The 63,636-nt window shown below is 40.7% G+C and overlaps 1 protein-coding gene across 2 annotated transcripts; it reads right to left on the reverse strand.

Annotated features, from left to right (window-relative positions):
- Window positions 1–13,658: 13,658 nt before the first annotated feature.
- On the reverse strand, window positions 13,659–46,003 carry PAXIP1 (PAX interacting protein 1). Of its 2 annotated transcripts, none has more exons than XM_057371065.1 (21): window positions 45,562–46,003; window positions 40,502–40,636; window positions 38,566–38,609; window positions 35,001–35,064; window positions 34,547–34,660; window positions 32,137–32,781; window positions 28,632–29,229; window positions 27,767–27,861; window positions 26,712–26,807; window positions 26,253–26,390; window positions 24,876–24,997; window positions 24,150–24,334; window positions 23,981–24,024; window positions 21,511–21,578; window positions 20,993–21,095; window positions 18,720–18,888; window positions 17,060–17,160; window positions 15,736–15,870; window positions 15,579–15,654; window positions 14,613–14,677; window positions 13,659–14,141 (listed from the first exon to the last, which is right to left on the reverse strand). In XM_057371065.1, exons 1-21 carry the CDS (start codon window positions 45,649–45,651, stop codon window positions 14,130–14,132), a joined length of 3,099 nt encoding a protein of 1,032 aa, XP_057227048.1. In that variant the 5' UTR covers window positions 45,652–46,003; the 3' UTR covers window positions 13,659–14,129. The 2 variants fall into 2 exon arrangements, with proteins under 2 accessions (XP_057227048.1, XP_057227047.1); XM_057371064.1 differs by having other exon boundaries at window positions 28,632–29,355.
- Window positions 46,004–63,636: the final 17,633 nt, after the last annotated feature.

Below are 63,636 nucleotides of genomic sequence, written 5' to 3' on the forward strand. Positions count from 1 at the left end.
GGACAGGGACAGAGACACGGGCACGGACAAGGACAGGGACAGGGACAGGGACAGGGACAGAGACACGGACAGGGACAGGGACAGGGACAGGGACAGGGACAGGGACAGGGACACGGACAGGAACAGGGACACGGACAGGAACAGGGACATGGACACGGACAGGGACAGAGACACGGACAGGGCCACGGACACGAACACGGACAGGGCCACGGCGGCAATTCCGGGATCCGCCCTGTCCCGCCCGTACCGAGGCGTCCCCGGGACACACGGCGCTCCGACCGCCCCCAGACAGGCCAGGTCCTTGTCACCGCTCGGATTTTCCCTTCTCCCCCCGCAGCCGCTGTTGGGGTGCGCGCCCTGCAGGGACCGGGACTGCAGCGGCGGAGGGCGAGCGCCGGGAGCCGGGAGGGACAGCGGCTGCTGCGGGTTTGAGCTGTGACACGTCCCGGTTCAGAGCTCCCAGCAGCGACAGAAATTGTGCACTTTCACCCCTTCCTTTCCCGTAACACACGGTTACGCGTTACAGGACTGTTTCATGAGTATTCCTGGAGTATTGCACGGCAATTCCAGGAGTGAAGCGCTGGGCTGCTGTGTCCCTCCGTGCCTTTGAAGAGAAGTTGACCTTGTTTCTTCAGGCACCTACAAAGATCCTGCCCTTTCCAGACGTGGGGATGCTGTGGGTCACCCCCTCGAGGAGTCTCGGGGTCTGGTCCAGGGATCAGCTGGAGGCTGTGATTTGCTGCTCTTTGTGCACAGCATTGTCTTTTTGAGACCTGAGATCCAARCTAATTTCCTGTTTCTGTGGCGCTTTCAATGTCATATCATAAAATAGAAAGCAGAAAACCTTTCTCAGTCCAGGGAGGGRGAACAAAAGAAGATACTTTCGCAGATGTCTATGACTGAAACTCCAAAAGCAAGGGGTCATCTCCAATCACATTTTCATGGAGGTGACCACACAACTCATTGTGACGATTGCAATGAAAAACACTTGAATTAATAATTCCTTTTACTGTGACCTTTCTTCACAAGAAGCAGGTCTGGTTACATGTTGGAGTCACTGTTTAACCCAGCTCCATTTGCCCCATTGGTGCTGATTTTGGAGTGGATCCTTTCCTTCCTGTGGGGAATCAGGGAATCACCCCCAGCAGTCTCTGTGCACTTCCTGGCTCATCGGAGTGATCCCACCTGTACAGCGCCGAGTAGTACAACCTATGACTGAGTAATGAACAACTACTTCTATTGATAAAAAACAATTCTGGATGGCTCTGAAAACTGAGGAGTCCTTCCTCTCTACCAACAGAAGAACTTAAAAGGGACAAGATACTTGCAGACATTTTTTTTTAATTCTGTTTTTTTAGGTTGAATGTGTACAATGAGCTTTTTAAATTCATCTTCATAAGGGGAAGTCAGAAGAGCCTGGATTCAGATGGCCAGAAGTTTTGGGGAACCCAAACTGTATCTGAATCCCAAATAAAGTAAATAATTGCAGTGACCCAGATGCTGCTGTCCCTCCGAGGTTCAGGGATCACTTAGAGACTCCAGATGTGAAGGGGTGTTCCACAAAGAAACCCTTCATTCTAGACAGGAAGAATCCACAACTTCCTGAAGTCACGAGTGCCAGCTATTCCCACCAGCCCTGGAATGATTCCTTAATTGTGATGTTCATTCTTGTGAAGTTGTTTTGTTGTTTGAGTAAGCCTAATTCATGGCATTAGCTATAAATTGCAGCTCCCTTTATATTCATTTTCTTCTCTCCCATTTTCATTTCATGGGTATATTTTGTTAGGAGATGCTGCTCTTCTGGCTCTCAGCATCCTCACAGCTACAAAACAGCTTCTTGAAGCAGAGCTGTTTAAAGTTGTCAAAACGCAGTTTCAGGAAACCATGATGTGACCCGCAGCATCTTGATAAAAGACTGAGAGCAATCTGTGAAGCACATCAGCAGTACATTTGTATGGGCAAAATTACATATGAATATGTTTTTAATGTTTTATTCATAGTRGCATCACACTGATAAATTATGGGGTACAAACTGTGTGACAAGACATAATTAGGAGCACTATTTATTTTAATTAAGGTGTATTATTAGATATAGTATTCCAGCTCCCCAGAGGTGCAGCAATAGCTCTCTGAAGGGATGTATGCAAARCATCCTYTCATCATACAAGAAATCTKCTTCATGTGCTGTAATTCCTGTGCAAAGCATGCTCGCAGAGGAAAACAACTCCCCTTGTAAGAGCTGGTGAACATGAGAAACAGAGTTTCAAGGGGAAGGTATTGCTGCAACCAGAGACTGAATAAGCGACAAGAGAGACTTTCAGCTTCTGAAAYAATCCATGTTGATGGTGAAAAAGTTTTGCTGCTAGGTGTCATGGGGACGTCCCTTGCAGGCTGCAGATGTCTGGTGTCTGGGCTGGCATCAGGCATCCCTTGGGGTGCATGTTCCTCTAGATGAACAGGTGAATTTTCCAATATTTGTTTTTTCCCAGGCTTGGAGGACACGGTTGTACCTGCACATCTTCCACTGGTGTCAAACAAAACTTCTTCCCAACACAGGCTGAACTCAGAGCTGTCCCCCGAGGAGGGCAGACACTCTCAATGGTGCTTTTGTTTCCTGCTGTTGAACAGGTAAAGGAAAAAACTTCACACTCCCAAGTCGATCCAGACACATCACACCTGGCTTTCTGCCTGCCCTGGGTGCTGCTCCCTGCATCCTTGTGTGATGGCAGCAGCATCCCTGGGGTTGGCAGCTGCAGCCCTGCCCTCACCCTGGCCCCAGCTGCCTCYCAGTGCCCAGGCTGCTCCTGGGACAAGGAACCACCCAGCACAAGGCATCTCCTCAGGCCACACCACTTCCATTTGCAATGGTACAAGGCCAGCTGAGGAAAAGCATCATTTACAGGGARGGGAAACAGGGAGCAGTGGCACCAAACGCTGAACTGGGACAATGTTTCACCCCTCAAATCATTTTGCTAAATCCTTATCTAGAAATCCTAAAAACACAAAAGGGATGTTAGAAGCAGGGACTGAGAGGAGCCTGGCACTGGGCAAACAGGCTGAATCGGGACCCTGACAGGCAGCACCCTCCTGCTCTTTGCACAGAAGTTCTGCTCACCCTCCTGGTTTCTGCCCATGACTTTCTGCCCATGACTTTCTGCCCATGACTTTGAGATGCCACACTGGGATGATGAGATTTCTCCTGGAGTGCCCAAGGACTCGGGGTTTTTTAACAATATTTCAAACAGCCTGTCATTTTGAGCCACTTTGGGAAAGTTGCAGGAGTTAATCACCATTTCCATGAGTGGAAAAGAGATGACAAGAACTATCTCTAGAGAAAGTTTCCATCCCCAAAGGCCAGAAACACTGATTGCTGTCTCTTTGCAAGAAACATCAGAAGGAAGAAGATCTCTGAATTTTGATGCRTGCTTCTGCATGTGATTAAGCCCCCTATGAGACGGCAGCACTGCTGCTGCTGGTATGGACCACTGAGGATTGGTGTTAGCAGGGGAAAGAGAGGACAGACAAGGGTCACAACATCCAGAATAGCCTTCACCATATCTGCTTTGGTCTCAGCACACACAGAAGCATTTCCATGCAAATCTGGGTACTGAGGGCCAGGCTGACCAGCCTAGAGTGAAGGCTCCCCACACCAGACACATGATCTCATATTATTTTTGCTCTCTCTCCTTTAAAACTGGCCTGATTAATTAGACCCAAAACCCACAGGTATTACCAGGTCAGTGCTGGTAGCTGAGCCGCACTCCAGGGGCACAGCCACAGCCCAGCCTGGGCASTGYCTGACTGTGTGAGAAGCTGCAAAGGGTCAGCAACAAAAGCATCAGGACACAGGCATATGAAAGCAGGGAATCATCCCTTGGACCATCCGAAGGTAGGAATTAAGACTAAAGAAAATTGTTCTGGTAAACAAGAATAATTCTCTGTGTTATGCTGACACCAYGTCTACTCCAGCTTTCAGCTCATTCCACTTCTATTAACACTAAACCCGGGGTAAATATGTGCATGTGGCTTTTGTAAAGTGCCACCAAGAATATTAAGATCAGAGCTGCAAAGTGTGAGTATCTGGCCCTGCTTTTACCCTGAGGGTTTCTCTAGGGCAAGGGGAATCCCACGGATCTGTGAGAGGATCATGGAGCCTTGCCTGGTTCCATCTCCTCCTCCAACAAAGGGACTAAAATCAATCCTATTGGAAAAGAACAGCCAAAGGAAGGCAGTTTGTACTAATGTGCTTGTTAAATGGAGAGGAAAGGCTTTCCACAGCCACCTACGCAGATGCACGCATCTGCAATTATCTTCTTAAATTCTAAATCAAAGCAAATTAGCAGCCTAGCRCTGAGCAATAAACATGATTTGATTAGCTATTCCATACTCAGGGTACAACAGGATTTTTTTTTTTTTTTAAGTACTCAATTAGCATCATGATCCAGCGTTCTGTGTGTTATAAAGAGCTCACTGCCCTGTGTGACAGCTCAGTGCACGGGGTCAGCTTTCAAAGCTCTCATTTTGCCCTGGACCACTGAACAGACACTGAGATCATGAGAGCTGGCAGCTCTGCAGCTCACTGTGCCTTGGGTGGCACTGCCATTGTCAACTGCAGCTCCAGGAGTCACCAACGGCAAGGTCCTGCTCCTGAGCCAGGGAAAACCCCAGAACCAACACAGACTGGGGGGTGAAGGGATTGAGAGCAGCCCTGCTGAGAAGRACCTGGGGCAGGAGRGGATGAAAAATKGGSCATGACCTGGCAATGTGCATTGGCAGCCCAGAAAGTCAGCATGTCCTGGGCTGCATGCAAACAGCCTGGGCAGCAGGTCAAGGGAGGGGACTCTCCCTCTCTGCTCTGTCCTTGGCAGATCCCACCTGCAGTGGTGCATCCTGCACGAGGAAGACCTGGARCTGATAGGGCTGTCCTGTGAAGAGGTAAAGAAACTTTTTATGCTGAGGACAGGGAARCACAGGAACAGGTTGCCCAGAGAAGTTGTGGATGCTCCGTCCTTGGGAGTGTATAAGACCAGGTTGGATGGATGGAATTTGGAGCAACCTTTCGACTCAAATCATTCTATGATTCTAAAATTCTATGATTCACAAAATCCTTAGTTCTCCATTTCTCATATAAAAACATGTTTCTATACCTGTGGCTGATGAGAAAAGCCTGAAAATATGCTTAAAGCTTAAGCCCTCCAAAAGTAGATGGCAAAAATCTGTTTTAAATGTCCTAAATCTCGAATCACTCTGGATCCCAAGCTCTCTGGGGTGGCAATAGCAAGTGCTGGTGCTCCCATCACTCAAGTGATCCATATAATTCCAGAGGCCCTTGCACAGACAGCTCCTCCTCCATGAGGCTGCCTGATCAACAAAGASTCCAGAGGAACTTTTCTGTGACTTYCTCYAYCAYTCATGGGTTTGTGCTCCACAGCTATGGCAGTTAAACTCAAATATGAGAGACAAGGATGTCGGTTTGGGAGACTCAGCACACAAATATCTCAACAGTGAAATATGCAGCATTAGATAAATGTTTAATGCACATCAGTGTTAAATAAATATATTCTTACAGGAGGGACACTTGTGTGGAGCAAACATCACAYAAGTTGTTTTGAGGGTAGATATATAAACGTGAATGTGTTATAAACCTGTCTGGATTGCTTCTCACCAGCTYTCACTTCACTCCAGAAGTGATACAAGAGGTTAACATCAGGAACACAGTGTTCTTCCAGGCTGAAGAGCCCAAGAAAATCAACAAACAAAACAAACCAGCATCAGCAGATTCATTGCAGCCGTTGCAAAGCAATTCCTGACAAAATCCAATCCCTCCAAGCACTTTCTTCCCATGCTGTCCAAAAGAAAAACCCTCTTGTGCTTAGTAATGACTTTAACAGTGTTTGGTCACACTTTTATGTGAGGAGCACCAAGCCAGACACAATGAGCACAGCTGGGAGGAGAGGTGGGTGTAGGTGACAGCTGTGCTGCAATTCCCCTCCTCGCTCCAGAAGGGACCATCCTTGCCCTTGCCAGGACCACAAAGCACAAATGCTCCTGTTTGCCCTTTTAGGAGCCACACAACCCTGAGACTGCAGCCCCTTTAGCTGGAAAGCAGCACTCAGGTGGGCTTGTGACATGTACTCAGTGACACTCCCTTGCCTCTGCTGTTGTCACCTGTTTTTAAAAGGGTCCATCAGTGCCTGTTTGTGCAGAAGATGCAAGTACAGATTATGATGGAAACCTGTGCTACATGTGTGTTAGCTGGTACCTGATCCCTCACAGACGCTGCAGCTGTGGGGTACAGAGGTGTCATTTTCAGACACCTTTTCCTTGGAAAAGCAACAGGTGACAATCACTCATTCAGGACTTTCAGAACAGCACGCAACAACAGGCCACAGTGTTAAGGTTGTATTTCCTTCTTCCTTCCTGCAATATTTCCTTCCATGCAGACACAATAAGTGGCACTGTCACACAGACTCMCTGTCACATTAAAGCAGTTGCATGTTCTGTGCATTTTACAGGAAGAAGGGAGGCAGATGTTACACTTCTCTAAGTAACTAGGATGAGTTTTCATCCTTGCTGAAATTGGGACTCTCTGCAATCTGGCAGAGCATGGAATTGCAAGAGAAACCAGCAATCAAACCAGAAGTATGGGTTTGTGCATTTGCAGCCACAAAATGCACRTTTTGGAAGAAAATTGCCATGATGGATAAAAATTTATCAGGAGTAGCAAGTGAAATGAATGCAGGAGGCTGGGAGCAGGTGGCTCTGGCTCTGTTTGAGGTCAGGCTCATTGTCTGGTGCCTGGGTAACCCCAGCTCCGGTGATTTAGGGCTGGCTGTAAGCTTGGTGATAATACAAGGGGTCAGTAGAGCTGCCCCCACGCTTCACATTAAACACGTGTTTTCATTCCCCGGGAAAATCCATTACCTGGACTCTCTTCACTGGGTTCAGCAGCTAAAGGGCAAAACCCAGAGAGAGAAACTCASTTTTTGGTGATGTATTGAATTTTCTCTATATGGCACAAAGGGGTATTATTGCTTTCCTAAAAATCCAGGGAGCTGTACTCACCAAAGCAAACAAATGAGACCTTCTGCAGAAAAAAAAGTAAAGCAAAGCAGCAGTAGCTTCAACAGCTCCTTCAACCTCCTTTGTCATTTCCAAATTTGAAGAGCAAAGAAGCCCAGGAATCATGTTTTGTCTACTATGAAATACGATCCAGTGCCAGCTGGTGTTTTACTTTGGTCTTTTCTCTAAGGAGAAGAAATGGATTTAAATCTTTATAGGTAGAAAAAAGGGTTGTTTCTGCCTTTATATTTCCCATGCTGAGCTTAAAAATTTCATGGGATGGTGCTATCAAAGCTGTAATTTTCCTGACAGACCTTTGAAGGACATAGCTCCCCTTACATTTCTGCCTCTCTTCTTTCTTATCCCTTAGAGGATGCTTAGGACAGAAACTTCACCTGTGCTCAGTAAGGGCTCTGTGGCTGTTTGCAGCTTGTGTGTGGAGGGAGGGTGATGAATCCCTGCAGGTTAAACAATTAATAACTAACTGATGCTAATCACCGAAACAAATGACAGAGCTACCCTGAAGTGCTGTATGATGTGCTGGTGATGTTGCTAAGAGGTGCTGCAAGGAGGAGGTGGTAAGTTAGCACTCATGCCTAGTGTGGTGCTCAAGGGACAAATAAACTTCAAAAGTTTCTTTTCCTTGTTTGTTCMGAGTTTCTATAAACTGCAAGACTTCTGCAGTGTTTCAGCAGCTGTGAAGTGTTGCTGCTGCAGACCTGGAAATGATAATTCCCATTTCAGTTTTCCCACACTGAGCATGTTTGGTTATACTGGTTTCATTTCTGTTTTGCTTTCTCAATTAGTTTCATATCACTTACTTTATTATTTGATACTTTAATAATTCATTTTGCCTTCCTACTCAAAAAGCCCCRAACTGGTTTCATTAAAATCGAGTTTCTTGCAATATACTTTGATTTAAATGGAATAATTTGCTAATTTGTCAGCTCCCAGAGGGTCCTAGGCTTACAAAATCCCCCCACATCCCATTTTTTGGGCAGGGTACATTTCCTTTCATTGCTCAGAGGCACAAACACAAAGTTTCCGCTCTTGCTTGCTATTATTCTTGCATCTCCTTCAAAGCAAGCAAGACCACACCTCCATGGGATGTTCAGCTGTTCCAGGTGCAGGCTGAGGAAYAGTGGATGAGTTCTTGGAGCCATCTCCACACATCCCATCACTTCTCCTGCATTCCCTTGCCCTTGCTATAGAGATCAACATTTCATTTAGCTCTTACAGTTTTCTTGGTTCTCAGAAAGCCCCAGTGTCTCACATCCATGTGAGAATGGGGTCTATAGTGGCTCTGTGAAGGGTTTGGCATTGAAAATGAGCTGCAGGGAGAGGCAGCAGCTCCAGCCTCTGGGCAGGGTTTGTTCTCTTGCYGTGTTGCTCACGAGTGGCCGGTGCTTCCAGGGCTTCACACAACTCCCAGCTCACCCTGTGCTGAGAGGAATGATGTCACTTAATCAGATGATGYCACCAGATAAAACAGGAATTTCCAATCCCAAAATCTTTCCTCCAGGTGCACAAGTAACTGAGAGCTTGGCTGCTTGATTACCTCTTCTATGAAGATATTCTAGGAATATATTCTCTCTCCTTGCAAACATTGTTTTCTTTCACCTACCAYGATCAAGAGAGATACTTCTTTAATAACTGGACTTTATTACATTATCTGTTCCACGAAAGTAGAAATGCAATTCACAATAAAAAACTTCTTAGGTAAAAGAGGAAATGAAGCTGTATCAGTCACATGGACAGAGTGGAAAAGGCTCTAAAAAGCCAACATGTTGAGATATTCGTTGCAAAGACATTCTGGAGGACCTGCTTGTGAGCAAACTGCTCAATTTCCACTCCAGAGTCGTGCCATGACCCCATGTTCATGCAAGGAACAGACAAATTGAAGAGCACAAATGGAAATGAGAGCTGCTGCTCCTGCTGCAGATAGCAGCCTGGAGGGGTTAGAGATGGTTCAGAGACCAAGGACACAAAATATACCTCTTTTAATGCCCTAAGCAGCACTTTTAATATCCTGGATAGCTTTTATACCATGCTGGGTGCTCTGTCAGAAAGACGGTGGCATTGGGGAGGCCAGGTAAAGCAGTCTACAGCCCAACAGCAGCTAGAGAGTCTGGAAAGTTAAATTCATGGCTACTGCAGCCTTCTCTGGGCACAGGGAAAAGGAGCCAGGGCAAAAGCAGTGTGAGAGAATGTGAAGCAGTGGACAGACCAACACACTCACTGCAGAAGAAGCAAGGTGCTGATTTTGGCAGGGAGGATTGTTGTTAGAAACTGCTGGAAATATGATTTAAATATTCCATGGTCAACAGCTCCTCTGAATTCTGCCCACAGGTGATATGAGCTGCAACTGTCCAGCCCCTCAAGGATGCTGGAAGAGGAAGGACATGCCTGTGTTTTGATTCCTCCCTTTTCCTTCCAGTTCATTTCTGCAGTCTCTCCACAAARTGCACTTGTCTGCAGTGTCTGTAGCTACAGCAGCATCCAGGTCTGAACGCCTGTGAGTCACCACCGAAGGGCTCTGTGGATGCACTTTCCCATGGTGAGCAGCAGAACATCACTGCAGACAGAACGAAGCTGGTTTATGTCACATCTGTCAGGCTTTGGAGCTCCCAGCCCAGAGCTCAGGAACGTTTTAACCCCTCCTGACTCATCTGCAATTCAGATTTCTCTGAGCTGGCCTGGTGGCTCCAGTCTGCCTCTCTCCATGCTGGGCTGGAAGCCACRACTGTCAGGTGAAAAACCATTCTCTTCCCTTCTCCTTTGGAAATACTTTGTTGCTTTAACAGAACATACAGTTCTGAGCTGCTTTGAAGTACAAACATTTTTTCAGAGGGTTCCTCTCGGGAAGGCTGACTGACTTTGCCTGTTCTCATCACTGAGCTCCTCTTCCCTCTGCTCCAGCCTGGCCTCTGGAAGGCTGCTGGGCTCCAGTTCTTGTGGGCCCCAGGGGTTAACACAAATGTAGCTCAAATACATATATTCTTCTGACAAAGGAATTTCTCTATCTTCTCTCACAAAGTCCCATTATGCTGCAGGGACAGTATGACAGTTAATGTCAATAAAAAGCTGTGAGTTCATCAAGTTTAAATACAAAATCCCAAAAGCCGTAAAAATGGTGAAGATCGATATTTACTTATTATTTGCAGAATCTGTAAGGAGAAAATTCCTGCCACCAGAAAGGACTCTTCAAATGCCCACAAAACCCCAAATTAATTGGAATGAAGTGGGGATCAATCCTACAGACACAGAAAGCAGGGACAGAAACTTGTGTTTCATCTCTTTGATGTAGCAGCCTCATTTAAAAGTCCTTTAGTTGACGTATTAATAAAATTTGGCCTCTTCAGYTTAAAATACTTTTTTTTTCCTTYTTTTTGGTGTAGCTTGCTACAAGGAAACTCTAGAGACCCACTCAAAGCTGAGTCTGATCTGGGGTGCTCCCTAGTCCTGATGCTTCCTGCCTGGCAGCCACAGCCTGGTCTCTTACAAAACACCACTGAAGGATCAGAGAAATGGTCCCTCTTGGTAAAGGTGGAGGCATTTTCCAAAGCATCCCTCACTCTTCACACTTGTCTGCATACATACCATGCAGGTTAAAATTCCCTCGGCAGAGCTCATCTCCTGAGRGCTCAGTCCTCCAGGGAAAGCCCCTTATCCCACTGAGGAAGCTTTTCAAGCATGCCTGTCCCTTGGGAGGAGTCTGCTGTGCTTCAAGGGAAGAAGGTAAAAGCCAGACTCTGCTTGGGGGTGTGTGGGGATGAAATGAGCATCATCAGCCACTTGTAGAACAATGGATTTTCTGACTGAAGACAAAGATGATTTGTTTTCTTGAGGGTAGCAAAACAGAGAAACAAAATGGTCACAGAACACTTCACCTCCAGAGGTCTACTCCRGATGTATTTTTGCAAACCTGTTCCACAATTCCACTTGATTTCTCACAGCAAAAAAAAGCTGCACAGTAACAAGCAGAGACCACGTCTCCTTGACTTCCAATATATCCCTAACAGATGGAATGTCTTTGCTGTTGGACATGCTCTGTATTTACCTCTGAATAATGACTTTATCAGGACAAACTTCCGACAAAGAAAACGTTATATTAGGACCTTTTGTTCAAACGACAATCTGAAAAAGTACCTTTTTTTTTTTTTTTCTTTTTTTCTCTCCCAAATACAAAGGACAGGATTGAATGGACACTTAAGTATTATGACCTTCCACTAGGGGAAAAGTATGTTGATAACAGCAATGCTGTATCAGAACACTCCATCAAACCCTTTCTCCATCACTAATCACACACATTGTAACATCTGTGCAAGCCAGTTGGCTCTGGACAGCTCCTGTGGCTCTTGAAAGACTATTTCTTGGCAGGTTGTGTTTTTCACTCTAATTGAAAGGTTAATCAAATCAGTCATACTTGTATGTTGGCTAAGTAAACACACTGTCTTCACTGATGATGAAACAGATGCATTCCCACTCATGTTTCCCATGGGGTTCATTTGTTCCATGATCACATTTGGTTTTCTTCAAGCTTCTCTATGCACTGTGTGACAGCATTTTGGATAGTTTTTGTGAGGAAATTTACCTTGCAGATGCTACTGCATTCACATCTTAACTCATAACAGTTTTTGGCWAATGTATAACATGTCCTCAACACTGCTTCATTGTGGAAAATGTGGAGGAAGCCAATCCTAAAAAAAGGTTGAGAACTCTTAGTGAGTAAATCCATGGTGGAGTGGAGTAGACACTACTGAGGCTGAACCTGCCAACAAATTCAAATGTGGCTTCCCTGTGCCTCTTCCTCAGCGCAGGATCTCACCTTGCACCAACCTGTTGTATCAGGTCTCTTCAGCTTCTAGGACCCAGTTCTGCAAGCACATGTGCCTTGAGTTTGATTTTGTGCACAACTGAGCCGACTCCTGACACCTGAGTGTATCTCTGGAAGAAGCACAGACACTTGGTAGTCAACACATCGTTGGGAAGGCAGGTGGAAAATAGCTGAATGCAGGACAGGTACAAACTACACATTCAAAAGTTGCAACAGGTGATAATTGTTTTAAAAGAGGCACTCAAAAATCTGTCTGCAAATTGATAGCAAGTACAATGAAGAAAATCTCAAGCCATACAAAGATTAACACAGATTTAGATCATTTCAGTATTACGTTTTTAAGTGGGACAAAGGTGCATTTATTTCTCCATTAAAAAACAGTATTCAAGCAATGYATTATGACATTCTTTAGGGTGGGATTAATTTTATTTATTTTCTGTGTTCTAAGATTTAGATAACTAAACTACTTTGCTGAACTGTTCAGAGATGTGTCTCTGACRGGATCTCTAAGTCAGGTTTCAGAGATGTTCTCTCCTTCCACTGACACCGAGACCACTTGCCAGGTTCACATATCTGAACAATTTAAGTCATTTGCACAACAACTCATCAACCAACAAGTAACTCCCATTGTAGTCTCTCCTTTTAAAAACTAGTTTTAAAAGTTAAACCATAAAATCCTGTCATCAATTTCCAGCCTTAGGTCTCCACATTATAGACTCTTCCTTCATCTGTGTTGCAGTAAGAGGGAAACTGCACTCAGAGAGTTGAAGCTCACACTAAGACAAACCAGAATTCTGACATAACAAGTAAACGGCATTGGTCAAAAAGCACCAYTTCCTCTCATCCTGTACCACACCTTTTTCATCTTTGATTCACTTCAAACCATCACAACCAAAGTACATCACTCTCATTCATTCCATTTTGTTACCTTACCAAAAGTCATGTGGGTAGAAATTTTACCATTCCTGTGCTCCTCATGTAGCCCCCTACTGCTCACAAAAAATGAGCCAAACACGGGAGCAGGTCAGGACATGGATCCAGCTGAGGAACCAGAGGCAGCAGTTAACAGGCACAAGGCACACACTGACTTCTGTGGCAGCTCACTCATCTTGACATTTACTACCACTGTGTCCTTACAGCAGGAATTGGTCATTCACTTAAGCACTTTGTTCAACTGAGGCACTTGGAGAAAGGCAACAAAATCAGTAAATCCAAGCACCAGCTGGATTTACACTTTAAACCACAGCACAAGAGAGATTTGAAATGTGCAATTTCCCTGATGGGGAAGTGCAGATATTCACTTGCCTGTACAGCATCAGAGTTGAACGTCTTGCTGATCAGAAGAAAATAAATGCTTTTAGGATCACTTTTTTATCTACTGAAATCTAAACTGATAAAAATGGTCAAATCAGATTATTAGAACCGTGTGTTTTAGGAAATACAACTGAATATAGATTCGGGAGACTTTTTTTAATATTTATTTAGTAAAACTCACTATACAAACAAAAAGTTATCACAACAGTGTAATGCAGGGTTATAGGTTTCTCCTTCCTTCAAGCTTCTTTTCTGCTTCAGTAAAAACACATATATACATTTACAACAATTTCCCTTTAAAGCACTGGGATTCATATATTAAAACATACCTGGTAAAATAAGCTTAAAATAATTTCACATTGCTTGGAAAAAGATTTGAGTAATTTACTCTTACCAGAGTGCTATTGTTGCACAGTATTCAAAAAAATGAACGACCACTAAAATATAGAGTAAAACATTTAAAAGTACATTTATTTCAAATGTGGGCAAAATATCAATATAAAACAAAATAGAGTATAAGAAATAAAAATAAAGTACAAAACATTTTCATCTTCAACATCCATAATTTAATAGATAGCAAGCCCTTTTATTTTTACATCCAAATTACACTTCTGGCTAAAGTACCATAATTTATTTTAAAACGCTTAAAAATGGGCTCATCATGATACCTAAAGTGGGCTCTTTTAAAACGGTAGTATAATACAAAACATAGTAAATTATGTTTCAGCATAATAAAATTACACATCCTAAAAAAGATGCAGTTTATTTTTGCTTTCCTGCTTTAAACTGCTCATCATCCCTAGGAAAACAGCTGGAAAACAGCATCCACAGGAAGTTCTAGTTGCTTTGTACAATGGCTGAACAGCTAGATATAATGCTCCAAGGATTCCGGAGCAGTAAGGCATTTTACTATCCATCAAGTAAATTTATATGTAAGCTTGTTAAGAAAGAACAACTGTAAGAAATGACAGCTTCTATAAAAAACATGCACGAAGACAGAGAGGCCTTACTGGTCCTTCCACTGCATTTACCAAAGAGGGTCTACAATCTTCAGTAAAAAGATTCTTTTCCTCATCTGAAAGTAACTTGTGCCAAACATTTTCCTTAGTAAAAAGTTTTTTTCCTGTTGCCTAATATTCTACTATTTACTAATTTGTTCTACTATTTACTAATATTTACTATTCCTTTGTGACCACCCTACCTCCCAGCCTCCCTGAAGTATTTCCTATCAAGAATTAATCCCATGTTGAATTTAAGCTAGGCTTTTGGGTTTTAAACTACCCCTCCATTAGGTAAACATTACATATCCTACAAAATTAAAGTGAATTAGCTCCTAATTAAGAAAAAAATTAGTAAACCATACTTTCCTAAGCAGCAGAATGTCTTTACACAAAAAAGGATATGATTCATAATCCAGTGTTTGAGTGAGTACTCCAGTCAGGACAAACTCAGCATTGTGGACATCTGGAAATATCAAAAACATTCATACAGTTCACACCCTACACAGAAATTCTGTGCCATTCTGCAGGTGTGTCAGGAGGGGCTGTTCTGGACCTTTCTTGCCTTCCTGCAAAGATGCACAGGGGTCTCACCCCACCACTACCAGGGCCCTATCATCAGCCATCACACCTGACACTGCACAGACCAGATTTGCCCTGTTAATAATTACAACTTCTTGGRGATCTACACTAAAGGAGAAATACCTTAAGCAAAAACCCCCAAATCTTTAAGTTACTTGATGAATACTGAGATAGTGCCCTGGTTTTGACACAGATTATGCTGTGCACCATTTGTATCTCTTGGAGTTCACTCCTCTGTCTTTCATTATTATTATTACAACATTACAATTTTTATTATTAAATATGTTATTGTTATTGTTGTTATTAWTATTAACATATTGTTAAATATGTTGTTATTAGTGTTAGCAGTGTATTATCTTATTTCCCCCATAAACCCATGAGGTTTACTTTTTTTTTCAGTTCTCTTCCCCTCCCATGTTGCAGTGCAGTGAGCCACAGTGTGGTACTGAGTTGCCTTCTGGGCTTAAAACACACAACACAGGAACTTTGCCTAAACATGACTGAAATCCCAAGATCCAGCCTACCCTTCCAGGATTTGTGGTGACTTGCCTTTATAAATTAACTATTAGATATGTCCAGCATACAGCTGGCTCAGATTTCTCCACGGTTTGCAGGATAGTCCATGCATTCCTCTACTACTACCTGAAAGCTTCAAAAGATCTCTATATTTGTATAATAGTAATAATAATAATAATAATAATAATAATAATAATAATAATAATAAAACAGAAAACAAAATCAAAGTAAGTTACACTATTTAATTCACAACAAAAGCTTATACATACCTATGCCTCTTGCAAAATATTCTCGACATAAATGAAGGTCATTTTCACAGGAAATCAAGATTATCTCYGGCAAACTCTAAAGGAAAGAAACTCATGGTAAGCTCAGAAGAACATGGTAAGGTATAACCAGTAAATTATAGAAAGAAACTGAACACACTTTATTCTGCTTATGCTCCATGAGTTTTCGAAAAGAAGGCTGTTTAGATAATACTTTTCCTCCTGCGCATTCCACAATAGCTTTCATGGTGGAAAGACTGGGACAAATTCCAGGTGTAATGTAAAAATATTTTCCCTAAAAAGAAAAAAGGAAGAAAAAGAAAAAASCTTTGGTTAACTGATTTCTGCAACACATGAAATTTTCATGTTATGTCACACTTCTTTTACACAACAGGGCAAACTTTGTAATATGGGGTTGGGTTTATGGACAAAGATTAAAGATTCATCAGTTAATGTCCTGATTAAAGATTCATCAGTTAATGTCCTGAATTACTACTGATATTTCCCCTGGAGGGGCAAACACACCATTTTGATAAATTTGAACAGTTCAGGTGTCCCTATTTCCACACCTGTAAAGTAACAACTGCAGCTTGGTAAAACTCGTAAGAATAATGCTCCTTGCTTCTTTGAGCACAGGGACATCTCAAGTGTTACAAATGAACTTTTACCTTTTAATTAACAGCCAATTTATTATTTTCTGAATAAAATTATTTTACTACTTCACTGAGATAGGTGATCAGATCATAAGGTAGATTATCTCTGTTTATCAGCTAGGAATAAAAGAACAGAAAACACCTTGCTATTTAGTCTGCAAAACTGAGAGCAAAATGTACCATTTAGACCTGATAGAATATATACATCCTTACTCATCACAGGTCGAAAAAAAACACCKCTTTTAAGTGGTTCACCTCAATAAACAGTCTGTAAATCGGTTAGGCTGAAGAATCTTTAGCAACTCAGATCTCCAGATACATCTCTGCACTGTACTGAAATTTTAACCAGAGACATGAAAACATCTTGCACCATCCTAGCAAAGAGACCGGTGGAAAGTGCAGTCTCCAAGGAGAATCACACTGGAACTCCCTGAGGCTGGAGGGCAAATCCACTCRCAGACTCCCATTTTTATGGGTAAGTGCTCTGACTATGAGGCTGGTGTGAAAAAGAACAGAGAAAAAAAGACCCTTCCATAAAGTGGCTTCTTACAGATAACAGAACAATGTTCTAAATTTTGGAAGGGAACAAATATATTGAGTGTGCTTTGGTAAYATCAACAGGATCCAGTCATTCAGAGAGTTTACATCCATCCACCCCAATGATGATTAGGCAGGAAATAGGCATAAAGTCAAAAAGAAAATTTACAACAAATGTTTCATGTTATATGCCAGTCTCCTCTATGGCTTTTAGCTATAAAACCTGTGGTCCCAATGCAGCAAAAACTCGGTTGAAAAACTTCAAGTGTTTAAATGTTATGTTAAACTGCATACCTTGAACAGTGGAGCTACTTGTGCTCTCTTTAGAGACTCCTCCAAACTGAAGCAGAAAAGCACCTCAGCTTCAGCATCTCTGAGCACAAAGTTCTGCTCATCTGAAAAAGAAAGACTGATGACATTGCACACAAAATACAAACATCTACATGGCTCAGGACGGAATCTGAGCAGAACATCTTGGTGGCAGAGTGGTTCTGAATGGCAAACACCGACTATAATTTAACATGATTAMAATACCCCCTCTTATTAGGCTTCTTACAATGATGACCCCCAATTACTTGGAGAATTAAACTATACTTTACACTTACATACCTCACAACAATCCTRTCCTATCAAGGATTGGATTATGATTGGATAACAATCCAATCCTATCCTGTCCTATCAAGTTCCTTTTTCTAACTTATTGGAGACACTCACAAATTTTTATTYTTTGGCTCTCTGCAAATAAAGGAGAAGGATTAAGTCTAAATTCAAATTACTGTGACCACTATGGGAGCCCAGAAACTGTCTTCAAGTGCTCACAGTCTTAACAGAAACAACTTTCCATCTGTTTTACTTGTCCTGTTATTCAGCCCATTTTTCATTAGGGATGGAATTTCCACCTTTATCCTTCCACAAAAGCTATGTCAGAAATTACTTCGAAATCCACTTTAATCCAAAGCCCCTAAGTCTAAAGACCAAAACAAAAAAATTATACAGAGAACAAATTGGTCTAGGGACAATTCTGACAACTTGCAAGAGACAATGTTAATACTCTTCCAAAAGACACTGGAAGAAAGTGACACAATTTTTGTAAATCATTGCAATTTTCCATCATGGTAGTAGGTACAAAACTGGAGCTACAAATCAACCTAATTGCAGTAAATAACTACTTTAAGTATTAGATCACAACAGTCATCCTAAATGGCCTGACTTTCTTCATCTTCAAAGAATTCTCAAATTAATCGATTTCTCAGTTCACTGATGCTGAAGTAAGCAAATTGCCTTCTTGAGACTTATAAAACGTTTGCTGGTTTATTGGCTAATTATGCATAGATTCAAGTCTTTATGGTGGTTAGCCAGTGATGTCCCACATTTTCCTCTTACAAAAAAATCATATGAAAAGCAACAAACAATAATAAACAAAAAAATTACCCTTTTAGAAAGGGTGAATTAATAATGCAGCCACAGGTGAATATCTACAAAATGGCTACACAAGAAAGAACTACATAACTTAAGAACATCCAATAATGTAATCATCCTAAAGAAAACCTTTAAAGTATGTTTTTCCTTCATTTAAGAGAAAGAAACTGTATTAAAGCAAATGAAAACTAAATGAAACAAAATATTCTCCTAAAAGAGAGCTTGATTTTTAAAAACAAACCCCACATAATTCTTGTGACAGCTTTGCTTAACCATTATAGCAAAACCTAACTCAAGTGGAATACAAACTAGCTTTTAATAAAACTATTTAAAAACTTTGCAAATTATACTTCAAGAGGTGTGAACTATGATAATCAGACTTCCTGTGGAATTAAAATTTCTGCTTTCAAAAGCTGAACYCTTTAGGAAACTGATAAGAAACACTGAAGTCAGAAGACAAAACAACAAAGTATATTCACATATTCTTGTCAATGAGCCTTTATTTTATAYAGGAATTGATACTAATTTAACTTACCAACAAATTTCTGGCATTTGAAACACTCTTCTAACCACTCTGGAGTTACTATGTGCTTGACTACAGAAATTGCTGTCAGGAACTTGACAGTTCGGGTCACTTTACTGGCAATTAGATGGGTACATTTCTGGGCAGAGTCTGCTACTTCCCCTCCAAGGATATAGAGYTTCTGAAAGTTGTACAAAACACAAATCAGAATGGAATAGTTGTTAAAAAATGGAGGAAAAACTTAAATTAAATGTAATAGCACCATAAATTAAACTAGAAGCTCCTAATGAAATAGWAAATATAGATTTCTGCGTTACAGTCATTCCTTTAGTCAAGCTGATTAATTCTCACAGAATTTACAGCCACTGAAAATCCAAGTATTTCCAGACATAAAYATCACCTATCAAGACTGAAAACTATTCCCTGCTTCTGAAGTTWTTTGATTTTGGGTTGTTCTTTATTTTTAAGCAAGGATATATCCATAAGATACAATTTTTATTTTTTTTTCAGTGAAACATGATAAAAAATTTAAGTAAGCAGTAAGAATATACAATAATTTTGCCCTTTTCTATGGAAGATGTGGTACAYACTGTAGCTACAGCAAACTTAATTTTGTTAGGCTTTTCTTGAAAGAGAAAAGCATCTTTTGAAAAACACATATTCCACAGGCATTTTTGGTAACACCGAACAACTATTCCTTTTCGTTTGRCGTAAACCACCAAACTCAAACTAGCTCCTCATTGTTGCTATCTTAYCAGTTAAGCCAGTCATTATCTGAAGAAATGAGTAACACAATGAATCAGCTGATGAGGCACATCAGATTACCCTAGGTGTCAGAGTGCGCCCCTCATAAAAATTTTCAAGAATGAAAAAATATTTGGACAGCTTYAGTAACTACGCACCCTGGATTTCTGATTCTTTAAGACAACCATTTTGCACAAATAAATAAAATTCACACCAATATCTGTAAGCATAAATATTTAACAGAGTAGGGTGATCTTATAACATGAATTCTTGGGAGTMCCAAAGCAAGAAAGCCTGAGGGGTGGATTAGAAGCCCTAAGAGGTCTCTGGCAGCCCTGTACACTCTATTGTTCTGATAATGATGTCTGTAGGACAGACAGGGACAGTTGCTTTTAGTCCTTCTTTACCATGCTCTGATGGTTTGCATAAAGATTACACACAAAAGTATTATTCAATGACTCTGAACCTCTCCACTATTTATTTCCTTCCTGGTATGTGTAAACACCCTGTGAACAGTACACTGTACCCCTCCGAAAGGCAAAGGCTGCTGCTGCTATGTTCACCTCAAACACTTCTACCTGTGAGTGCAGACCTTGCAAGATTTCCACTGTGATGTGGAAGGAAGACTTTGGCCATACAGGCAGAAAGATTATGCCTCCATCTCAAGAATATGAGAAGAAATTCAGCCCCTGTTAGGTATCCAAACTCTGCAAAGTTTTGATTGCATTAGTGCTGCCAGATTTACATTTAACTTCACAAACTTCGAGGCTGAAGTAGATTGTTTTAATTTGTGAGCTGTAGCTGTTACCAAAACAATTCTCTACCAAAAAGACAAGTTGACACCGGAACTTTATGAAAAACATTTTATGTTCCAAAATATTTACTATCAAGTTTCAAATGCAAACAGTAAGGGGAAAAGAAGCTCTGAACTTCAACCACTTTTAAAACAAGTCTAGGTRTAATAAAGAAAATGTTATATATTTTTGAGCACACCAAAGTGCGTATTTCTAAGAAATGTAGTGGACTCAACCTACGGCTCATTTGCTTCTCATTATCTGAATGTTATAAATTATTTACAGTTAATTTTGGTACAGCTTTATTAGAGAACAGAACCAAACCTCCATAGGAACTTATCTCACACCTGCCATAAGCTTTGTCATCAGCTTTCTCTGAAGCATTTGGTACTACAGATAGCAACTCCACTAGAAGAATCTTGGGTCTTATCCAGTAAAACCATCATTATTTTTCTCATCTTGAAATTTGCTGATTAAAAAACAAATGTGGAGAGGCCTTTCTTGCTTTTTAAAGCAGTTTTACAGAAAGAAAAAGCAAGTAGCACAGCAGTGTAAAGTATTTAATTAAAGGAGAACAGCTACCAAATAAAATTCATTTCACATAAACCTACTCTAACCTCAGGACCAGTAAGTATGGGTTTTTATCCACTAGATATATGCTAATCAAGTCTTAGCAAAAATTCAATATCAATAAAAAAGTTGTCAGATGCTTCAATGTCATTCACAAGAGATAAACTTCAAAGTCACCTTAATGTACTGTTGCACTTGCATAGGTTCAAACCCTGTGAAGAGCACCATTGGTGTCAGCTCAGGGGTGAGCTTTTTAGTAGGTGGCGGCAAGTCTTCAATCCTACAAAATACAGGAAATACAGCAAAATGTGAAGTTTGGGTCCAAAGCTGTTTGACTGTAATTTTGAAATTAGACATGCACATTCTTACAACTTTTACCAACAGAAYGAATGCAGATGAATCAGAATAAGGCAGGATTTTTCTGAAGAAAAAACCAACATGCAGAGAACATAACATTCTCCTCTTTCTGCACTCTCTTACTACTTTATTCTCTTAGTTACTATTTTATTCCTGCCAGTTGAGTAACTGGCAACGCCCAAAACTCATTGACAGTAACTTCACTGAGCAGGGCAGTTCACTGAGCATTCACTGATGCTTCACTGAGCATTCACTGATGGAGCAGGCTGATGGGCAGCTGATGCTTCTAAGGAACAGTCAATTAAAGACTATGGGAACTGATTGCTCGCTTTTCTTACCTCGGTCTTTTGGAAGCTGGCTGAAGACTGGATTCATTTTGCTTTGGTTTCAAAGGCAACCTTACACCCTGAAATCAGACCAGTTACATGTTTAGATGTGAATTAARCAGGGAAACCAATTTCTATCCTGAATAAAACACAAATGAAAATGACATGCTGCTGAACACACAAGGTACCTACTGCTTACACAATGAACSCAAGAGCAAAGCTGAGCATTAGCCAAAGCTTCTCCACACACTTATGAAACCCTGTAAGTGTGCACCAAATAAAATATTGTGGGACTATTTTTCCTTTATCCACTGATAATTATCACTGGAAAAGTCGAAGAACTGAAAGAGTCTGAAAAGCCTGTCAATTTGTTAAGTATATGTAGACTGCAATATTCTTCCTGGTGCTAAATTTCATGGAATGGCAACATCCCAGAAAATATTGCTTTACACTCAAGTTCCCTAAGTACATAAACAGAAGCTGGATAGGMAGTCCCACCTCCCCAGTACCAGATCAGCCTCTAGAACATGAGCCATGGGGTGGTTAAATGCAGCTTTTAGGCTGTCCTTGAGTAACTTGAAGACACAGCTCTCAGGTGCAGGAGCATGCGACATCTATTCCTTTTTAACCTTCAAAATGACACTTGAAATTCAATGAAGTATGCTAGCAGCACATGACCAGAAAGACAGGCAGCAGTGTCCCAGYCTTGCTATAAGAATGTTCCTTTGGGAGCAACAAGCCATAGGGGCTTGTTTCCTGCTCTCAGGAACAGGCATTTTTATGCTAGAATGCCCATAGTAYGAGCAGCAGGAAAGAAAAGAGCATACATTCACTTTCTGATAGACATTTCAACCATGAAAATGCAAGAGGTAGATGGCATCAACAGCATCTGACAAGACAGCTGTCCCCAGAAGAGGACCCCAAATCCCAAAACAAACAGACACCTACTGTGAAGGCAATGAAGTACCTTGTCTTCCCTAACATTTCCACATGCCCAGCATTTTCTCTTACCAAACCGTATTCCCATGTGTGGACCTACAGGGCAGCTGGACCAGATTCTCTCCAGAAGTCCCTTTCAATCTAAGTTACAAGATTCCCACTTCACATGAGCAAGAASGGTCCCCAAATAAATATGGAAGGGGAGGTAATAAATTAGCCATCTGACCCCTGAAGTCTCCATTTGCCACACAAGACAAAACACGGACCACAACCTGGTRAGACTGACTCACACAGAGAAGGTGTCCAGTTTTAAACTGCAGTGTGGATGCAACGCGTGGTGGTAACGAACCCAAAAGTGAGTTAGTTAAAATCCATTTTAAATACTAACACTGCATGCTGAACCTTCTTGTGGTAGCAGTAGAATGCATCCTTTTTCACAAAAATATGACAACCACAAATTTTTAAATGCATTTGGTTTTCTAAAAATTAATTTCCTATAGGCCCACAAAACAATTMCACAGGGGTTTACAAGAAGAATGTTCCAAACTTGGCAGGAATACAATAGTGGCTATTTCTAAAGCTGAAAGGTATTACAGCAACGGTGTCTTGATTGCCCATTTAAAGCAGTACAAATTAACTTTTGAGAGCAACAAAGCACCTCTTTTCTGAAGAGTTTATAAAGTGACTGAGATRCAACTGAAACAGAACACAAGAAGTGTGGCATAACATTTTTGTGCAATATAAAATGTTATCTGGCAGTCACCTGTTATACACATGAACTGAAAGTTCACTAGTCTAAACTGGTATTTATCTACTTCAAGTCATACTGTGAAAACTTACCAAGTATAAATCTAAAATGGGAAGAAAACTTACAAAACAAAAACATGAGATAGGTTTAAAAGCTGAGATGGAAAATGCAGCTTATTCTGAATATGYATCTCATGTTTTGCATGGTTCACAGAATACCCTACATAACAAAAATGATCTCTCTTGTATGTTTCTCAATGTACAACTCTTCATTGTTCATTTCTCCTACTGTTATTCCAGGGTTATCAACTACACTTTTTAATGCACAGTATATTTTTAAATTATAAAATACATGGTATATATACCCATGCTTTTAGTTCTTGGTGTATATCAGAAACAATATAATGCAATTCCACCCTTAATTTACATTATGTATCCTACTTAAAATTTAGTCAATATTCTAACAAAATTCTTACTGATTTTGGGTGTTCTGTCTTAAAACCTGTTATGTGGTCTAATTAAGAGAATGTTAGGAACTGACTCAAAAAATACTAAGCCCTTTCTAAAGGTGTGATTTAGAAATTGAAGAGTGAAACACCTAGCCCAAGATGTATTGACAGCAACTTCATTCAACTGCATATCCCACTACAATTCCTTAATTCTGAAGATTATTTCTCAGATTACTCAGAATAAAACAGAACATTAGCAGAAAGTACAACCAGGAGCTTCAGCATGGGCAAGGAGTGATCTTATGATCTTAACAAAGTAGCTGYATATATACAATAATTCAACGTACCATTAGAAGTTCTGGTGACACCTTTAATGGGACTCTCCAAGCATCTAGAAAACAGAACAAAAATGACACCATTACCAAGTAATTTGTAACAGAGGAAACACACTTTTGCTGATTAAACAGGCACAAAAAATTGGTGCAGAACAGAGGATTTTGTGAGTGCAACTCTTACCCAGCAGGTTTAGCACTAGATGCTGGCTGGGAGAGAGCGGATCCTGGAGGTTGAACACGGTGTACCGGCTGTGCTGGATCTGCCGCAGYGCCTCGAAGTTGCCCAGCAGGATGTCACAGAGCCACTGCGCGTTCACACACGGTATCCGCCACTCCTTGGCCTTCTCATACTTCAACCCRCTGGCCCTTGTTCAGAGATGAAGAAAAATAAATTGTATTGCAAAGAAATRGGTAAAATAGTAATTTCTAACATCAAACCTAAAATAGCGGTATTTCTTTACTGGTCTCTTATCTGTGTTAACTGTGACAGAGGAGATACTCTGAAAAATGTTTTTGTTCTATGTGTCAGTCAGGGGAGAATTCCTGCTGCAAATGGAATCGTTAGACCTGGATTTAAATTTTCCTTCCTCCAACACTTTAGAACACTTATTAAAAAAAGATATKTAACTTATGGATGGCCTAAGAGTCAGCATCACTGATAAAATATTAGAAGGAGCAAAAATAGAAATTACTTTGCTTTTGCTTGTCTTCAGAAGACCAAATTTATCACTAGCATGTGCTGTAATTTAGTTCAAGAAACAACATCACTGAGTTTATTGCTAGAAAACTGCACAAYTGATTAAAATTAACACTCTTAAAATGAGCCATACATAGCACCTCACATTCAGAGAGTGCTACCTGGCAAGACATTGCTGAGAAAGGAAGGACTATGGAGTCAAGCACTTACTCTTTGCAGATGAGAACTGTATTGCTGCGACACAGGTAGCCCGTGTATTTGGCACCTGCTAGGTAGGCCATGAGCTTGAGGTCATCTCTGTCACTRTCAACAAATCCTGTCACAGAGATTATCTGCAGACAGAAAGACACAGTTGTAAATAATTGAACAGTGATGGTACTTACAAAGCACTCCCTTGGAAAATATTTTTCCATGACTAAGTTTTCTACATTACCATGAAATGCACAATATGGTCTATAAGCACTTAAAGCACGGCTTGTAGGCTACAAATAGTACAATTTAAAATTTCAGGTTTCTAGCAGTTCTGACTCAGGAAGAATCACTTTCATGCTTCTGGTCAGCCTTTTGTCATTTATAGAGACTACAGTTTTATTATAAAAGACCTCAGAGCCCAATTTTCTTCTAACATATCTCACCTCTTCCTTCTGCTACTATTTATAGAGACACACAAAAGACACTTGGTCTACTCTAAAAATCTGAAAACTGTGCTCTACTCTGCCATGAAGCCAAATAAACTGTGCCAGGTGATCAGAGGTGGTGAACTGTAATTACACATCTACCATTACTATCTTTAATTGTGACAGGTATTCATTTTTGCAATTCTCTYCTTTTCTTTAGGAAAAGGTAACAGTAATTTTGTTTAAAACTGTGTTTATTACATTACATATTACCTTTACTACTAACCACTGAGTTCACATGCATATTGTTATATTCTTTTTATGTCTGTCAGAATAGTCTATTAGCAAGGCTGTCATCCCATATGTCTGCATCCAGCACAAAAAAAATCCAGTGCCTAGACATTGSCACTTTGTTTTTATACAACATAAAGACATTCCAAGGTGCCTCTGAATGAACTAAGTGTTTTCAATTCCACAGAATTTCACTTCTACACAACTCCTCATTGCACAGCCAATGGAATTGTGACCTCCTATCCTCTGATTAGCAGTCCAGGCTTCCTTTTTGGTATTTGCTAAGCATTGACTCAGAAAAACCCTCAAAAATCCTTTCAAAATATTGGGTTATGSTAAAGGTAATGCATACTGTTACCCTGCTGCTATAAACTATGCAGCTGGGATTGCTGCTACCATGCAACTTATACAATCTTTGCCCCTCAGTATCTGAGAGCAATTCACAAATGCAGGTGTTACTCCTCAGTACTCTGAACTCAGGAAGACTTGCAAAGCACTGACAAACAGCTAGCAGCAGCACATCAACACAGCACCTTGAGATTATCAGAAGTGTTTCCTCCAAGCCAAAAAAAAAGAGTATTTTGCCCAAGTAAGCATTTTCTAGCTGTTTTAATACTACTCATGTAATGAAGCAAGCAATGAAGTAAGCATTCTTTAGAAGTAAGCTTTTCCTTCTTACATGTTGAGAGCATGGCTTTCCTCCTGGTGGAAATGCCACTGGAAAATGAAGGGCTCGATGAGGCGGGACCATTTTCTTCTTCTTCAAGATTGCRTTCAACCAGTGTGCTGTAATACATCTCTTCCTTTCTCTTAAAGCCTAGAAATACAGGCATAAACAGCTTTTAAAACCCATAACATGTTTATTTTATTTTACACTTTTTTTACAAATCAAAGCTTTGGTTTTAATTGTTTTTCTCTGCTTTTTAGGCTCCTCCTTCTAATAGCATCTTCCTTAGGGCTCTCTGGAAAAACTCTACTACTACATGCACTGTGGAAGTTTGTGCATGCACCAAAGAACATAAATCTTTAAAACACATCTTGAAAAACTTCACATTTGAATCTAAGCATGAAGTACACAGTGCAAAGCCCTGCCTTTCCAGTAACAGAATGAAAACATGCTCCAGTACAGCTGGCTTACCTGAGCATACATGTTACTGACTTGGCTTTCACAGAGAAGGTGAGTACATCTGCTTGTGAGGGTAGGGTCCACTGTCCCACCATGTGCTTGGATGATCTGGTAAGAGAGCAAACCCAGAACTTCTAGTATATAACAATTTTTAAATTACATTAAGAAACAGAAAGTCTGAAAGTCTACCCTTTAGGCCACTGCCACCATTAGCATCACTTAACTGAAGAGTTACCCCCCAAAACCAGGTTTGTTATCTTACTTAAGAATAGTTTTGAACTAAAAACAAAATTAAATATGCAGCTTTTCACTGAACAAAAATCTGGTTTTTAGAATAAATGGAAAAAAAAACCAAAATAAAGATATATAAACAAAAATAACCCTTCTCATTTTTTTTTATTTTTTGCAGTATAACTATTAAACAAGTTTTCATGTACTATTCAATTCTATCTCAGCAATAAACACAAGTGCTGTTAAAAATGTCAACAGCTTACTTGATTATGCAAAATTGTAGGGAAAATTCAACTATAAAATCCATCAGAAGTTTCTGAAGAACATCAAAGTCCTCTTATTTAGGAAAGGATACAATCAGATTTTTCTGAAAAATAGAAGTTGGCAAAAAAATAGAAACACTCTATTCTTCCATCTTATTCACTCAGGTGGATACCTCACAGGCTACTAAATGCCAAAATTATATGCAAAAAAGAATCTTTTTATATAACCAAGTTAAAGATAGACAGCAATGCTATATTACATTTGCTGCACTAATTAAAATCAGCTGCCTGAATAAAAGCATAAATAACTGGGAATTAGGTAAGGCTGCAACTTATTTAGCTCATGTTCYGACTGAAGACTTAACTCAACCAGGCTGCACACCTGAAGTATTTTTATTACTTTTTCTGGTCAGCAGCAGTTGAATAATTGTTTTTTAGGTTGTAACAGAAGAATTACACAAAAGGATACCTAAAGAAAAGTGACCAGTGCTGAAATACTTCCAATGATTTCTCTTGGAATTTAGGTACTATTACATCATGTTATAGTTTTTGAGAAATACAGCAGAATCTTACCCGTTTCCAGGTYGCTAACAGCTGCTTGTCAGACATCTGCTCTGGGTAATCAGCAATTGCAAAGACACAGCCCAGTAGGAAATACTCTTCCGGAACTGGAAGAATTTGGCACAAMAGAACAAACAATTAAATAGTTTAAAGGCTGAAGAGTTCATCTCAGAACACATTTACTACACTGACCTCTTTCTATTATCAAGTTATGAACTTAAGTGTACTTCCTTGGAAAATGAAGGATGCAAAATTTCAAAGCTGAAAGCCTTTAAAGCACAGTTCAGCCAAGGGTTTGTTTTGTTCTGGGTGTTTTGTTTTTTTTTCCTGGAAGAAGAGGGGATAAGGATAAAGGAGCAGAAGGAATGAAAACATAACAGAACTTCCTCTTTTACAAATTTTAGCTATGAATAGCTAAAAAGCAATCAAAAAGTTTTCAGTTCTACTGGCACAAACTGAATTCAAACCAAGGTGTAACAACTTTCTGAATCTTCATTAATTTACTAGTATTTCCAAAATTTTAGCTGTCCTTCCAATTGTTATACTGTTGGAAAGCTTCCCCCTCCGCCTCTTCCAAAAGAAAAATGAATTTAAAACAATTATGGTATGCATTGAGTAACACTGCTCTGAAATAYAGTTTGTGTACTAGTGGTACCAAGTATTTATTTGAAAAGAGAATGTTCTAAGCACTCTCATGCTTTTCAGACTGCAGGACCATCGTCAGTTATTTTTAAACATTTGCCCAAAAATCAGTAAAACTAGTTCTGAGCCTTAAATGGCATTTCCTACAACCCCATCCTGTAAACACTTTTTGATATTCTACCCACTTCATGTCATTAGCTATTTTTCTCAGGATCAAAAGGCTATAATTACTAACTCTCCACTGCTGGATCATGCCCAAAAAGTGGCTGCTGCTGCAGTTGCTGCGGTTGCTGCTGGTGGTGTTGTGGCTGCTGGGCTGCAACTGGAAGCTGTAGTGCTTGAGGTGTCTGAGTTAAGTGCTGCGTGGCCTGATTCTGCATTTGCTGCTGCTGATGCTGTTGGTGCAGTCGCTGTAAGTGCTGCTGCTGCAGTTGCTGCTGATGTTGCAGCTGTTGCTGTTGGAGCTGTTGCTGTTGCAGGTTYTGCTGCTGCAGCTGTTGTAGCTGTTGCTGTTGTTGCTGCAGCTGTTGCAGCTGCTGTTGCAGCACATGCTGCTGCTGGAACTGGAGCGGCTGTGGAGGGCGGTGCAGCTGCTGCTGCGCGTGGAGCGTCTGCTGCGGGAACTGGAGCTGCTGCTGGGAGAACTGGTGCTGCTGATGGACTTGCTGCTGTGGCTGCTGCTGCTGCTGGGGAAACTGGTGAGGCTGCTGCTGYTGGAAAGACTGCTGGGAGATCTGGGGTTGTTGCTGCTGCTGCTGCTGGAGCTGCATAAGTTGCTGAGGTTGAAGGTGTAAAAGAGGATGGTGCTGTTGCTGCTGTGCTTGATGTGACTGCTGCAATAAATGTGTCTCTGGTGTTAGTTTCACTTGACTAAACAGCACCACATTTGGATGTCCCTGTTGGCTATGATTTACTTGTTGTTCTAAACTTTTTGTAGGTGCTGAAAGTGATTGTAATATCTAGAAAACAAAGATTATTTTTGTGACCTTTTGGTTGTCATTCGGTTTTAAAAATATTTAAAGAACTACTGGGAAAATACAATTCCTAAAAGAAAAGAACCCTATGCCTAAATACCTTGTGAGTTAAACAAAAWTCTCTAACTGCTTAATAGCAAAATGAAAATACCAGACTTACACAAAGAGAAGTGTGGAGCTGCATGTGGCTCCTCATAAACAGCAAACGAAATTTTAGTTAAATTTAAGATTAAAGCGCATCCCTGTATTATTAATAATTTCTCCAACACCATTATGACTATTAACACTACATTAATAATTATATCTATCAACTGCACTATTAATTTAAAATCCCATTGGCACATTAAATTCAGAGGTTAGTTCCATGGTCTTTTTTTCACTTACAAATTACTAATGATACCTTCATTAACTAGTGCTGTTTGAAACATGGGAATCTTGCTCTCTTTTGAACCAATTCAGGAAAATATAGCTTTTTTTTTAATCTCAATTCCAAAAACAAAGAAAAACACTGATCTGCTGAGCACTAAGGGTTTCTTGGGAAAAAAAATATAAAACAACCTAACCTCCCTACTTAAGAATTCTAGACTTTAGGTTTATAGAGTGCCAAAATAATCTAAAATTTTATTTTATTTTCAGACATATAACTCACTGTTMAGAGGAAAATCATTTCACAGTAAGCAGACACAAGTTAGCAAGTGAACTTTTAAGTATCAGAAAAGGGAAAATTAGGCAAAGTTCTAATAGATTAGGATTATTTAAATATTTTAATATAAACTACCTATTAGAAATTAGAAGGAGCAATAGGAAATTCTAGACTTGCCACTCAAAGTCTTTTAAACATGAAATCAGTTTTGATGAATCCTGCAAAGCCTGTTTCCTTCACCCTCACTACTTCACCTCAACACACATAGTGTCAGCTTCRGTAATGGGCACGTGTAAGAGAGGAATCAAAGCTCATCACTAAAACACAAAGCCAATTAACTGTATCCTCTCAGCCAGACATCCATCAACTCTCCATCAGAGGTAGCTCAAGTGTTTTCACAATGCACATCAAAACCTCTCAGGTGTCATCTAAATAATTTTGATGTGGTTGAAATAGCATATGTGTACAACTATGATCATCAACGCATCACCCATCACTCATGTCTCAGCAGCAACACAGAAGAAACATTCAATAACTAAAAATAACATATACAAAAACGTTTCTGTGGCTTGGTATGAGGAACTACTCTCCAGAAGAAGTCCTAAAAGTCAAAATTACTTTAGGAAACACAACAGAAGCTTTAGGGCATATGTTTCAAAATAGAGGGAGAAAACTTTCAAAAGTATCCTAGAGTTACATTCAGAAAGTAACTATGTATCTGCAAACACCTGATGATGACAACAGATCTGCCATCAGGCAGAAATCGGGGGCTCAAATGAAACACTAATTTTCCAAGAATGTTCACCAACACTTGCACTCATCATTCAGGACACAAAGAAGTTATAGGAGGGAAGGCAGAACCAGTATTCTTCCCTCTAGGAAGCAGATTGATAATTCTAAGACGCAAAGCCTCTCTGCACATGTTGGAACTGGCACAAGAGCCAGAGAGGGTACTTGGTACAGCCCTTGCACACCACAGTCTAGCCCCTACTTCAGCAGACTTTAGGGGAACAGAGACAAGACAAAGCACACTAACACCAACTTCCCTGCAGCTCTGTAAATATAACTGATGGAGAAATCCTTCCACAGAGACACCACTGAAGTGTATTTGACAGCACAGTGACTGGGCTGGAGAAGATGTGGTGGCCAACTTAACCTGTGCTGGCCAACCAAGCAAAAGGTTGGCAGTTCTGCTAAAGCCTTAGCTAGAAGCCTCAGCCCTCAAACAATTCAAGRCACTGAGGAGTCTAAGACTCAGATTTAAAATAAAGCCTGCATTTCCWTTTCATATTCAGAAGTCATATAGATGGCACAGAATCAACATGTCTGAGTGTCTCCACATTCTATGTTGAAGTACTGGCTGGAAGCTTCTGCACTACTCAGGCACCTTTCAAAGTTTTRTTATCAAATAAGCATCCAAAGAAAGGCACCAATGCAATTATTTAAGTAAAAGATAAGTCTAACATTCACCAGCACCTATTTTTCTCATGCTCCCTTCCCACAAACTTCTAAGAATTTCAATGCTGCAAGTGCATCATGCTCATTTGATCTTCTTGTAGAAATACATTTAATTACAAGAGCTGCAATTCAACTACGTAAGTGGCATAAGAAAGTCTAAGTTAAGACTTCTCCATCATAGTCCTGGCCATACTATAGAACAACCTAATGATGCCCAGAATAACAATGCAGTATAGAACTGAACCTACTGTGGAAACAATCAATTTCACAGTTTTGTATGTTTATAGGACAAATATTCCTTGCACTGACAGAGAAGCCTGAAGGGCAGGAAACCAGGTTTCATGAACTACCAAAATAATTGTAAATAAATGCTTTTTTTCCCTTCTTACCAGAAAGTCCTTACTGAAACTCTGACCATGCTATAGTTAAACACAGCTTTTACTCATCCAAACTTTTTTTCCAAATGCATTTTTACTTCTGTGAATCTGCTATAACTTAAGTTACTTATCATAAGGAAGTTATTAATTTGGCCACAATTCTAAGTAATAAAGGGGAAGTTTTAACTTTGGACATTTTAAGAACAGTAAAAGGAAACGGAAGATCTTGAATATGATAGTTCCTAAGAAAGAGTCCCATAGCTTATAAATTAAAAATCCAACACTTACATGTGCTACATTTGATGGTCTATTAATCTGCTGAATATCAGCACTATTAGTAATATTCCTTAACGTCCGCACGGCTGGATTCCACGTGGCCATCATTTCCTGGCGGTCAGAACTTTGGGCACCTTGTACTGAAGCCATGAGGTTGCCTCTCATATCAGGAGGCAAAATGTTACCTGGCACTGGTGGGACATTGGCACACAAATTAATCAACCCAGAGTCTTTCCCTTGAGGCAACCTACGCTTTGCTGCAGATGCCTGTGGGACTTCAGCTGGTGTCCAGTTCAAATTCCTTTCTTGCTTTTCTGGAGAGGAATCGGAAGAATCATCAAACATCAGTTCCCCTTTTGCCTTATCAGCAGTAGTAGACTTTGGTGAAAAAGCCTGATCACCCAAAGGTGATCCTTCTCGAGAAGATGCTGGGCTTGATAATTTTTCATCAGTACTAGCCTCATTTTGTGAATCTTGTTCTTCATTTTCTGCTTCTTCCTCCTCTTCCTCCTCCTCCTCTTCTTCCTCCTCGTATATAATTAAACGAGGATGATAAGGCGTCTCTTCTTTTCTACTCTTATCAGCTATAGAATCCAGTACCCAGTCAGGGGTCACAATTTTAATGCTGTCACGTTTATAAGCACATTCATATTTTTCCTGGGGGGAAAAAAAAATTATTTAAAGACAAAAAAAAACACTAATAACTTGAGATCAGGGCTAGAGCATGGAGAGGGAAATTACAGGAGGTTGTCCAATACCAAAGAGTAATCTCTCCCAGATCCAACAGGAAACACAATACTACCATGCAGAATCACAAGTACCAAGAGATTAAAACAAAAWAAAAGCAAAATTCTCCACATTTACAGAATAAAGGAGTCAAAAGGCACAACTGCAGAAGATTAATGTCTTCACTTGCAAAATTTTTCTGTAATCCAGTCACCAAAAGATTCCAACCCAGCAGCAAGGAACRTCAGAGTCAATACTATGAAAAAGCACCTGGGGACAAAGTCAGTTTCCTAATAAAGTAGAGACAAATATTTAGAGACAAGTTTATCACTGAAAAGAAAAGCATTTCAGCAGGAATACAGCTTAAATATTAAATCTTTGCTGTTTCCCCTCCAAATAAATAGAATAGACATAGAATCAGTGTTCTTTTTATCTGAATATGTCCTTTGATGGAAACCCCTCACAAACATCAAAACAGTACAGAAAAAGAAAGAGACAATTTTCTTTAGAGAATTTGAGACATATTTCAGGATCTAATATTTAAAAGAGATTGAGCTGTTATTTTCTTTTACATCAAACAACGTAAATTAACAACAAGCACATTTAGAGGAAATTAATTTCATGATTCTCTAGAGTTACTTCCTACAATGAAACTGTCATTCATACACAATAGTAAAGAGGTTGGAGATGAAATCAAGTTTATTTGCTGACATGAGTTTTTACTCTTTCTTTCTGGTGAGAATTATCAACAATCTTGTTTTATCATCCTGCGTCTAGTCAGAGCAATCATGTAAGTTTTCCTAGTGAAAAAACTGTCCTCGTTACAAACTGCTGCAGATTTCCTCATAGTAGTAACTCAGAGCAGCAGGACTGGAAGCAAAAAGTAATCATCCCATAAAATTGTTCACATTCAACGATTAAATGCATTAAAATATTTGCACCCTACAGGAAGGAAATGCTAATACCTTTTTAAGTTTCTTGACTGGTAAGCTAAAGAAAACATCCTTTGTTCTAAAAAGCTTATTATTTAAGCTTTTAAGTAAGTTACTGAAGTATGATTCTTAATGTATTTCATTGCCTCTTACAAACAAAATTTTAGGTAATAAAGCTTTGTCCAAGCATTATATTTTATTGTATGAAAGGGACAACTAGAATGGTGTTCAATACATCCTTCTAAATAGTACCTGAAGAAAGATCAAGCATTTAATAAAAAGAAAAAAATCAAAACCAACACACAAACATATCCACCAAAGAGAACCCAGGTTCTTCTATTTTAAACAAGAAAAAGCATTTATTTCCCATAGCCACACTTTCCCAGTGCCAGCCCAGGTTTTATTCTTCATTTTTTTAATTTTGTCCTTAATTTTTTTTCACTGATTCTGTATCCATGGACTTACAAATCACTAATGACTGTGACATATCAAAATTAGGCTAAGACAAACAAGATAAAGAATAAAATTCTTTATTCAAACAGGAATTCAAATACCAGTGTGAAACTGGACATCTTTTGAATTAATCAGGYTTAAAGCCATGTAGAAATTAAGTACAAACAGAATAGCTGCAATGCATAATTTTGCTGAATTTAGTTGTTAATGAACAGTCTTAAGAATTCTAACTTCAGGGAGAAGGAAAATTTTTGATTATTCAAAAGCAAATGAGAGCCACAACAAGAATTATACATGTAATAAACTCTTACCCCCTTTGGCTCAGGCACAATCAAATGAGTACACTTCTTATTGAGGCTCAGCTGGCAATTCCCTCCATAAAAAGTAATCAAAGCCCACAGCGTACTTCGGTCTTCAGATGAAACCTAAAAGGAAGGTAGAAAAGCTTTTTGGTTCTGTGCACCCAGCTGTCTTCAGCTGGAGGAATTTTAGTGTAATCCACAACATACCATTTATGAGGCTGGATAATGTATTACTTATCACTTTAAATACCAAATTAGCACAGAAGTTAGAGAGAAAAAAAGGGTGACAAAGACACAACAAGAAAAACCACTAAAGAGTAATCTTTAACCTGCAGAGAGACAAAGAAAACAAACAGATAAAATGTCAAAGTACAACAGAAAAACTGGTATCTCTACTCCAAAAAGTAAAGCATCATACATATAATGTACATTGGAGTAGACTGAAACATGGTTCACTTCTTACCTGAGAGAGACAAGCAGTGACTCCAAAAAAAATCTGACATGATTCTGGAGAAAAGCCATTTACACTGGAAAGCAGGTGTCAAGGATGCAAAATAATTGAGTTTTCTGAGGGACACCAGAAAGAAATTAAACAGTCTACACAGTACTTTACAGATATTCTCAAATATTTGACCATTCAAAACCTCTCACCTTTAAAAGCACATTGTCTGTTTCCAATTAAAAGTTGTATGCATCAAGAGAAAAAATTATACACAAACTCAATCAGGACAGCTATAACATTTTTATCAATTCTAGTAACACTCTAAACCTGCCTCTTCCCAAAACATCTCCCTCAGGCAACCTCAGAACCCTGAGCTTACAGGAGTTGAGTCATTATCAATAACTTCCTTCTACTATCATGGCCTATTTGCCATGCTTAAAAATACAGGAGAATCTGAAGAAAACAATATTAACAACAAATTTAATTGTATCAAGAACAGTGTGGTCAGAAGGACCAGGGCAGTGATCCTCCTGTACTGGGTACTGGTGAGGCTGTGTTCAGTCCTGGGCTCCTCAACTGACAAGGACACTGTGGTGCTGGAGCAGGTCCACAGACAGGCCACAGAGCTGCTGAAGGGTCTGGAGCTCCKCCTGGGAGGAGCAGCTGAAAGAACTGGAGGTACTGAACATGGACAAGAGTCAGGGGAAACCTTATCAACCTCTACAACCACCTGAAACAGGGTTGTAGGCAGGCTAGAGTTGGTCTCTTCTCCCARGTAACAGGTCACAGGAAAAGAYAAAATGACCTCAGGTTGTGCCAGGGGCAGTTTAGATTGGATATCAGGAAAAATTTCTTCAAAAGGGCTGTTAAGTATTGGAACAGGCTACCCAGGGCAATGGTGGAGTCATCATCTCTGGAGGTTTTTTAAAAATGTATAGATGTCCTGAGGGACATGGTTTAGTGGTGAGCTTGGCAGTGCTGGGTTAACACAGTTGGACTTGATGGTCACAGAGATTTTTCCCAACTTAAACAATTCTATTCTATGGTTGGCCTTCCTGTTCGGAGTGGCTGAGACAAAACAAAACAAGGTGAGACTGTAGCATGGTAATAAGGTTGAACCCCAGCAACACCGTATTGAGGCACTGTGAGCTGGGGAGAGTACAAAATCTGCATTCTGGGAGGAGGCTTGTGAAACAGGTGAGAACAGTTTGATAGAATTGACCTGGGGAAAACAGACAGACTATCAGAAATCTACAACTTCCCTCCCTTTTCTATACTTTCATATGACCTTGTCTTCAAGATCCACACACATTTGTCAGAAAACAAAACAAAAAAAAAGACTACATAAACAGGTGTACATTGGTGTACATTGTGTCACAAGCAGACACTGTGATTTTTTTTAAATGAAACTTAATTATTTTCCCCATGCTGTTGAGACATGCATCAGCAACACTCAAGTTCTGAGACCAGGAAGAAACAGCACACAGAAAGCTGACAAGAAATGCCAAAGCACTTTAAAACTTAAGAATAGATTAGTGCCATTACCCAGAATACCTCAAGAAGTTCAAGCTTGATGAACATTCTAAATTTCATTGTGTTGCTCTCCAAGGTAGATATTCAATACTGGATCTTTCATAAGTGTACATTTGTCTACTCCATGAATGAATACCTACTACTAGTATAAATACTGACTATATAAAAAGATAGTCAGTATTTAACTTTCAAGAGCTCCATGAGTTTGCCTAGAGTTTGTACTCTGACAGAAGTGAAACAAACCCTCTTAAAATAGTTKCAAGCTGCATAACAATAAACAAAAAAGAGGGAATACAGCAAAATTTTTTTCAGCCATCAATGAAAGTTTAGAGGCACTCTGACTCTCTTTAATCTGTACAAGACCATGGAAAAACACATCCTCCTCCTTCCTGCTTTTACTGCAGAAGGAATTTCCATCCCTCCTTATGGCACTATAGCCAAGGTTTAATCACATTAAATTCTTTTTCCTTATTCACCAAGTCTTCCACCTTCATTTTTCTGCTTCTTCCCTCCCACTGCAGGTAAGACTTTGCAAATGTCAGTGAGCAGGGCACAGGAGAACACTCTGCCTTAAGTTCCCCCTGGTGAAAATAACTTCCACTAAGAAACAGACAAAATTATTGTGCTTTTCCATTGTACTAAATCTTCTTGTATTAGACTTTACCTTAAACAACTGACAGGCAAATACCCATCAAATAAGCACCAGAATTGGTAAGGCAACATAAAATCCTTAAGGCCCTTATTAGATCCATATGTCTAACTGACACAAGATGTTTCTAGGACCTGGYTCTTCAGAAATTCAATGACCACTTTGAGCATTACCAAATTAAAACATAAAACAAAAGACAAAAATCCAGGATCTCCAACTTCTGCCTAAACTGYGTCCAAAAGCAATCAGCTGGAAAAAACGAAGCTATTCCTATTAATGACTATTTTTTTTCATTGTGGCAGTACCTAAATGCCTAATGAAAGGCCAGATGTCACTGCACTAGAAGTCATAAAGAGACTGAAACAGGACAAAACAAAGTTAAGACTTAACAACCCGTTTTAGTGAGTACAATAAGGCTCAAAGTAAAACCTAAACCCACCATGCTCTAAGGACATGAAGTGCTAGAAAGTCAAAGGTCCAAGGACACATTTATTGCTGACAGGTGTACAAAACTTCCTTCTTCAATACAACTGAAGAACAAGACACTACTGAGACCTGGTCTTTTCATTTGGCCATTCCTATATACCCACAATAAAGACTTCCTGAGCAATAGCCATTGAGGGCTACAATCCCACATTTATTGCTACAATTTAGTTATGGACTACATCACTCTGTTGTTTCATCTGTTTATTTCTTTTCTGGGTAATCCAATAATGTCAGCTCTTAGAGTACCCTTTTAGAAGACCCTGGMTGCAGATGGAAGACAAATTTTCTAACAGTGCAACTTTTTTGTGTGAAATTAAATGAATAATGAAATAATTGAATAATGAAAATAATGAAATGTTAGGTTACTTAAGGCTGAAAGCAGCTAAATCCAAGCTATTTTTTTTGYGAACACTCCTCATGGACAGAGAGAAGGTTTAGAGATGTGTGACATAAGCAACTAAACACTTTCATCCTGATGATTAAAAGACAATAAACACATTTGTTATGTCCACACGCAAACAACCAAGACCACTAGCCCAGACCACATCACAGATATGGTGAGATGCAAAGGCACACACCTTAAAATAATGGCCATAAACCAGGAATTCTGAATCTCTGAAGCACATTAAGCACATTCCTAATATGAACACCAGGATTCTTACACCTACTGCCTCTTATTTTCCATTTGATAACAGTTGTCCTTCAACAGCTTGTAAAGCACAAAATAGGCAAAGAGATAGGAAAATCGAAGACAAAAATGCTCCAAGTGCACTGCAATCTTATCTTGGCAGACAAAACACAAGTTATCATTTTAAAAGTTTAAGGTGTACCTATTTGAAACAGTCTTGAATCCCTCAATGGCATCCATTTTAACATGTTTGTCATAGAATTAATCCAATTTTGAACTTAAAAGGATACGGCAGAAGAGCTCCACAGCGAACAGACAAGATCACCCAGGACGGCTGAAAAGAACAAAAAACCACCAGACRTTAAAAACCTTGGTCTAGATGTACAAAATATGAATTACCTTCCAAGTTCATGCTACAGCTACTTTYGGGATATATTTTCCAGTGTTGGAAGTCTAAGCGTTTCACAGACATTACACTTAKTCTACAAAAAAGACTCATTTATTTGCAAGAGTCTTTTTTCACATAGGGAGAGCTCAAACGCTGTGCAGCAACCCCTTTCTCTTATATCATTTACAGTATTTATTCCTCTTTGCAGTTCTCCTTGCTTGTAAGAAAAAATAATTCTGAAAATCCCACCCTACACTCCACSAAGGAGTGAAGAACCATAACCTTGCACAGAAAGACTTTTCTAAATAAAGAACAATGCTAGCTGCTGAGCAGTGATGGCCCCTACCTGAGAGGCCCTACAGTATTCTGGGACAGAAGGGCTCAAAGGGACACAGGGAGGTAGCAGTGAATGGAAGAGATGTAGGACACTGGTCCCAATGCAGCAGATAAGGAAGAATGGGCAAAGCATGACACCACATGCAGTATGAAATTACTTTTTTTCAAAAGACAAGCAAAAAGATATATTGTAGCAACTATGTTTATGGTATCACAGTTCTTGTTATTCTTTTTCTCTTATAAGGCATAATACAAAAAATAGCTAAAAACATTTCACTTATACTCCCCAATCCCCAGGGGAAACAAAATTGTATTTTCCTCCCGTAAGTTTTTATCTTCCATTTTCCCTMTAACCAGCTACCTTCACCTCTGACTTTCAGTCCCTTAATACTTASTCTAATCCTCTTGATTACAGATCATGCTGTGATATTTTCAGGTCAAACTAAGTGACATTAGTGAAAGACTTGCTCTCATTTGGCAAGTGAGTTGGCAATTATGAAGAAAATTAAATTATTTAAGTGAATGCCGTCAGAAGGCAGGAAGTGCTCTCTAGGATGTTGATGTCCTTCCTTCTCATGAGAATGGCACCAGTTTCCTTGTTAATAAGGTTAAAATCACACTAAAAAACACTTCAGAAAAAGAAACTAAAAATTAATCAGCACCCCCACTGTGATCATAAGGTACCCTAGTCAAGCATCTTTCATATTTTAGAATTAATTCATAGTTCTGCACTGTCTGGTGAACTCTCATGACATAATCTCTCAAAATTCTTTACTGCCACCTGTAACCCTATGGAAAAAACAACTCAAAATCATATATCTAAAGGTATTAGCAGTGAAATTCTAATGCTATTTCTTCCAATCTCTCACAAGACTTCCAGAGTGACAAGTTGACATTTTCAAACATGAAGCCCATAACTTTTCATTGGATAAAGACCTCACTATTTCAAGGTAGTAACAAAATACTGATAATTTCAGTATAAGGAAGAAAAAAAAACTCAAAAAAAACCCTTTAAAAACTAAAGAGGAACAAACCCCTAATTTTTTACAAGTTCCTATAGTCCATAATTAGCATAGTACACATATGCAGAATCAACAAAATCATTTTGCACCTTGCCAATTACATATGTATTAAAAAGAAATGCTCAGCAATCTACTACTTAGCCTAAATTGAGATTTTCCATTGCCAGCTTATAAGAACCTCCCCATCAGAAATATTTCTAAAGCAGAGCTAACAGGACATCATCTCACAGATGACTGAAAGAAAAAMCSKRAAAAAAAAAAACAAACTAGAAACCAAGCAGAAGATGTCCAAACCACTGAGAGATACAGAACAATATGAAAAGGGAGAGACAGAGTGGTAATAGAGGTCTGCCAAGCCAGGATAGAAGTTTGTGTAACAAGAATAAAAGATTTTTCAAGATGTATCTAATTTGGTCATCATCCAAACATGAATATTTCTTTATAACAAAGAAGCATCTATGTCACAGATGAGTCACTCACCTTTACYACAGGGAGATCAAAAACTTCACGAGATTCTCCAACTTCTGGATTGTCCCCATCTTCTGAAATAATATGTGAAGCCAGTGCATTGTAAGAAACTTCTTTTGCTTTCCCAGCTTTCAGAAGTTGGATAACCTAAACCCAAAGGACAACAGAAAGAAGTCAACAACTTTTAGCAACTTTTATTTGAGGAAAAACATTAATGCCAGAAGACATTAACACTGGATGGATGAAGGAATACGACCTTTTCTCTTGGCTGCCCTCCTGTAGGTGGTCAGCGCTTTCCCTGAAGTTGCCAAACACATTACATTTAAAACCTGACTGCCAAAGGCTTACTTCTCTCCGATATTTTCATCATTCCATCTGAAGATCTACTTTTCAAAATAACTGATGATGGGATAGGAATCAGGAAAATGTCAAGGTTTTTCCAAAATACGTATTCCTCAAAAAAAATATAAAAACAGTTTTGTCTCAAGCAGGTTTTTGCATTGGGTAGTTCAGGAAGTGTTTGAATATACTTTAAAATACGAATTTTAAGGACTAAGTGATTTAGAGAAATACAGAAAAGAAACCCCAAACAAACAAGTAGGACTCATGCTCCCTAAATGACTACTTTAGGAACTGGAACTGAAATGCCTCACTCTACCTCCCTGTCCTCAGCAAATGCACAACATCTCCCAACTATCAAAGCACATGTGACTCCCAGTTTTCCAAGGCCCAAATTGCAGATTCTGCTTTAATAGTTCAGTGTCCTCTCAGCTCTGCTGTAGAGATCTGTGTGAACCCAGCCCAGTGCCCCAAAAAACTGGACTATCATTTCATTAGAAAAGGTAACAGAGAAGGTAGTGGGGCGCAGAGGGGAGGAAGAAAAAAGGATTTTAAAACATTATGGTCTAGAGTCCAAAGGTTAAAAAAAAATCCAATTTAGACTATTGTTTCATTTCCCTTTCATTATTCAGAAATCATGATTTTTTAAAACAAAACTGGTGCAATGTTCATCCTCCAAAACCTGACAGGGAGAGACACCTATCCCTGCAAACCTGCTGGGGACATTCCCTTCAAAACAGGACATTCTATCCACARCAATGAACAGAAGAGAGCAAAGCAAAGCATTCATCAAACAAAATATTAATTAACCAGTCCTTAAGCAATTACTCCTTACCCTGTACACTCACCAGGACAAATAAGCACTGAAAAAGAGATTCTCTCAAAATGTGGCATCAGGCTATTTTATAAAGCATTTCTGCCAAACAGAAAAACCAGGATAGAAAAATAACTCACTGAGGAGACGATTTTGCCATTTCCTGACTGAAGCACCTGACTTCAAAACTCCATTTAAAAAAACAATCAACTTCTTTTTTCTCCAGTGGAYGAATATTACCAAAATAAATACTCTAAAATAATCAAGAAAATTGATCATGAGCTTGGTGTTCTTGTCACCGAAGCCAGAAACAGGAGTGGAAGTCTCCATTTTACACACCAAACCCCATAATCATGATACATCTTCCTGCATGAAATCCAGTTAACTGTAAGATGACACAGGATGCTGTCATTCCAATGGGAAAAATGAAATCCAGATAAAGCACTTTTGAAAACAGAAGGTATCCAAGAACCATCCCAGCACAGGAGCTCCATGTCTCACACAGTTCTTCAGCTCTTCCTGAGTTACAGACCCATTCAACTGCTCATTTAGGGTAAGGCTAAAAAAAGGAGTGAACGTCATGAAAACTGAGAACCCAAATCTGACAGCATCAGAAAGAAGTTATAAATAATGTGCTAAAAGTACTTTTTTTAATATCAAAACAATGTTACATTAAAGAACTTGTGCAAAGAGTCTGCTTATACAAAAAGTTACCCTGATTCCATGTAGTAAGTTTAAACACTATATTTATGACCGATAATAATTAATTTGATTATTTTATGTATGCTTAAAAAAGACTTTCCCTAATTTAGCTCATGTCAACTTCAAAACTCTCAGAATACACGACTTCTTCAGATTAAGTAATGCCTGGACTAAGAAGCTGTATTGGCACAATTAAAGAACTCACACTGGTATCAACCATGTAACTCTAAACAGAAAATAGAATGCTTAAAATCCTAATATGAACACTGTAAAAGYACACTGTAAAAATCCTGCATTTTAGGTATTGGCTTATATCCATTAAATGAAATTTCATTTTTCTAGGGAATACAAATTTCATCTTCTTCTCTCCCACTAAAACCTGTGTTGGAAGAAACAAGAGGAATGGTTTAAAACTAACAAGTAAGACAATGGAAATAAAAAAAAAAAACAATTGAAATGAGATAAACAAAACTCAAATATCCTGTTCAAAGACCTTGTGCTGCATTGCACTATTTTTTTATCTCTTTCTGAAGGAATTACTGATTTTAACTGATGTTTCCAAAGCATGATGGTTTGGGTTTATAATGTTTGAGGAAAACAGGAAGAGCATTTATTAAGAGTAGCTGACATCTACTCATTACCCTTGATAAGGTGTGAGCAGTAAAGGGCACATCCCAATGGAATGGATTTAAAGTTGAGAGCCAACCTATTTCTCCCTCATTTGCCAAAGAACACCCAGGCACAATTCCAGGCTTTTGTTTCCCTTCCAATTTATGCTGCATGTGCTTTAATAGGCAGTGGGTATGCAGTTATTAACCGGAATAAATTACTTTTTTTCCCCTTTACTCTTTGATTTGTTTTTTTTGGTGTGCTCACTTTTGCTACCCTTGTTTTAATATTTATTATGGTAACTGGTTTTCCATGAAACCATTTAGAAATTTAGGTTGATTAAACTGTGCTCCTCCACAGAAGATGAAGGAGGAAACTTCTTAGGAAAATCAAGCTGGCATTCATTTTAATAAAGTAGTAAAAAGTGCCAAATAAATTTGTAATTTTTCTATCAGTAATGGGACAAATTTCAGTCGAAGAACTGTTTTTGAAGTTTGATTTACAATTCCTATATTCTGTCTCAGCTCAAAAAGCACCTGGTAAATGCTCCTCATACTCAGCTGCCCCACAGTACCACAGAGGACACCCACAGGAGGGTGTCCTGGTCTCAACTACTAGAGTTAGTTTATGTTCAATAGCTACTACAGTTCTGTGTTTTGGATTCAGAATAGGAATAATGTCGGTAMCACAATGATGTTTTGGCTTTTGCCAAGTCCTGTTTATCCTAAGTCGAGGACTATTTTTTTGTCTTATGCTCTGCCAGTGAAGAGGTACAGAAAAGGCTGGGAGGGAGCACAGCCTGGACAGTGGACCCAAACTGGCCAAAGAGATACTCCACACCAAAGAATGCCATGCCTAGGAAATAAATGGGGGCTTACCTATAAGAAGGACTGATCTGGATTCAGGAATGAAATCTGGCTCTGGCATCAGATGGTGAGCAATTATACTGCATATCACTTGCTTGCACATCACTTTCCTTTTTCTTACCATTATTATTTACTATTACCTTTATAACTTACCTGGTTTTCAATTATTAAACTGTTTTTAGACCTCAAMGTACAAGTTTTATTTTTGATTCTCCTCCCCATTSCACTGGGTAAGGGTGAGAGAGCAGCTGTGTGGTGCTTAGTTGCCAGCTGGGCTTTAGCCAGTACACAGGCTTCCCCCAGGAGCTGGCCCTGAGCACAGCTCAGCCTAGCCCAGCTCACCTCCTTGCTCTGATCCAGCTCTGCCACCCAACCCAGGCAGAAGAAAATGCAATGCACCGAATTTGGAGCTAATCAAAGCCCTACGACAATGACTCTGACTGCAAAGAATAAAACTTGCCATGTGAAAGAGAACAGTTCAAGAGAATTGTCTTGTCTACTTGCTCTAGGGGAAATCTGCTCATGGTCCTCCAATGTCAACACACGATTAAGCACCTTTCAGGACATTACTTATATGATAAATGATGTACAAGAATCCTWCAGGATTTTTGCATTCATCCTCACACACATAATAATATTGCTGCCATAAGGCTTTTTTAAGTACTGGAATTTGTACTTTGAGCTCTATGCCACTGTCAAAAGTTTTAGGCCTAAACACCTAAATTTTATATCTAAATACCTGTCTATAGAAGTTTTCATTCTGCTTTTTAACTGTATTCTTCCTAGATTGTTTTTCTTGTAGCACAACAGGAATGAAAACCATGTGAACAGGCCAGTGCCTGTGTCTGCAGGTCACTTATATGCATACGAGGCTCAGTGAGTGCCAGGACAGGAACTGAATGTTGAACTAAGACTTTACTGCAGCAAATACCAGAGAAGCAAAGACTCTAACTTCAGTGTGAAACATGCAGTAACCTGCTTGCAAGAAGCTGCTGTCCTAAAGCTCGATACGACRCACTTCAAACATCTGTCCAACTGGACACGCCACAGAAACTTTGTTTTAACCACCTTTGCCCACCACGGATGTTCTTCACGGCAAGGCCACCTGCATCACCCAAGGCGCTGCCCCCAGGCACGGCGAGAGGGCTGGGCGGCCCCTGGCCTAAACCACACCAGCACCACACCGAGCGGTCCTGGGGCGGTACCGGGGCCGTGCTGGGGCCGCGCCAAGGCGGGAAGGTCTGTGTGGGAGGGAAGAGCCAGTCCGGCCCCTCATGAAGAACCTTCCCCATGTCCTGTCCCTGTAACCCGTACGGAACCCGGTTCGGGGAGGGGCCAGGCCTGCGGAGCGCTAGGGTCGGAGGAGCGGCGGGCGCTGCCCCCGCTGCCCGCCCGGCCTGGCCCGACACAGGAAGTCCCTCCGCCCGCTCCTCCTCCGCTCAGGCGGCTCCGGCGGGGCCTGCGCGGAGGGGCCGCGGCTCCCATGGCGGCGACGGCGGCGCTTCCCGCGGGCACGGCCGGGATCGGGACGGGGATGTGAACCGTCCGCCGCCCCTCCCCCCCGCCATCCCTCACGGTCCCTCCGGCGCGCGCGCTGCCCCCCCCACTCCCGCCCTTTCCCCGTGAGGCGGCGCGAGCCTCGAGCCGGTGGYAGCCGGACGATTCTACAGTGCTGCCCCCACCGGGGGTGCGGGGGCAGACGGAGGACAAGGCGGGAATCATCTGCGGGGATGACCGGGTACCTTGGGGTCGATATCTCCCACCACGAAGAACTTGACGTCTTTGAACATCTCCTCCGGGACTTTCAGCTCCTCCTCGTCGTCCGCCAGCATGGTCGCGGACGGCAGCAGCGGGCGCTCCCCCGCTGCCCGCTATTCCCCCGCGCTCACTGAAAAAACCGCCGGGGCCCGGGTCTCTCCCGTCCCCCTCCCCCCGCCGAGCCGCCGAACCGCGCGAGCAAGGCGCGCGCTGCGGGACACACCATCCCCCGCCAGGACGTAGGGGGGGTGGAAGGGGGAGGGGAGAGCCGCCCCCACAAAGCGGCTCCCCCCACCCGATCAGCCACCACCACTGCTGCAGGGCAGCGCTCGCTCTTGATCCACAGGCGCTATCCCTGCTCCTCCCTCTGTCTCCGAACCGAACCGGCAGGCAKTATCCAAATCTAGAGCTCCCCCCGCGCGGGATGCAATGGACTCGTCCCGAACGACAGAGGCGGGCAGCGGGGATACCCGGCCCCGCCCATTGGCGAGGGGGGTGGGAAGTGGGGCGGGAAGGCGGCCGCCTCCGGCCACGCCCCCCGGGGCACAGGCCMCGCCCCCTGCACGCCCCGCCCCCAGCCCTGCCGTGAGGGGACGCGGCCGATGGCGGCKGGGCTCTTCAGCCGTCACCGCCAGCTAATGGTTGGGGTGTGTATTCCAGCGTCCAACTCAAAAATGAACACACTGACTACTCCCAAAGTCACAGCATAGAACCACTAAGTCATCGAGTCCCACCGAAGTAAGACATTTTCCCTCAGAAACTGCAAAGCAACATTTTACATTGATAGTGAACCGTTCCCACCTAGAGGAAAATGTGTCTTGCCTATTTTAGATAACAAAAAACAGAAATCGTCCCTTTATATAAGTTATAGTCAACAGAAGAAAGCAAGCACTTTCAGAGCCTGATTCGTGTCATATTTTAAACATCCCTGCAGACAGGGGTGTTTAAAACACAAATATCATATAATTGTATCTATATAATAAGCACTCTACTTTCCAAAGGAGCTTTGGACCCCATCATAATACTTTGATGTAGACACTGTGTCCCTCCCATACTCGGAGCAATGTAAAGAGATGGCATTGTACGATTTACTGAAATAAAAATACAGGGCATCTATTATTTGCTTCCTGCCTAAAAGGCCTGTCTCACTTTCTCAGGAGTTAACTGTATTTTTTTAACCTGTGTTATTATTGAAATTATGGCAGAAACTATAAATCGGCTTACAAGTAATTTATTTTCTTTTACTGGATAAAATTTTATTGGAGAAAGGCTTCACCCATCTTTCTCCAGGTCTTCTGGATTGCCACATGACATCTTCCCCTTTCTAATCCAGCAATATAAGAAATACCCAACCTATCTCCTGTTCTTTTCCCACTCCAGAAAGAAATCTTACCCATTGGTTGAAGATTTTATTGTTTTGCCCACCCACCTGATGAAATTTACTTTTTAAAGTGAAAATCAAACTAAAAAGTCCTTAAGCTTTTATATGTTACACTTTTTTTTGTTGTAGGGCAGGAAAAAAAAAGTAGAAATAACCATCTGATTTTAAATCCATTTATCCCTTTCTTTCAATAAATCATTCTCATCTCACTTTCTATCTTTCCTAATAACCCTTGTTTAGAGTAATTTTCTACTGTCCCATGTATTTCCTGAACTGCCTTTGAAAAGCACTTCTCTGAGCTTTGCTTTCCTTTATAGCCACTCTTCAGGTTGCTGTGTTCAGCCTTTGCTTTCCTAGTTTCATAATTTTCACTCTTTCCAACTCCATCTTTGATCCATTTTGACTACTTCACACTAAATTAGAACYACTTTGACCAAAATCTTCCTTCACCTGCAGCAAAATGCTTTTTCTTATTCTTCTTGATCTATCAGATTTCATTAACACCACTGCTTCCTGAGCTTCCTTTCCTGTTGGATTTCGTTGCCTCTGYAATCATCTGCATCTCCCAGCACTGGTAATTTTCACTTCTTCAATAAATATCGCTATCTGTCATGTTTCTGTTCCACATTTTTTTCTGAGTTCTTTTCTCTTCCTGCTGTCATTCATTACTTGGGTTCATCTTCCTCAGTGTGATCATTAAATTGCCCTTTCTCACAGGCATACTTTCTTTATATCTAAGCCCACACACTATCACATATTCCTACTCCACACAAAGAAAACTAAGGTTTTGTCCTCCAACTGTTTGTCCTCTTGATTTTCCTACTCTGCCCATTTTCTTTGTTACTCTAATGAGTTCCCCTGGCCTTCCTATCCTTTGGATTTTCCATAATCATGTAATCTTCCAACAACTCCAASATCACAAGTATTTCAAAACAGGCATTATGCTAATACTGGAAAAGAACATAATGCAAACAACCTTCACACATTTTTCATAATATTGCCCCTTTCCAAACTTTCAGCTGGAGTTGCAGCTGTTGAAAAACCTGGTGGGACCACCTGCGATCTTCCATTTTTTCAACTAGTCAAATCAGAATTGGTATTTTAAATTACAACAATTTTAAAATTCTCTAGCAATAGGTCAGATTACTRAGTTAAATCATTGAAATCCATTGTAAAACCACTTTTCCACAAAAAAGTACCCATTTATAAGAGTAACTGTAATTATCCTTAAGGGTGTATCATAATTTTTAACTCATTCTGATAAAAATCCAAGAATAAAGTGTAATTCCATCCATGCCATGGAAATGTAATGAAATGTGAAAAAAAAAAGGAGCAAGGTTAAGGATTAACTAGAATATGTTTACCAGAAGAAAATAGTTTTATAAATTTGGTCCTGTATAGCAAAAACAAAGTTGTTGAGGCCCTGACCTGGGATGTGGGACATGGACTTTTGGGTCTGTTCTCCTCTTCTTGAATGGAGTAAAAGCATTGAGGCACAAGGCTGGGATGGCCTTGGATGCCTAAATCCTCTGGATATTCTTTAACCACAGAGCTTTTGACAGAAATGGGAAGAATGAGGCCATCACATCCTCCCTTCCCCACACGGATAAGCACTGAAAGCCATTCCTGGACAGAGCCCCAGAGCTGTGCTTGGTAAAAGGAGGAGGACTCTGAAAATCCTGCCCAAGCTCAAGCAGATGTCAGGCAGGTGACCAGCTGTGCAGCACAGGCAAAACAAGGGTGTTTCCATTTTGTGCCATGAAACAATGCACAGTGTACAGAAAACTTGCCTGGTAGCAGTTTGGACACCTGTCAGGGTTCTAGTGGCCCCTGAAAAGTAATTTTGTAGATCTCAGTATTGCATTGCACAGAGGCTGTTGTATTATCAGCAGTGATACTAATCTTCTCACACAGAAATAGCTTCTTTATTCACATTTTTTTTGTCTTCAAAATGACCACTCCCAGAAGAAAAGACTACTCCCAATGGTCACAATTTTTCCCCTTAAGTATCTTCTAAATAAGCAGTGTAATTATAATGAACGTATTTTTTACTTCTTTWTGTATTTCATGAGTCACCCATCAAGAAATTATTTAAATTCTAGTAATCAGACTATTTCTATAATAATGAATATTTCCAGTTTCACATCATGTATGTGATCTCATTTATGGACCATAAAGGCAGAAAACTAGATTGAAAAGGTACATTTTTGAAATAGAAAAATGTGTTATTGAACAAGAAATATATCCCTAGTGTTTGCTAGAAATAAATTCTGGCTTCTGCTCACATCAGCACACAGAACTAAGTCACATCAGTGGGCTGGTCTCACTGCTCAGGTGCAGAGCAAAGTGCTCCCGGTGTTTATCCTCAGTATGGATTTGTAAAGCTGTTTATCCTCAGTATGGATGAGTAAAGCTCATCTGCACAAGTTGAGTGACAGTGAAAGGAGGGGGTAGCCCAAATAATGCTCTGCAAGCTGCTGCCAGGTCCATCCAGGGACCATCAGCMCATCAAAGSTCCATCTCCACAAGCCAGAGGAGCACAGGGACACACTGGCAGGTGGGAACCCAAACCAAGGCAYCAACATTGCCTCCAAAGTGTCCAGGAAGCAGGAGAGCGGGATAGAGCCATTGGTGCTGTCCCTTGGTGTGAGTTCTCTGAGTGTGATGTGACATTGACCACGAGCACCTGTATGTCATCACCAGAGTCCACAACAATGTGAACAGTACACTACCTCTGCTGGAAACACACCTATTATCTCTTAACAGTGAAAGTTCTGTACATAAAACTTTATGAGCATGTTTCCAGAAAACTGTAAAGTGATCTAAATTTTGTAATGGGTGTTGCCTGCACATGGTGAAAGCCCATGGAGCTGACAAGATTTGTGCAGATAATTAGTCTTTGCTCACAAAAATGCCTTRTTTGTGTGCACAAATGATTATATGAAAAATTCATACACACCTACAATATCATATTTAGGTGTAATTGCTTGTGAAGAAACAACAGCTTGTTTTTTTTTTATCTTGTAGTTAATTAAATTTGGAGCTCAGATTAAATTGTATATTTGTTTTACTCCAGTGAGCAGAAGGCTTTCTGAGTCCTTTGTTAATAATACATACTTGTTTAGTAGCAGCTGGCTCTCTAGATGTTRCTTTTCCAACAAAATATATCTTCACAAAGTACCCAGTGATTTACAGAAAGCTGATGTTAGTTTCAATGTGCCTGGAAAGTTGAAAATCCCAGAAGGCATGCTGCCTGCATTATCTCCATTCCCATTTCTGAACGTGAATAAGAAACTGCTTTTTTAATCTGRATCAAAATGTGCAAAACAGGTACACAGCAGGCTCTGTTTTGGCTTGAGCTGTCTATGCATTTTTCTTCTTTCCTTCAGTGGGACTGCTTGCAATGGCAAATATGATTTATAATTAAAAACTTTCTTATTATCTGTATAGCAACACTGTATCCTAAAAGGCTCCCTTGGAACTGGTAGTTTCATTTTCGATTCTCTTCTAATTCCAGAACTGCACTGAGAATCCCTTGTCATTTGCTTGACAGTTTTCTTTTTTTAATATAATATAATAGTTACATTTTTTTCTTTTTGGCAASTACCAAGTAACAAGTTCTACCTTTACTATAACTGTGAATAAATGAGCAGGAGGGATATGCTTTCATTAGCACATCTTAATGGAAGGGCATTTTTTGTCAGAAGTGAGACAGTGTTAAAGGAGGAGATACACTCCTTTTGTGTTACCTGCTAAGGAACATGAAAGGTTCATTCACCTTTACAAATAAATTCTTGCTTTCTATCTTTCCCTCAGACTACCAATAACCATCTCTATTTAAATTACATACAYATATATATACATACATATTTATACATAGATATATAAATATATAGAGAGATAAAAAACATTATAACACTTTTTTAAAGAGTTTTGGGGCTGATTGTATTGCACTAGGAAAGAACAATGTAACTCTTCCCAGTGTTCTGGGAAAGAACAAATAATTTGCCACAAATAAAATGTGATACTATAATTTATAGACTCCCTTCTTTACACCTCGAGAGAAGTCTTTCTGTTGCTCCAGCTATGATACCTACCAATTTCTATGTATTTTGTRCGTTTGAGAAAAAATGTTTGTGAAACATGGTGGGTAATTATCCTTGTAGCCCTTCTTTGTTGCTTGTCAAGGTTTACGTCAYGTACAGGCTTTTCATTTGGATAAATTAGTATCAGCAAAACATTGGAGAATTAAAATTTTCCCTTGAGCCTGGGCTTTTATTCATGCAGCTTTGAAAAAAGCTAATGAAACTTGGGAGTTACTAAAATGAATTTTTCTAGAAACGAACAAACTTGGCATTATTTGTGCCAAATTGTTTTTATGTTATTCAAAGAACACTAATACTTGCATATATTTTTACAYTATTAATGCAGAAAAAGGCAACTGAGGTTGGTGGCATTGCAGAGCATATTACAGAACAGTGTGAAGAGTGARCCTGGGTACTGCTCTAAGATGATCTCCAGTATTCATTTATGGCTTTGTGCTTATGAGTGGAGYGAAAACCCTAAATTTGTGCTGATAAAACACTGACACACACATTGGCATCACATCACTTCCTTTCTGTGTGTTGTCTGGATAGTGAAATATTTCCTTTACTCATCCAGAAAGAGGAATGGACAGAAGACACTTGCTTCGGGATGTGTCATTCTGTTCAAATACAAGGGGTTCAGTGTCTCAGGGGTGACCTGTGCTGATCTTTCTGGGAACAGTCTATTAAAAGTGGYTGGTTTTCCACAGGTCCTTCTCCTGACTCAGTTATCCCAGGAATGGCTCAGTGCAAGCAGTGACTCAGGGTTCCTATTCTGGAGCAGAGACAGAGGGCAACAGCTACACGAGCCCACCTGTGCCACCAGGGAAATTCGTATGTAGCCATGGGGTCTTAGTGCTAAAACAAATGGAAAATATTTCACTGCTGATGTATTTCACAGCAACTGCATTATCTTTGGAGCAGTTCCTCCAACTAATGGAGTCTAAGGCCAGAAGGCCACTTAGATTAACCTTCCACATGGAGCACTGGGAGCAGAATTGATCATTCCACTGTTTGTCTCTAAAAGAAGCCCCMGTCTGGGAACCACAGTGTGCTTTATGGCCTTCCCAAATGCTAAAGCTCAGAGAAGCAGAACGACAGATGCCTGCCCATCCTTAAAAGCAGACACAGATAGACAAAATTATCTGCCTGTGATATGATACGGAGAAGCTGAAGGTATTTGTCACACATTTGTGGTTGCAGCTTTGGGAAGCTCCCAGTGCTTAAACATGGATGTGACTGCACTATGCAGACATCTGGTTACTCTTGCTGGATTGAACTCCCACTTTCTTTTTCTGTGRAAGAAACTTGATTTCTATTTTTCATGTCTTTTCAAATGAAATGAAGAATGTAAACTGACATTCTTGAAAAATATGTTCTGACAGCATTCTGATAACAGCCTCRAGGCCACAAGAAACCAGTAGGACTTCCAGTCAGTTCTTACAATTTGCCCTTAAATTTCACCCCAAATACTCCTTCTCTGAGCTAAGGCAATATTGATCTGAAGACATCAAGAGATGAATCCACTGCTGCTCTTAACCGATCAGTCTTAACAGGACCTCGGAGCCAACGCAATTAATTAGAAATTGATACCTAGAACTCTGCCTCTTTAGTATGCCAGGCAGGAAACATTATGAAATGAGACATTTGTTACTTAAGTCCCTAACTGTCTGCCACTCTTCAATACAAAAAAAAAAAAAAACGAACAAAAAACCAAATTTATATGGTATCTTGATTAAGTCTGTTTTATTGATCTCAACTATTGAGTACTAACCAGGAGTTGAGATTCAAACAGGTGTCACTGTCAGGACTTCCTCATTAGAGCTAAGCTGAGGAAAAATGCAGGTAAACTGCCTGTAATCTCGGGCTGGTTCTGCATCTAATTCTTTCTCTGGCTTCCAGGAAGCTTCCAGGGTAATAAAGCCTCCGTAAACCCTTAAGTGTTTCGGTTAGTTGAAAGATAGGCTCTGTGATATGCTAGAGCTCCCTCAATAGGAGCAGAGAGATCTCTGAACCAGGAAAGCCTAAAATCTATTTATGTCTCCAGGTCTAACTGCTCTGTGTACTGGCTGAGGCCGAGAAAGGTTTAAGTTCACAGTGTGGCTCCTTCAGTCTTTCACCTCTGCCATATCCCTGATACCTCTGTAGCCCAGTCAGATGCGGCTGAAAATGTCCAGGAAATGGGAAAACAAGACAAGTGCCATACCAGACGCGAGAAACTGGGATCACATTGAACCCCTTCAAGACACCAGGCCACAAAGGAGTTGGTTTTTATTTTAGCCTAGTACAGCCAAAYATTTTACTCCTCCTGTGTGCTCAAAGGACCGTGCTCCTCTTTCATCACTGAGGCTTCTGCCATATTCGTATCAATGTTGGTCATTTTTAATCTTTGACACTGTGGCAGACACTCACAGATACCAGTTTAATCTTTGAAGAAGCCACTGAAAAGGTCTCTAGGTTTATTTAGAGCTGGATGTATTCCCTACATAAATTAGAGCAGCCTCAGGATCCCAGGACTTCCCATGCCTGAATTCTCGGTGTTGCAAATGGAAGGAGAAATCGTGGTGTGAGGCAGCAAGCACCAAAGCTGTAATGATCTTCCTTCAGGGAGTCAATTACATTTGCTGTTTGCCTTATGGCACATGTAGGTGATTACTGTGTGAGGGCCAGGGTGCATTTGTTTAATGTGTCCTTGAACTCTTACTACATTTTCCACTCATCTTTCTAGAGCCTTATCTGCAATTACACTCCTTTCCATATGCCCCAAGCTGTTATTTGTTATAAGGCCAACCTGACCCTCTTGTATCCAAAATGTCACTGAATTAAATCAGATTTTTATACTTTTCAACTTGAACAGTTATCTCTCGATGCACATAACAAACGGATAATGAGATCTGCATTTTATTAGGCACAGTGGAACTCGCTGATGTTTAACTATTAGGCAGAACCATTTTGCCRCTCAGTTACAATTACATTATTTTTYGCTGTGGCTGGATAGCTGTCATTTGATTTAATTCATTCTAAATGTGTAGTATAGTATTTTCCTAAGTGGTGTTTGCATTCAGGGAACTGGACACATTTCTACACATTTTTCCTAGAAAGGAAGGGACTTTCCTGTAGTTACATTTCTYTACAGTCTAAGCTTTTTGCCTCAAAATTTTGTGACAGTTTTCCCAAGCYTTGTCTCCAAGTCAGGGATGCTTCAAAATCCCATTCTTAGCTTTAAGCATAACCTCAAACCCCGCTCATTTGGATAGGACTAAAGCACATACTTGAAATTAAACAGTCACGAATGAGGATGTGTTCCTGAAACAGTCCAGCTTAAAAATGCCCCACTGGCCACATTCCAAAGGCTGACATGCCCACCACCAAGCTGCAGTGCTCTGAACATCCTGTGCTTTATAGTACATGTTCCTAATTTATGATTCACACAGTGCTCATCATGATTAAATAGTAACAACATCAAAGTAGGATCTAATCRATGCAAATATTTAGGTCCATCACAGGACATGGGAAGATCCACTCTCCCCAGAAGGGCCCAGATACCCACGTGATTCTCCTGCGTGCTGGGAGCCAACTCACACACTCATAAATAATCCAGCTGGCAAATATCAGAGGGTTATATGGCCTCCCTGGTTCTGTGTGCATACCCCTGAGCTGGCTCGATGTAAGGGGAGAAACAGAGACATGCAGGGAGGTGGGTGCAACCCCCTTTACATTTTAAGCCAACAAGAACAGAAATATATTTGTCATCATTTGCTGTATCTAAATTAGCGATGGGTCATTTCTGACAACAGGCTGCCTTGATTGCTTACTGAACACACCTTGGAGACTGGTCTTGCTTTTGTATAGCAAAAGCATGTCTCTCTTCACTCGAAAGGATAAAGGATTTAAAAGATGGTAGAGGAGTATTATTATTCAGATAAAGCAAAGAAAGCTTGCTTCAGATAGCGATGTCTTTTTGAGATTTACTAAGCAGTCCACAGGATTTAGATATCTACATTTTAGACATCTCAGCTTAATATTAAAAAAAAAAATCTTATTACATTTCAAAATAATAATTCTCCTTGAAATGAATGGAAGAGATTCTTCCAGAGGCATAGATTTGTTCAGAAAATCTATTTCCTCACCTATTTCACTGACATTCACAGAAAGCAGCTGCCATAAATTTTTATTGTAAATGCTAGGCATAGTARTGGCTTACTCTGTTTGCACAACCCCAGCCTGTCGAGTAAACCTCACCTCAGAAGAACAGTCCAGCTGGTTGTTTACCAATAACTGTTTGCAAGAGGCACCCTAACGAACCCTCTGTGGTTCTCCACGACCCACAGTGCTCTTCTGTAACACTGGTCATTAACCTGAGGCTGTAATGTGGTGTTTAATGGGCAGGCCTCTCAGCAGGCAGGAGGGGTTACCTGGGGTAAGGACATCAGGATTTATGGTTCCTTACAGTCACAGCTGTCATAAAACCAGAAAACCTCCTTGAAATGGAGAACAGGCACTATGGAGATTCTGCTTGTGTCTGCAATTTCCTCACAGCGTGTCAAGCCCAGGACTCCACCTGCAACCTCCCATAAGATGTGGCCGTACTGCAGAGGGGATGATGGCAGGACCAAACTGGCTGGAGTGATAAAAAACTGGAGGGATGGGAAACACGAGTGTGAGGGCAGCTCTGCAAGACTGAGACTACTAACAGGAGCCAAAGCCAAGGGACAGGAGATGTCATATGTGTCAATGTTGGATAGAAGGATGAAAAATGAAAGTGTTGGTGGGGTCTGGGTTTTTTCTAATGAATTCTTGATCATGGCGACACATTGCATTTATAATCGTACTGCCAAGTCAGTTGCTCCTGTTGATATAGTAAAAGCTGCCTATGTTAACTATTCTACTGCTCAGGAAAAGAGAGAAGAAAACAGAGATGGGAGCATACTGAAGATGCTGAAATGTGGAGAGGAGGAAGGACACTGAGAATCTGCCCAGAAAGTTTGGAAGATGTAATAGGTCAGATGAGGAGYCCTTTTAAAAACCAGTCATTTCTTCAGATTTTAAATACATAAGCCACCTACTGTGCAGATRAATTTAATGAAGACACCCCATTAAGTACACTTATATGAGACCCTAAATAATTCAGTAGTGTCAAAATGGAAGATTTTTACTAAATTTACACTGAAATTTTAATAAAACCAGAAAAAAACCTTCAATCAAAATCTGAAAGCAGAAAGTAACCATAGAAGAGGTAGAAAAAGATAGAAACTACAAAAGGAGCCACCAACTGACCATGTCCAACCAGGTCCCTTGCCTTCCAGGTCAATMTCTGCAGGGACAAGAATTACGTGATTCATTGCATCTACTTGGAGGCTCCTGAAGAAAGGGAGGGGAGGGCTCCAAAAGGACAGGAGAAACTCACTGTGGCCAACACTTGCAGCTCCCTCCAAGCCTGATGGCTTCAGTGTGTGACAAAGCAAGGCTGGGCACACAGGAGTCCCCCAGGGTGACTCAGAGATGTTGGCCTCAGCCCCTSTTGCTGGATAGGTTTTCCCACCACCAGGTCTTGCATGAGCATATTCCCAGTGTCACACGTCCTGTTACCAGATGGGAGCCAAATATGAAGCAGCACTGAGCTTGCTGCAGCTCTGAGCTACATTCTACCAACCTTGACTCACAGATCAGCAGCCAGAAAAAAAAATCCACTATTTTTAATAAAATGCAGTGCTAGACAATTAAGAAAGGTCTGGCAACATTTTGCTGTTATAGCAGAGAAYACTGGTTGTTAAAAATAATGATGCTATTAATAAAATGTCTTCTGAAAAACAGAGAGACATTTAGACACATTTATACAACCACTTCCATCTCATGGGTTCAGAAAATTTGATAGCAGTAGCAAGAAGACTGCTTGATCAGGTGCCTACTGTGGTAGAAGGGACCAARATAAAGTATTTCTAACATGATGCTGTCAAATTCTATGAGAGAAATGATATTTGGGGACCATTAAAAATGGTTGTCTTTGTTCAAATAGCTGGAAAAGTTGGCTGTTGTGCCCATGATCCAGAGGCAAGCTSTTTATCAGCCTACAGGAGACATCTGCAAGTACTTTTCTTCCAAAGACATGGGACTCATTTTAGCTGCAGACAGAGAGTGTGTGGTCACATCCCACCATTTGACTTTTTCTAACTTGTACAATTCCTCTCATTTATATGAACCTCTCACTCACTTAAATAGCAACAGACATGAAATATAAATAAGCAAAATTTCACAGCTTTCCTGTTTTCTCTAATGACCTGCCATGTAGCATGGCTTGAAAATACTGGGAATTCACCTTACTTAAAATTAAGAGCAGTTCTGTTGATCTGCGTGACCTGACAGACAGGGTCAGGGAAACATCCAGCTACACCAAATAATCAGGGGGAAGAAAATATTCCACAGCTGGAAGTAMGCAGCATGTGAATATGAATCTGAGATGCTCATCAGTGGTACCAAAGCTGAAAAAGCTGTACAACCATGCCAGTGCTTCCTTTGGCAGGTAGGGAATGTGGTTGCGGCTGTTCAGAGATCTCCAAGGAAGAAGGCAGCAACCAAAGGCCTACAAAGAARTCAGGCTGTTGGAGTGGTTTAATTTTTACACCTATTTCCAACCAGTTGCAATAACAAAATTAGTCTTGAATGCTGAAGTTAGTGGAGGTCTGGGAATCAGGTAATCCAACCATGGGTTGCCCAGTGAGCACAGGAACTCACTCACAAGGAGCTAAAGGGAGTGTAATGATGGGTGGCACATAAAAAAAAAGTTGAAGAACTTCTGGCTCAGAAAACAGTTTGGAGTGATTTCTGTTCTAAATGTGGCCAATGGATCCTAAAATGTTTTGCCTCTGGAGCTCAAAAGAACATCTCCAGACTATGGATGGATTTATGCAAATAAAGGTTCAGAAACCTGCCACCTGCAAGGAAGCAGAAAGGTAACCTGGAAAACACCATACAACAGAAAAATTTGTGTTCAGCCTCACACTGTAACAGCCTTGCCTATAGCTTCACACCTATGCAAATTATCTGTCACAATGCATAAAGCTCAAGATAAACAAACCTCTTCCACAACTTGGCATAYGGAAAAAGAGTCTGAACTGAAATGGTAATTGAGTTTTAGAGACCCATCCATTTGCTGTCATCGTGCCATCTGTCTCCCTGGCAGAGTCCTGACAGTTTGCATTGGCAGCTTTGATTGCCAAAGCTCATGTATTAAGTTAGATTTACCTAGTCTTCCCACGCACAGTTTCTTATTTTTCTACGGCCCTGCTATTCTAGATGATTCACAGAACTGCAGGATACCGTGTACTCCCAGAAAAATAATACACTTTGGTATTTTTAATTATTTTTTTTTTTAAATCAYAAATATGGRTAATTTTCTGTTGTGGTTTGTAAGCCACCTGTAGATACCAAGTCCACCAGAGTTCAGAGAGACTTCTTTCTCAGGGACTGACCACAGGTAACGGAGATCACAGGTGCYGGTGTCTATATGTGTGAAGCACTTGCTACCACCAGAATAATAAATGAAAACTGCAGATGCCTTGTGAGGGCAGGGCCCCCTSAGGCAGGCTCCAAGTTATTGCATTACTGTCATAACTGCTCACTGCAAAGCACCTTCGACTAAAAGCCAGTATGATGCCTAGTACAACTCTGCTGACTCCCCTGAAATTACACAGATGATTAATGTTCTCCCTTAAGGTATGAGAGAAGATAAAATTATTTACATTTCATTTCTTTACACGGAGAGCAACTTTAACTGCGGCACTGAATGATGTGGGAGCTGCCCTTGGACTTTATTAAGTTACGTTCCAGCTGGTCCTCTGACCACGAACATGTTTTTCACTATGCAAGAACAAAGATTTTAATTCCAGCAGGAGTTAATTCATGTCGGACAGAAGACAGACAAGCACTCCTGGCAGTGCATTTACTGAGACACACACACTACTGCAAGATACCAGAGCCCACGCTGCCTTTAGGCCAGCGGGATTGTGGCCATATTCAAAAGACACCACCACTGAGACACCACTAACTTTACATAAGGGAAGAGTATTCTCTAGGCAAGGCAAGAGGCTGCTCTGTTGAGCAGCTTTTGTTCTTGTTCTGTTTTTAACAGCTTTTGTTCCTGTTCTGCATTTTAGTTAATGCCACTGGTTTTGACTCAGATACAATTAATTCTCTTCTTAGTAGCTGGTACAGGGTTGTGTTTTGAATTTAGGATGAGAATAATGTTGATAACACAGTAATGTTTTCATTGTTGCTGAGCAGTGCTCACCCTAAGTCAAGGACTTCTCAGCTTCCCGTGCTCTGCCATCAAGCAAGGGCACAAGGAGCTGGGAGGGAGCAYGGCCAGGACAGCTGACCCCAGCTGGCCAGAGGGATGCTCCACACCACAGAACATCGTGCCCAGGATATAAACTGGAGGGAATTGGCTGAGGGCACTGACTGCTGCTCAGGGATGGGCAAGGCATCCACCAGAGCAATTCTGTTGTGCATCTCTTGTGTCTCTTGGATTTCATTGCCCTCTTCCTCTTTTTTTTTTTTTTTATTAGTACGAGCAGTAGTATCATTATTATTATTATTGTTTCAATTTTTTAAAGTGTTCTTATTTCAATCCATGAAGTTCACTTTTTTTTCCCAATTCTCCTCCCCTCTTGGGAGTGGAGCAAGTGGCTGCATGGGATGATAGTCATTCAGTTGGTGGCTTCCTGAAGGAAAGCTTTCATGCCCTAAACTCAATTAGACCTGCCTGAGGAATAGTTTTCCAGTCATAAACAAAAGGCCAACAGGATTTCAACTTATTGTTTCAATTTCTGTTCCAAGACAGAGAGACTTTTCAAAGTCCTTCTTAAGCAGCCAAACCAAGAGAACCCAATTTGGTAAACAGGTCAGTCAATGGGACACTGTGGGGGTGTGGGGCATTCAGGGCCTCCTTGTTCTTGCTCCCACAATGCTACTGAGCCTCCTAATAATACACAAMAGGATTAATCTCAGCCTCTCATGCAATTGCTCCACTTTGAAGTAGTTAACATGTTACTGGAAGAGAAAGGCTGATTCCAACTGTGACCCTTGGCTGGCATGTTAGAAAACCTCAAGTAAGTCCATGCTCCAGTAAAGATGTGATTATTAACTAGCTGCAACACCAGAAGCCTGAGAGAGAGCGACCCAGAGCAGCCAGCTGCTTGCCAGTGGAAATACTTACATGAGCTACAATGCATCATGATCCAAGCTTGTAGCCTGAGCTTTGATGCTTTGAACTTTGGCTGCTTTTGTTGGAACTAGATGATCTTGAAAGTCCCTTCCAACCCAAACCATTCTATGATTCTATGACCTTGGTTTCAGTACACTAGAGTAACATCAGAACTGACGATGGGCTCTGAGGGTATGAGAACAACCTCACTGTCTTGCATTTTTACAATGATCGTGTTCGAACATTTTGCAGCTGGAGAGGAGTGGGTAGTCTGCTGTGTGTCCAAAAAGCATGGCTGGATACGGTGTGAGGCTGGACTGAGGCTGGCTGAAAGTTAAATGAAATTCAAGTGATGAATACCYGAGGTTTAGAAATTGCCGTGCCAGGGTGCACATTTACTGAGCAGCCTGGCTGGCAACTGAGCACAGCTTTCAGTGCTTGTGTATACACACAGTGAGAATATGTGTTCCTTTAATCCTTGTATAACCTAGCAGCTCCACCTACCCTGTACACTGAAATTCTCATTCATCCATTGAGCATGCCCAGCAAAAACTCCCCCTGAGCCTTCTCATCTCCCTTTTTTACCAGTTATAAGGGCAGAGTTCAAAAGATCTGCATAGAGATTACAAATACAAATCCATTCAGCCTTTTCCCAGGAGGAGATAATTCCTGGATGTGCATTTAGGCAGTGGCACCAATTACATTGTGGATTCCCTCCTAACCTCCAGCCATCAGATACATATTTTGAACTGGAAGGTACCTCCARTAAATGGCATTTAGTAGCAAGCAGTATTTGATGTCTTTACTGGAGGGGATGCTGCTAAATCCAGGGAAGTCTTGTCACTTTTCATTCCGCTGGCTCCATCAGTGAGGATGTGAGATAATCCTGACTTTGTAACAGAGATCTTGTTCTCAGAGACTTTCACAGATGTGATCAGCCCACAAGCAGTATCTGCTCGCTACAGATCCCAGCCTTCTCCTTGCTTAATAAATATCAATAGCTCTGAGAAAATGAATGGTCTTACTAATCTGTGCAAACTAAACATCATTTTGTCCTTAAAAATAACAATATTTAGTCACCTCCAGATTATTGTGTGTTCAGCCAACGTGCCTAAAGAATGCAGGATCAAAATTGTGGAATGGTGSAGGTTGGAAGAGACCTCTGGAGATCACCTAATCTAACCCCCATTGAAAAGGGGCAAACTTCAAAGTCAGATCAGGTCACTCATAGGGCTGTGCAGATGAATACTGGACATCACTAAAGGTGGAGATTTCACAGCCTCTTTGAACTGATTTCAGAGTTTGACCACTCTCCMAGTAAATATTCATTTCTTAATTTCAAATTGGAATATAGAATCATAGAATGGTTTAGGCAGAAAGGGACCTGAGGCATCATCTAGTTCCAAACACTCAGCATGGACAGGGACACTTTCCACAGGACCAGAGCCCATCCAACCTGTCCTTGAAAACTTTCTACCCAGTCAGACCCCAACCTATACGCTTGTATAGGACTCCTCCATTCCAGTTGCATTTCCATATACATACACACACACACACATATATATGTCTACATTCTCATATGTATGTATATCTACATACATATGTCACACATATATTTGTCTACATTCTCTATTTCTCTTTACTTCTCAACTAACCCATTCAGCTACAGAATCTGCCAATTTTTTTTAAGCTGAGTAAGTAAGATAATTAAAGTATTAATGATTTTTCTTGAGAACATAATCCAGTTTTACTTCTCTAGATTTAATATATTTTATTTTCATTTCCCTTTAAATGTAATTTTTGTCCATTTGTTCCTTAAATAAAAAACTACTGTCTATTTTCAGGAGCACATATTTCATAATTTGTGGTTGATTCTATTAATTCTGGGTCATAGGTTTTTCTAGGAAGAGCCCACACAACAGAAAGCTCTCAGTCCTGGCAGTTTCTAAGTGTTCTGATCAATATAATGACAAGCAAGGATGTTTTGCACCTTACAAACCAGGAATTTTAAAAGAAGAGGCTTTATGAAAACCTGAAAACCCCGTTTGTCCTTTGAGTTGTAAGTAAAAAACCTCTCATTCCAATATATAGTCAGTATTCTTGTGTATAAAAGATAAAATAATAATTTCTCCCCCCAAAAGATGGCAGTTTATTTCCAAAAGTATGATACAGTCTCTAAGGCTACATCTGTTCCAGTACCACAATAGGTCAGATYCCTTGTTCTGAGAATGAGTAACACAGCACTAAATGAACCCACACTGGGAAGGTCCCACAAAACAACGTCCTGACCTGTTCTGGATATGCTGCTTTGCATTTCCCTTGGTAGCACAGAGAAACAAGTAGCACCATCGAAAAACATCTTGTTCATTACCCCTTGTTATTGCTACTTGCTGTTTCATTAAAAATTCCAGAGAGACTCAGGAGAGGCAGGAGGAAGCATCAGCTTGGTTTTACCCTCCATATAACATGAGCATGGAATGCATTGGGTACTCCCTGAACACAAGAGATGCAAACTGTGAGCCCCACATTAGTGCCTGCCGGCCTCTCACCCCACGTGTCCGACCCAAAAGCTCTKTGGACCTGTTATCCCAGGACTGTCTGGAAAAGCAAAGAGCCAGCACCAGCACAGCCCTGCCTGGATGCTGTCCAAGGCTTGTGGGCTGGAACCAGCTGTCATCCCTGCATGGAGCTGGGGGACAGGGAACCCTGCTCGATGGGGTTAAATTCTRACTTCTGCTACGAGACCCAAAATCYCACYGSTCATCACAATTAGTGTGCTAAAAACCAGGGGAAATGCTCAAGCATTTCATTAATGGCTAATATTATTAAATGAACAATTAATAAGAGCAGTCAAGTGAATGATTATTTCTAATAAAAGGCCCGACAATTGCTAACAAGTTAGGAAATGCCAGCGCAGAAGTTCTCAAAGAAATAATCCCCTGCCACATTGCCCCTACACAGAATAACGGGGGTTACTAACGGGTTTGCTGGGTGCAGACTGTAGCCTATCTGGGAGCAAGGCAATTCCCGTGGCACCTCACTAACACATTTTTAGAGGAGCCCAGGGACAATTTCAGAGGGATGCTAACTTTCTGCGGCTGGTACGGAATACGCCCCGAGGGGATGAAGCCACCCCGAAACAAAGCCGGGGTGATTCCAGCACAATGCGGGCAGCGGCAGCGGGGAGAGCGGGCGGGCAGGGGATGGGCAGCGGGCAGGACAAGGACAGCGGGAAGCGGGCTGGGGCGGACGCAGGGGACGGGCAGGAGCGGCAGGAACCGGGCAGGGACAGCGGGCTGGGGCAGGGGCCGCCGGCTGTGCCCTCCCGCTCGGCCCGGTGCCGGTTCCGACCCGCGCAAGGACATGACTAAGCAGCCCCTATCCCTCCGCG

The sequence above is a fragment of the Malurus melanocephalus genome, unplaced genomic scaffold (assembly GCF_030028575.1).
Source record: "Malurus melanocephalus ecotype Western Australia unplaced genomic scaffold, MMel_1.1 scaffold_140, whole genome shotgun sequence".
In the NCBI taxonomy this organism is placed as follows: Eukaryota; Metazoa; Chordata; class Aves; order Passeriformes; family Maluridae; genus Malurus; species Malurus melanocephalus.